Raw genomic sequence first — 63,224 nt, 5'->3', positions numbered from 1 at the left:
GCCCTGATATGTATATATTTTCATACAAGTAGGTTGTCCTTGCAGATATATTTAAACAAAAAGAAATTAGGTGCATTTATTCTTTTGTACTAAAATTCAGAAGAAAAAAAATATGCTTTTGAAAACCATTCTATATAAATACAATCAGCATCACATTGTTTTAGATGACAAAAACAGTTTAATTTTTATGGACTTCAGAGCTTGAATACTCTTCGTTACCTCCATATCTCGTATTTCATTAAGGGGGGACCTATGTCCGAAAAGTCTTTGTATGAAATTCTCAAAACTTTAACATTTCTTTCCTGACCTCTTGCTCTTAAATTTTAGGTATCAAAAATAATACCTTTATATGCTTATTTTTACACAGGAGCACGTGGAAAAACAGTGTGAAATGCTAAAAATAGATTATTTTTAGACATTATTGTTCTACTCCAAATATGAGCTAAAAAGAACCAAAAATGTCAAATCACATTCAAAATCAACAGGTATTAAATTTATATGACTTGTTTCTTTAAAATGAATGCAAATTCATTGTAATTCATCTCGCATGAAAAATTTGAAAGGAGCACAATGTAAGCACCACCCCGTTTTTCTTGCATTTTTTACAATTCCGACATGCATAACAGGTAATATCTTAAAAAGTCTTTGTGTGAAAATGTTGTAATTCATATTTTTTGAAAGAAATGATTCGTCTCTGTATTTTAAGAAAGAAAAAAGTATACCTTTATGATTAAATAAACGAGAAATATGACGTTTTCTTTCATTTTCGTACTAATGTGTCATAAATATTGACCTTTCTGCACTAAAAAAAGGTAAGTACGCACTGACAAACATGTGAATATAAAACTATTTTGCAAAAAAGGAGTATTTTGTTTTGATTAGAAACAATTTAAACAGATTAATCTGTTTCTCCCCCCTCCCCCCATTTCCCAGTCAACAACCAACACCTATTAATAGAACATAGGAATGACTTGATACAATTTAATCTAAATGTACTATAAATCAATTAGCAAATATAGATTTAAGTACATTTCTTAATTTTTTTCGTAGTTTTACGAAGAAAATACTGGTGCGAAAATACAATCAATGTTCACATAAAATTAAACATATTTTCATGATATAAGTCGCTTTCTTGGCTGAATTTTATCTTAAATCTTTTTGCACTTATATATCAGCATATCATCGAGGTATTTTTTCACAAATGAAATTGCCATGAATTATCAACCAAAGGAAGATAATTCTAAAATAAACAAACTCCATAAATTAAACAAAACTGTTATTAATGATGAATAAATTTTCTTTTTGTAAATTGTGTACCGGTACGTTATTGATCAATAACAACGTTATGCCTATATCACAGTTGCAAAAGTTAACAGGTAAAAACAAACGTCGCTATTGTGACGTCACATAACGCTGCTTTGACGTAGAACGACATAGGTCCCCCCCTTAAATAAGAATAAGAAAAAAAAACTACACATTGTGTAAGTAATAAATGTAATTCCATTGTGTTGTGCCATTTGACATTCACCTAACTTGTTGCATATAAAGATTTTATAGTTTAACTTATATTGTAGGAGGAAAAACTCTTGCAAACCTTAGATCTACATTAAAATATACAGATTATCTTGAAATCCTTAATATTTAAATTGACTGAATCGGGCTTTATCAGTCTTTTTTTTTTAAACTCTGAGGCAAGCTTTTTACAATGCTCTGAAGACATAAACCCAATGCCAAATGGACTTTTTGTTAATTTTAATACATGCAGTAAAATGTGATACCATAAAACATGGCAATGTCAGTTTCAGTATATAATATACATATATACATAAATACATATATATTTTAGAATTCACAGATTTCTATTACAATGTTATTTTATTAAATTCAAAAGAAAATGAATGCTAACGACCTGTTTGGATCCCTTATTTGATTTACAGAACAATTAGTCTGATAAACTTGTGATAGTCAGTAGTTAAGAAATTAAAATGATGCTTGTTTTCAAACCAGTGCTAATTTTGATTTAAAGCTTACATGGAGGTCAAAGATACTACATAAGTAGGATATTTTCCTTAACTTCCTTCATTCTGGTGGAAATTTGTCATATTCGAGATGCATTTCTCTTTAGAAACACAAAGCACGAGCTAGCTTCCCAACTGAGATTCTTACACATAAAATGCATTTGATGCTAGCGTATGAAATATATAAATTTGGCCATGGTAGATAGGCAAGCTTGTGCTCTACGTTTCCTGAAACAAAATGAACCAGCAAATCTATAAAAAAAATTGGCCTAAGAATGTGAAAATTCGCAAATTGATTTATTTTCTTACCTTTCTACGACCTCCCATAACTCAGAACCAACACTCTTTTCTAGCAGGGAGGACAACAGGTTTTTATTTATAAATTATTGCATCATTCCAAAGAGATTCAAAACAGGGGACCAAACGGAATCTTAGCCTATCTGATCCTTTGTTCGCTTATCAAGAAAGAAAATGTTCCAAATCTCATTTCAATGTTTACAATTTATATAATATTATAAATCAAATGTAAATATATCATTTATACCCTTACCTTTACTGATATCCTTAACTACAATTTCTCACGATATATTTTAAAATCTAAATTTTTTATCATGGACAATTGCTTTTTTCAATAAAAAACGCAAATCGGAATTTTTTTCACGTCATGCGGTTGGTCATCAACAGAATTACTTCGTTAAAACCACTCTAATTTTACAAATTTGGTCTCTGAAGTTGATATTTTATGGATGAGGTTTCTCATTGAAAACATTTATAAAGTCATTGAATTCCAAGACTGTTGGAATTCCGATAGGTAAAAGTGTTCTCATATATATATATATATATATATATATATATATATATATATATATATATATATATATATATATATATATATATATATATATATATATATATATATCAGCTGACCTGTGTGATATTCTAATGAAGCAGAAGTTACAAAAACATCTACTTGGGTAAAGAAAACACTTTCTATGGCCTTCAATTCGACATTCCGATATATTGTCGATTTATAATCAATTAAGTATAGTTACATATCATATGTCATATGTCGACTCGGTCAATTCCAGTGAACTGGAACCAAAATCTCTTGATGTTAGACTGACTCATAAAAGATTACTCATCAACTAACCTGCTTGACAAAGGAGATGACTTCAGCTTTTCCATTGTCAACAGTAGATAGTGGGTTATTACGCTAATGTCATCTCATTCGTCATATGATTTAGTTGTAAGTCGGCGGTAATCGTCTAAAGTCAGCCGCCAGATAAGTTTGATATATTACACTTTAACGCTAGTTATAAATTCACTGGCCATTATTGCAGAAACATGACTGACCAATTTTTTTTTCTGGTTATAGACAAGGGGGATCTGTACTAAATTTGTCTCACTAAGTCAAATATTTTAGCAAATATCCGCAGCATCTTCTTCACTTGTACACTGTGCTTCAGATATTTAACGACTTTAAAAATTTAAAAATCCCTCTTATTTACATGTTTGTCGAATGCAAGTGAATTAAAAGTGTTTTTTTAGAAAAAAATTCAATCTTTCCGCCAACACTTGAGTATTCCATAATAAGTAATCTTATTAAAGTAATTCATGAATAGTCTTCCTCTATTATTTTTCCTGGTAGAATGCAAATTTTCCCCCTTTTTCGATCTAAAAACTTTAGGAATAAATGACCACATAAACAGTCATAAAATGTATATAACAAAGGAATTTACTTACCTGTATTATGGATAGTGCACTTAACTTAATCCTTCTGATAGAGGTGCTATTTGTACTAAATCTAGGATTATCAACTAACCAAAAAGGAATCTGTTCGAAGACTGTTCTTGGGTGTGTTATTTATATATTTTTGAACATATATATTTCCATTTTAATAGTAGATTTGTTTGGAAAACATGGCAGTAGAAAATTACATGTAAGTGTTCCTTTTTTAAATTATGTTTTCAATTCATATTTATAATCACAGGGAACCAAAATGCTGTGCAAATTATCGAAAGGTTGGAATGAAATGTGAAGGTAAATATTATTAGTTTCTACTTCAACTTGGTATTGGTTAGCCTGAAAATTAAATAGAACACGTTTATGATAACCATATACATGTAAATTTACTATTCAAATATACTTTTTAACTTTAACCAGAACCTTTAAAATGAAATATATTGAAATAACGAACAGTTTATAGGCTCAAAAGCCCATAAAACAATACAAAATAGAAGTAAACAAAGACCTCAAAAACATCGGAGCAAACAAACCAAAACTTTAAGAGATTTCACTGAAAATAAAGTGCAGAGTAAGAGATCTTACAAAATCATCGACGGAAAATAGAGAAATAGCAGTTGGAATAAACTGTCATTTTCCTTCTTCAAATAATCAAATTAATACGTACTTGTTGTTCACACTGTTGTGAGATACATATGAGTTTCCACGATTAATAAATTTTATCAATATATAGATGAATATAGAAAATAAACATTTTAAAAACTATATATCTATTTCAAAGAAATTTACTATAAATCTCCCTCAGACATACATGAAGCCGTAGAACTAGATTTCAACGGCAATTTTAAAAAAATATATTTCATGAGCAGAATCGATCTTTCATATTTCAAGTCAACAAAGCTTTAACTATTCGTCTGAAGGAGACGAAGCGAGATTTAAAGTAAAGTTTACCAACTATACACGTATCCTTTTAGAAAACAACAAGATTTGTTATTAGTTACGGTAATTTCAGGAAGATGTAGATGATATGAGTTGCAGAAGGAGAGCAGATATCTAAATAACAAGAAGAAGATAATAAGTGTATCAAAAACTATATTTCATTCTTGAGTTAAACTTGCTTTGAAAAAAAAAACAAGCTTATGTTGCGATTTTGGAAAATGAACGTACATTTAAGTTGGATATCCCGTTCACATATCCTTATAATTATTAAATGCAGTCCGTAGCTTTAGAAGCCATAACATTTAGTGATTCTCTAATGAGAAACACAACTTTCGGTGGCATAAAAAGTCATTATCTCCTCATAAATTTTAATTGACGAGCTAAAGGACCGTTTCTGTCAAAATTCTTGCGTCGCAAGATTCGCTTATAATGTATACATTTCAATATCCCATGAATTGCCTATGAATTAAACCGTTCACTGATCATGACAAAGATACTTCTGGCTGTGCCCCACAAAGCTTTATTCGGGTGTTGCTAAAACGCGGAACGGAAAACGGAACGGAACGGAAAACGGAATATATTTTATTTAAAATACACAATTTTTATCATAAACGATATATTTTATTCATATTAAATCCCCTATTATTAAGAATAAGCTATCAAGTCATGTTCACTGTCTTGTTCACGAAAATCACTGAAAAAGCAATGAAGTTGAATCGAATTTGAAAGTGTGTATTGGGGTGGGAGATTAAACTTACTTGAAAAGAGTTTGAAAACCGAAAATTAAAAGAAAAAAGACAATTTTTTCGGGGGGGGGGGGGGTGGTATGTGCTAGGTCCAACATCTTTCAGTACTTTTTTTGACACAAACTTACTACTGTTTGGTTTTAATAAAAATTTTATTAGTAAAAAAAAGGTCTGAAGCTAATGTCAAAAGGGGAAGGGCGGACAATTTGCAACTTCTCAGACCTTTCCAAAGAGCGGAAAAATAAACTCCAATGTTTCACCATTCATATCCACCCCCCGCCCCCCTTACACACACTCACATGTACCACATGCAAACTATATAACTTCCTTTAATGTAAAGATGCTTCGATCACATGTATATAGGAAGCAATTCTATTTTGTATAAAATTCAAACAGCAAATGAACTTGACATGTTAGAGGTGTTTAGCCGAGCTTGTAGGAAAGGTCTGCTCTAATCGTAATCTTAGGAATGTTTTTTAATATTTTTGTGTTTTTTAACATTTTCGTTCTCTTTAAACATGACTTGTCTCTATATGAAATCCCCCTCCCCCTTATTCCAGACGTAACCTTTTTTCTATAGAAATGTTTATTGAAAATCTCCACATTTTGTTAATTAAAGTAGTAAGTAACTGTACAAAACGATTGAAAGACATCGGAGTAGGAACTGATTCCCCCTCCCGAATGATATATTAATGGTTTTTTTTTCGTTGGGCAAATTCTTTTCAGATATCAAGTTTACCCCCCCCCCCCCCCCCACACACACACACTCAACCATTCAAATTCAATTCCATGTCACTGCTTTGTGAGCAATTTTCGTGAATGAAAGATATGGAGATAACTAACAGTATTCAATATCAGAAGTCCATAAAAAAAATACAAAATAGGAGCAGAGCAAACATGGACCTTCAAAATATCAGAGGTGGGATCAGGTTCCATGGAGGAGTGAGCATCCCCTGCCGACCGGTTACACCCGCCGTGTGCTCCTTGTCATGATCGGGGAATAATAAAAAAAAAATCCGTCGTTAATTCAGGGTGTAAATAATGGACTTCCAATTAATATGAAAAACGTCAGTCAGCATTTGACTCAATGATAAATTGTATTTGCAGACAAGGTCATTGTATCGACCATAGAACTTACGAAATGATTCTAAGTGATTTAATCTAACATAATATATTCCGTTTTCCGTTCCGTTCCGCTTTCCATCCGTTTTCCGTTCAGCGTTTTAGCAACACCCTTATTCAGCTTGGCAGCTAATTCCATCTCTGATGTGTTTGTAGGTCTGTACTTGCTTTGATAAAAATGTGAACATTTCCAATGGACTTCTGAGCTTCATGTCTCTTCGCTTTCTTGATCTCTCATTTGTCTGCATATTCGATTTATAAACAAGATGAAAACAATGACTATTTTGTGCTTTATGTATCAATATAAAACGAAATTTTGTTCTGTCAGACATATTCTTTACCTGGTTTTCAAATAGTCCTACATTTGATCACTGTCATCTCTTTTTAAAAATACCACATATTATCGACCATAATATACAGATTCCATCATTATAGATAATAATGTAATATATTTTTTAAAGAATGTTGGCCTGGGACATACGGTGAAAATTGCCAACAAGACTGTCCTTATGGTCGCTATGGAAGGTTTTGCATTATGATTTGTCAGTGTGAAGCATGCAACAAAGTAACAGGATGCGCCAAAAATACATGTAAAAAAGAGCTGATATCATAGCGCTTTAATAAAATTTGAAATTTATTAAATAAGTGTACTATTTTTTTAGTTGCATATTTCATATAAACATTGCATTTTAATTATTTAAATAAAACCATTTATGTTTAGCCAGTGATATTGAGGGCTTCCAAGTCTTCTCTACAAGAGATTTTAAAGATAATATGGGATCAGTGTCCGACCCTAGCTCGAAAATGAGTTCATTTCGGCTTACTGGTGTAAAAAAGTTGGAAAGTAATGAAGGCATATCTTCTACATATGTTCATAAGAAAAATATATCAGACGAACCTTTTTGGACAGTCACACGTAGAGGAAGTATAAAAGATCACAGTTATGATATAACTACACGTACTGTGTCAAATATAAAAGAAGATAATATCTCGGGTATGTCTAAGAGATGCTCTTCAAAGGTCTGTTAAGAAAATCTCTAAAACTAGTTAACTGCAGGAAAACCCTAAAATACATTTTACTTTATTAAATATGTAATACCAGTAATTTAGAAATAATGAAAATGATCAATTTTTGCCTGTTACAATACAAAAAGTGAAAATTAAAACAAATACTGATAATAAAAGTGATTCATCACTTCATTATTGTATTTATTTAACAACAATTTTCATTATTTCCTATGTATTTTTTTCTTTCCACCTTCAAGATATTAATTTTTGATACATTTGATAAACAAAATATATTTCACTTATTTCAGAAAACTTAAATAAAGGAAAGATTATAGGTGTACATGTTTTCTTTTTTTGAATTAATTTATTAAATGGCATTTTCACAATGATGATATTAAATTTATTATATCTTTGATAATTTTCCCCAGGTTTATGAGATATATAAAACGTCTCAAACAATCGATCACAATGTTCAAAGGCATATTTAAGCAATTAATTCTTCGTATGTTTTTTAGTCACAAATGCAAATCCGAAAACAGTAAAAGGAAATGGTTTAGAATGGTGGATAATTTTCGTAGCTTTTGGATTCATTTTGCTTGGAATAGCATTTGGATACATCTGCTCGAAGAAATGGTATGCTAACTATAATGTAACTACTTCGTTAAATATTGACATTATCTGTAAACTTTATCTTAACGAGGCCCGATCTAGTTGAAAGTTACGAAAACGGAATGATAAAATTTTTTAATTCTTGGAAATATACTTGTATGTTTTATGCTTAGAAAAATTAGGATGAAATTTTGTTACCTTGCCTTTATTGTAGTGAAATGGGGGCACTGTCAAGATATGGACCATTTTTCGCGTTTTTATACACAATTACATACTAAAACTCCTCAAAAAACAAAGAAATTTACAAATTAAAAAAAAAAACAAGATGAAATTCTTTGTTTTTTCACATATATCATGCAATTTTCATTCCTCTTATAAAAAATGAAAAGAAAATTGGCGGTAGCCTTTATTGCAATGAAAAGAGGGCATGTCAAAACACAAAATTTAGATTTATTCTATCCAATTACGTATTTGATAGGTCACAATGGGTTTACATAACACCAACAAACGATTGCAATACTGTATTAGTTTCTAAAAAATAAATAATTCTTAAATTATTTTCTCGCCATGCTTTATTTTTCTCTTAACACGCGACGTTGTTTTACGTGGAAAATAGGGATAGAAGGTGTGTGTGTGTGTGTGGAGGGGGGGGGGGGGGGGGTAAAGGCGGCAACATTGCGATGTTTACTAATATTATGTAATATATAGAAAAATTAAATATTTCGGGGGTTCAATTTAAATGATTTATAGACTTATTTTATTTTTTAAAACTGAAGATAATCCATGCATATTTAAGTCCGCAATAAAAAGAGTGTGTATTAACACTTAAACATGTTTAAAGAGAAAGACTAAAATCATTTACTTTTAGTTGCAGCGTTTGTTTTTTTAAACTCACAAATTGAAATAAAACAGGATAAAATTAATAAATCTGTACCAAAAAATTGATCCCTCAAAATTATTTAGGTCCCAAAGTTGTTAATTAATCTAAATATTTAAAAAAAAAAATAGAAATGCCAGCTTTCACTGCATATTCTATAGAGCTGCCAGGTAAGAAAGATCAGCGAAACAGTTTAGCGCAATTTGACGTCATTTTAATTGCGACGTTATTATGTTCAAATGTGACGGCAGTCAAGGGTATTGTGAAGTGCCTGAGTCGACGCTGCGTTAAAACGTATGCGCAGATCAAGTAGAGCTGGCCTCGTTAATACATATATTTTTCCAGCAAATTGTATTTCTTATCCATTTATTTAGTTGTAAAATAATCGTAGATTCTTTACGAAATGTCTATATATTTTTTTTTATTCTAAAAATAATTAATAAAAAAATGACTGAGATGTATAGATATGATATTAGTTACATCATGTAGGTTCCTTAGTTTGTCTAACATTGCCAAGGAGACTGAGCTAGCTCGTCTTTTGCACAGGGCAGGCAACATAAAGTCGATAAAATTCAAATCATAAAAGAATGAATACTATAAATGACGAAAACATATTTGCAAAACAGGGGTCATTCAAAAACTTGTAACTATAGTAAAAAACTTTTGTGCATTGTTTTTATTTACAGTACTAAAGTACACCAGCCAGCTGTATACTTTCATTCTGAGATCTCTAATGACAGAAATAATTTGGAACAAGAGGCGTATAGTGTTTTGAGGAAAGATAGAAAGAGAGAGCAGTCTATTAACGAACAAAAATCTAGTACCAGTAGCACACTACAAGATTACTTTGAAATTGATGATTTCATAGAAGAATTTTCGCCCTCCATCGACAGTCACTGAGGATTCCATTTTTCCTTTTCTCTGCAGCTATTTCAGAAGTCAACTTACCGATTTACAATTATAGACCTTCTCTAAAGTACTTTTTATTGTACGAGGGTGATCAAAAATTTCGCGAACTATCTCTATATTTAAAGAGCATGTCACGTGACCGCCTATATCACGTGATCCGCGCATGGGCAGAATGGTTGCAGATGCGCATTAAAATTGGAGAGGACTATTTTGAACTTTTTTTAACACTGAAACCATATATCATTTTTTATTGGAAGTTATTTAATTAGTTCGCGAACTTTTTGATCAACCTTTGTATTTTTCTGAAGTCTAGAAGAAGAAAAAAGATTTTACAAATCATTTGTAATCCGATTTCTGCGTGTGTTTTTATTTAATTCAATGTCACAACTTTAATAAAGACTTGAACTTGACTTACAGTGAAAATTAAATCTTATCATATATGCAACACAAGTACTGGTATTTGAATACAGAACTATGTCACCATACTCTTGATAAAGGTGGTAATATTTCTCTGTATATGCCGAATTTCAATTCTAAAAGAGTAGAAACTATGAAATTAATTGCCTTCTTTGTATTGATGCCAGGTTTGGTACGAAACAGCTCTCTGAGATACATGAAAAAAGGAACCAATTTTGGAAACTGTTTCAGGTGAAAAATAACGTACTAGGTTTCTTTAAAAGTCTTCAATTTATTGCCTCGACTCAGAAAAAAAAATCAATCAGTTACATTTTTAAATAAAGTATCGAGACCAGGTGAGGTCACCGTATACTGTTTTCTATAGGTAATATACTGATAATAACTTTATTTACTTAAACATTTCATTGATTTTTTTTCTGTTAAATTCTAGGCTAAGATAACAACCAGTAATTGATATCGAAAAATCCAAAACAAAAAAAATATCTCAAGAGGTCATAAAACAACTATACCTGAAAATTCCAGTAATGGGATCAGGTGCCTTTGAGGATTAAGCATTTCCTGTTGACCGGTCACACCCGCCATTAACCCTTTGAATTGATGTGGTATTTATTTTATATTGTGTATAACGCGGAAAATCTTATCTTTTCCAAGGACTTCCTGAACAATATATAACAGAAAAATAAACTAAAATACCCTTCTTGCGGTAAACATCTTCATATCATACATGAAGATACATGCGGGTTGGAATATAAAAAATCAAAACACAAAATGTATTCCGGATTACAGTTAATATGTGTGCTGTACATTCTGATTAAATCATCGAACACCCAACTTTTGAATTACACTGGAGTGTGTAACTTGTAAGTAAATCACTTCATTAATATTAGTGATGCGCATTGGGAGTATGATGTGAAAACAACAAGATTTTCTTTTTGTTCTTTATGTATACTAGAGAACCATTAACATGCTGCAGTAATTTCAGGAGGAAGGGACAAGAGTGTGAAGGTAAAGGGCGTTTGAAATCATAATGAAATTTTGAAGATTTAAAGCAAAACAAGTTTTCATACTTTCTGTTTTTGACAGAAACTATTACAAGTAAGTTATCAGTCTAGATTTACTTCACATTTTGACTTTATTATTTGGAAGACTGAATTCTCATTTACTTATTATAATTTTGACATTTCCATTTATATTCGCATGGAAGTATGTTTCTTTGGAACGTTTGGTAAAAACTGTGAAAACACATGTCCTGATGGGTTTTATGGAAGACTTTGCCTCGAAAAGTGCAAGTGCTTATCATGCGATAAAGTCACAGGAGCTTGCCAGACAACTTACTCAGGTAAATTAGTCAAAGGGAGCACAGTAACCTGTGCAACGAGATCTCGAAGACAAACGTTTATAAACTTAATATTCAAATTCAATAAAAAACTTTTGTGTGTACACTTATTTTGATGAGATTCCCTGGAGCTGAGCATGTGGGCAAGGAATTCACTTGCTTTACAATGTCATGAACAGCAGCTTTCAATGCGTATAATATTGCAAATAGGTTTATACATTGGGAGAGATCGTCGCTTGATTGTTCCAGCATATTTTGCTTTTTGGAGTTTACTATCTTCAATACATGGTCAACCTCATTTTTTGACATGATTGATTTTTTTTTTACACCTTCCCTACAAATGGACATTAGCTGTGCATTACTTGTCTTTCTGAACCTATTTTGGTATTAAGAACAAGTTCTTTGGATACAAATTATTTATCCGTAGCCAGTTTAAACATTTCCTAGGTGTATACAAGTTTTTCTATGGGCACAACTTTATAGAATATTGGAAAAGGAAACCCCTCCCCCTATTTGACATCATTTTAAGGTCTTATTTAATTAATTTAATCAATATTTTATCATGTTAAATATATAATTGGATTGGACATCAGGCATGCCCTATATAGGTCCGCTCCAAGTTCCTTAATAAGGCCTTATTTATTTGGATACTCCATGAAAATTTACGATAAAAAGTCATAGAACTTCCAGAATGAGGTAAATTTTTTCATATTTTATGGAATAATAGTGTCCCAACACATACATGAATGTACCTGAATTACCAGAATTTTTGAATGTTAAATGTTCATATCAAAATAGTTTTTCTCAGTTACGCTCAGATCGAAAAAAAAAGTCGTGTACGAGGTTGCATCGCCTTGACATACCACTGCTTACAAAACATTACCAATATATTAGAAAATAAAAATAATTGATTTGTGGTTTATTCTATAGAATTCTACAGATGGAAATTTGGTGCTAACTAGATATTTTGAAATTCATTGATGTACCTTAAGCGATTTTTATTTTATGGCGCTAGTCCACGAACTCTTTGATACCCCATCGCAGTTTCCGAGATATGCCCTCCAGTTTTTAGGCCTATATAATACTATATGAATAATCATCAGGTTCGGAGACATCAAAGACCCCTACTCCGGGGTCTTCGGTTTGAGGGCATGGTACTAGTGGTGAATAACCACTTTTATATATAAAAAATATGATGATGGCACCAACTTTTGTTTCTGCGATATAGCTCTCCAGTTAATAGGCGTATTATATAATACTATATGAATAGACATCGGGCTTAGGGACATCGAAGTCAACATCCGCGTGCTCTGTAATTTTAAGGGTATGTATTGGGTCTAGTTATCTCTTTTATGAAAAAGGGGATGGTACCATCTTAGTTTTCGAGATATAGCCCTCCAGTTTTAGATCTTCTTTATAATACTATATAAATAAACATCGGGCTTTGGGATTTTAAAGTCCCCTAACCCAGGGTCTGAAATTTTTAGGGTATGGTACTTGTGGTAAGTTACAACTTTTATGAAAATGTGGTGATGTTACCATCTCTAGTTCCGTGATATCACATAATTCGAATAAATAAATAATTTTTGATATCACCATTTTGAATTAAATACGTGATATCCCCTATTCGATTAAGTAATATCACTTTTTCAAAAAAAAGTGTTGATATCACCTTTTTAAATACTTAATATCACCTATTCTAATTCATGATATCACCAATTAAAATCAAGTAGGTGATATCACCGATTCGAATACCTACTTGATTTGAATGGATGATATCACCAAAGGTTATTTAAAAGTTATGCAAATTGAACTTGCTACATTAGTTTTGCAATATTTATTGATACTTTCTAAATTCTCTTACAGGGTTCTCCATCGTTTAAAATTTTACTGTGTTGCAGTGTTTACGCAAAGCACTAAAATTTTGCGGTATTTTCGCGATCAAAATCTCAACTGAATCACTATTCATTATAATTACAAAAGAATACATGCACACACTTTATAAAAAAAATCGCTAATTCGCTACACAAATGGTGTGGTCGTACATATTGATAAAAATAAAAACGCGTGTTCTGAAAAAGCAGAGAAAATTTTGGTCGATATAGTCGAACTACTTACATTTTTGACGTGATTATTTGTCAGTTTTCTTGATGGAATTACCGAATTACAAAAAAGAAGAAACTAAATTCAGAATAGTAAAATACTTTTAAGAGTTCCTTGAACATGTTGAAAATTTTAAGCAATTAATTCACATCAATTAAATGACTTAGGTACGATGTTATGTTTGACTTACAGTGCTAACATAATTCTAGAGCCGCGGCTCTATAGGAAAGACATATGTAAATATATTTTTCTAAAAAAAATAATATAGTCTATTTTTATGCAACACCAATCAACCGTTACATGGAAGTGTGAAAACAAATTATTTATCTTTGTTTTCTTCATGCATAAAGTCCGGCGAGGGTCTAGGAGATAATCGATTATGCAAGGTGAAGTCCTGGGGGTCGTAACATAAAAACTACTTAAGTCTAAGACCATACTTAAGTAAGACATAAATACATTATTTGTCTTAAGTCCGTATCATAAACAATGCTAAGAAATACAAATCTTAGCAAAACTTAGGCGATCAACATAGGTGACTTAAGTGCGTGTTATACAGAATCTGAACACATTCTACGTAAAACTGCTAAAATTTAACGATGAATAGTGTTAGTATTTCATTTGTTATTAATTGACAAGATACTTTAATACCTCTTCAAGTCAATAATTAGCAATTATGTCTTGTGTACATGTATAGAGCAATTTAAACATGTATATTAAACAAAATAATACTATAGGATATACATATGTGTACATTAATTATGATTGAAAATTAATGACAGCTTAACTCGGCCGGTAATCACAGAGAAACTGAGAGTGGTATTCAGAGGTCTATGAATAAAGACACAATTAAACACTATTCACAATAGATATTAGAAGTTAAGTTCGAATTATTACAGGAATGGCATCGGCATATATATATTTCTACAAAGTGGGAGGAAAAAAAAGAACTTTTAAGACAAGAGAAAATCTACATGATTATGACGATCAATATTTGATAGAGTGGTATCGTTTAAACAGAAATCTAATTTAAACTGTGTGTGAATTGGTAAAAGGTGATTTGGAAAGACCAACAAAGAGAAATGAAGCGATAAGTGTTTCACCACAAGTATTAGACATTTCCAGAGTTCGCGGTCTCGAGCTCGTACTCGTACACGGATAAAGGTATCCTTACGGGGTGCGTGTCAAAAGACAATTTTCATGTTGAATAGATAATCTCATTAACGGTCATAAGTAAGCATATACTACCCCTCTCTAATTTAAGGAGGGTAAGAAATTTAAAAATGTTTAGAATATTTCCACTATAAACTACAATTTGACAAACGATACGTCTCAGACTTTTCAACCTTTCATACGACCCCTCTTTGTTATAAGCAGGCAAAGTCCGAGTCCGAGTTCGAACACGCTATACTGGAAATGTCTATTAACTGCCTTGAGATTTTATGCTACAGGTAGTTTTTTCAGCTTTTTGGGAGATTCCCAGGGGATGTCAAGAATGATCGTTTCTCGTATAGTTGATGATGTGTCTTGTAGCATAAGTAAATATGCTAGTGATTTTTTTTATCAAGTTTCCTTCCGATAATACAGAGAAAATCCATGTCATGCAAAAATACTTAATTCAAATGTCTAAATTTCCCAATGTTCTGGGTTGCATTAATGGTACACATGTTGCTATAAGATCACCTAGTATATTAAACGAAGAATTAAGAATTTCTTTATGATTCTGAAACTTTTCTATCAAAGTTTCGATTTCCAAACTGGAAAAATTTGGTTTTCGAGCCATTACCTTCCGTGAACGAGAAGCAAATCCCAGTGAATAAGAACGTGACGGAATTTTTAAAGACTAAAAGTCCCTTAGGACAATTGTGACAATAGATAGACGTGATTAAAGAATTGAAGAATATTCAGTTTGTAAGTAAATATCACACTTACATGTAATAGCCAACGCTACATTATGAACTTTCACACTGTGTAATATTTTAATTCAGTATAAGTATGACTTAGCTAAGATCTTGCTTAGTTCGCTTTATGTTACGGTATAAGATATACTTAAGTACTACTGATGTAGGTCCTAAAAATGTGCTTAACGCGCACTTAAGACCGTACTTAAGTCAAAAACTTAGCATGCTTTATGTTACGACCCCCTGGAGAGAGAGAGAGAGAGAGAGGGGAGTTGTTGATAAATGAAAAAAAAGATCTCCTGAAAGAATTTCAACTCTTGATGAAATTGTAAATAATTATAACTTCTGCAGTGTTTGCTTGCTGACATGGACTGAGACATCGAGGAGGGGGGATTCAAAATGTTATTTTTTAAAGTTTTAATTTCAAGTAGACAGACGTTCGGTTACCTTGTCATGTCTACGAGAATAACAAAGTAAGTGAACATTTGTCAGAACAAAAGAACAATAAACGGTAACTGAAAACATCGCAGCTTCGGGGGATAAACAATAGTCATACATTTACAATGAACCACAAATCACCATCCACTTTGTGACCGCTCAGTATTTTTTCTTAATCAAATATGCAGTGTATTTTATAACAAAATTATATCTTTAATACAAAATCTAATCTTACATAACTAAAACGATAGGTAAGGACGTTAACTTTTATACATATTTAATTAACCGAATCATTTTGTAGCAATATATCTGAATAAAATGAAAAAAATATAGGGTAATTCATAAGAAATATTTTGGACATAAGTTTGACTTAGCTAAGACCTTCCTAAGTTCGCTTTATGTTACGGTTTAAGACATACTTAAGTAGTACTTAGACTGGTCCTAAGATTGTGCCTAAAACGTACTTATGACCCTACTTAAGTCAAAAACTTAGCAAGCTTTATGTTACGAGCCCCTGCTCTTAGTTATTCATATTTATAGAGAATAAACTGACAAAATTATGTCATCTGATGCACGAGATATTTCAATATGATGAACAGATTATAAGACGATATTGAAAGTAAGCGAGACTTTCTCTCTAGCCTTAGGGGCAGTTGTTATTTCATAAATAATTTGAATGAGTGATATCGCTTATTCGAATTAGTGATATCACCTATTTAAAATAGTTCATGATATCATCTTTTTAGTTGAATGAGTGATATCACCCATTCGATTGAGTGTTATCACCTATTTTGAAAAAAAATTGATATCACCTATTTAAAGAATAGTTCATATCACCTATTAAAAAAAAAGTTGATATCACCTATTTAAAAAATAGCTGATTGCACTTACTTAAAAAAATTGATATCGTCTAATCGAATTTACGTGTTATCACCTATGCAAATTAAATAGGTAATTTCACCTATTTGAATAGCTTATATCACTTATTCGAAATGCTGATATTTCCAATTTAAAGGGTGATATCACTTATTCGAATCGGCCTAATGCCTTTAATTAATTCCAACTTTCATTTACATCGACCCATAAAAATAAGATAATTTCAAGGGCTACTGTCTTGAGGAGGAAGTAAAGACATTCCAAAACAACCCAATTGATCACATACTATACAATATATACATGTATATATTGAATATGAAGGCTTAGAATAAAACTTTGAGAGGAGTTGGAAAGGAATTTATAACAAGGCAGTATGCATTTTTTTTTATTGTTATACTGAAATGAAAATATTCAGAAGATATTCAAATTTATTTTCCATTTTTTAAAAGTATAATATTCAGGATTTTTAAGGGAATAAAATTTATCTATATATCACCCCTCCCTTCAATAAACACCCATGTAGAAAGATCAACAATTATTTTGTTCAGATATATCTGGAAAAAAATCAACATTCCCATTGATCATATAATTTTATACAATGTAAATGTAAATATAAAAGCCAAAAACATGTCATTTCGGTTAAATGACCAAAATGACCCGTGCTTCTTATAAACATGAATATCTTTATTTCTAAAAAAAAAATCACAACCATCGCTTGTCTCTGTACTGCATGTTATATTTTCAGTATTCTGCACCGTTAAAGCCTACTGAAAATGACGTTTTCCTATTATGCTTTTTAATTTTTTCTAAATTTTTTTTCTTTTAGCTAAAAACATACATTCCTTTACTAGAGAACAAACAATAAAAACTATAAAACCTTGGTGGCTAATTCTGGTAGCGGTCGGACTGATTGTTGTCGGAATGTCTCTTGGAGCCTTCATCTTGAAGAAATGGTAAATCTTATATGAAATTAAGTTAATCAATAAAGAAGATGCATATGTTTGTTCTATTGGTGTTTTAAACTTTAAGAATTTTCAAAGCATTAACATATGTATAAATTTATGCTTATTTCATTCAAAAATATTGTTGAACATTATTTCAAATTATTCAGATAAATTTGCTTATTTTTGGGGCTATTTTATTTTTTGTACTGACATTTTGAAATCGAGTGGAAAATGTATTCTTATAAAAGAATCAAATAAATATTAATATATAGATTTAAATTCTTCCTTCAATTTTTTTCCCAAGTATTTACAATTTCATCCATTTCCGAAACAATCGAATTAAAAGAAGGACACGTTAAAAAAATCAGAAAAATTAAAAAGTACTTTCCCTATTTTGTATGAGTTTCCGTTTTATATGACACCTGTTGTGCCTGGTTCTAATGAAATTGCAATTGACAATAATGGTGGTGCAATATGGCAAAAATGTTTATTTTATGTTGACATTAATTTTTCTGCGTTTGACGACTTTTAAAAAAATCCAGTCATTCTAAAATGCACCATTTACAATGTTTTAGTCTTTATATAGAATTGTTTATAAATCGCTTGTTGTTAAAAAATATTTAATTTACATCCTTAAATTAGTTTATGTAAAACATCTGACACGGCAGATCCATGCTAGTAATTAAGTTTCTAAATCCCAAAATTTCTATCCGTGAAATTAAATAGTTTAAAATTATAAAAAATAATTATATTCAGAGTAGAAATGTTAGAAAGCAAAATCCCTTCACAAGTATCGTCATTCCGCGCTAATTGTTGTGTACAGACTTTAGCAAATGGATCACATCCGTGAAACTTAGTACACATATTCTGTAAATAGGGCACTAGCTGACAATAAACTGTGTGTCTGTTTTGCTATCGAACATTTCTACTCTGAATTTTCTGGATGATAGTTTTAATATTTTTCATTTATACACAAGATTGCCACTTTCCCTAAGTATTAAGAATAAAAGTAAAATTTGTGATAGTGTAAGGATGTGTCAATCAAACCCATCCAAAATTTTTTTTTAAAAGTTTTAAAAAATTTAAGATGAAATAAGATTTAAATAAATTTTAGTCTGAAATGCTATTAAAATGTATGTTATATTATACAGAAAAACAAATTAACTTCAAATCTGTGTTATTGCACCTTTTAAAAAGACAAACCAGGGATGTTTTATGAAGCAGCCAATGTTAATTTAAAGTCACAATTTTATTTTCAATCGTAGCATCATATGAACAAAAGATGAAATCATCGATATCTTTTAGACGACAGCGATCTTAAATCTGTTGTTTGAAAAAAGAATGAAATAATAAGAATCTCTGTTTCAATAAATAAACACCATTAAGAAAACATGTTTTGAGGAGCATCAGGATCGATCCATAAGTCTAATGTTCCCGACACAGGCATCACCCCATTAAGAAGTGTGACTTTTTTCATTTTTCTCTCCAGCAGCCCTAATTTTCTTTCTCTGCAACCTATTGGAGTCATTTAGATGATGCCTATAGGTTGTGTACCTCCCTGAACCTGCCGACATTTGAAGGGTTTTGAAATCCAGAAAAACAAACTGCTATTTGCGAATTTGATGATCTAATGATTGATTGATTGTATGTTGTTTTATGAATATTTCATGAATATTTCACTCATATAGGGACTTGACCATGTGATGGTAAAGAGCGTCAAATTCTGACCTTAACTCACCACTTAAGGCTGTTGAGAAGTGAGGGATCTTAATTGTGCTAATGTCTACCGTAACATGGGGCCCCGGTTTTTAAGGTCTCATCCTAAGGATCATCAACTTTCATTTCAAGGTGCCGAGCGCATGCCGAAGGAACAGTTGATACCCATTTTTATCGACTTAGGTCAGTCGCTGCAGAGATTCGAACTTCTGACCTTCCCAACAGGATCTATAATAAAACAAGAGGCCCACGGGCCTTATAGGTCACCCAAGTATCATGTAACAACTTTCGAACAATTGAATTTGGTTCTGCATCGCAGCCCAAAGAAATCACTGACCCTGGGGTCACTTAATTCAAAATTTAGAAAATTTTATCATAAGTTTTATTTCATCAGAAATCGTTGATTAAAACCAAAGAGCAGATTGGAAAGCATTAATTTATTTTCATACTATGTAACCCCCCTCCCTCCGATACCCCTGACCCAGGGGGCATGAAATTAACCATTTTGCTAGTTGCACCTTTCTTCATCATAAATATATATACTTAGATCATTGGCATAATACTCTGGAGCAAAGGAAAAGATTTTCAAGGAATCTAATGTAATTTTACTATAAAGATGTAATCAAAAGAGCCCCCTCCCCTACACCAAATGGCAAACACCCTGACACAGGGGTCATGAAATTCACAAATTTGGTTGAGTGCCCATGGTTGCTCATTATAACTATATACTAAGTTAGTTTATTTAATACCCAGGAGCAGAGAAGAAGATTTTCAAAGAATTGATGCATTTTCACAATATATTCAATAGAGCCCTGCCCTAAAACCAGAACCCCTTACCCTGGAGCCATAAATTTCACAGTTTTAAATGAGGCACTCTTGCTCCTCATAACTATGTACTTAGCTAGTTTATTTAATACCCAGAAGCAGAGAAGAAGATTTTCGAAGAATATTAATGTATTTTCACTATATAATTAATAGAACCCCGCCCTAACACCAGAACCCCTAAACCTGGGGCCATAAAATTCACAATTTTGAAAGAAGTACTCTTGCTCATCATAACTATGTACTTTGTTAGTTTATTTGATACCCAGGAACAGAGAAGAAGAATTTCAAATAATTAAAGTTATTTTCACTATGTAATCAATAGAACCCCGCCCTAACACCAGAACCCCTCACTATGGGGCCATAAAATTCACAAATTTGGAAGAAGCACTCTTGCCCATCATAACTATGTACTTAATTAGTTTATTTAATATCAAGAAGCAAAGAAGATTTTCAAAGAAATAATGCATTTTCTACGATGGCCGATATGAGCCGTCAAATTACATATTATGTACGCAGAATTATTTGACTTTAGTAGTATTACCTGTATCATTTTGTACATGTACACTTTGTCAATGGCAAAACGCATGTAGTTGTAATAGTAATTTGTACATGTACAAATCTTGAGACAACATACACTTTAGACTACTTAACATTCCTTAGATTTATTGGCAAGATTATCTGAAAACTTAGAAGGGACAAAATCAAAACCATGTGTTATCTGATTTTTCTTCTATTTTCTCCTGTTCCTCGCATTTTTGATTGTTAATGTGGCGGATTAAAGGGGGGCGCACCCGGCGTGCCCCCCCCCCCCTCCCCTAAAATTATCAAAGCGTAAATCACAGTTTTGTCTAGAAAATGTAAATATGTCTACTTGGTAGACCTCTTTTTTACCCTACAAAATCTCTAGAATCCAGGAGCTTCAGGGGGCTTCGCCCCCTGGGCCCCCAACAAGGCTTTGCCCTTGACTCACTGGGGGCCTCAAGCCGGCCCACAGACCCCCTCCTATTTTTGGTGCCCCCTCTAACTTCAATTCCTGGATCCGCGCCTAATTAATATTGTTTACCTTATATCAATTGATCACAAAATGCAACAATTTTTTTTTTGGTCTCTGATCTCAAAACTTAAATTTTTTCATCATACAATATTTTGTCAGTGTCTTTTAGTTTCCTCTTGGTTTTGTAAATTCTAACTTTCACAACATAAAAACCTTCATTTGTAGGCCCCCAAAAAACTGGTTAAAGATTCCAGAAACAATGGAGCTGCATCTTTATTGTTTCTTTACCCGCCTGATGAAAATCTGTCGCTTGATCATCTGCGTAAAAAATGTGTTTATTTTTCATTCTATGTTTTGCCCTGTTTCCATATTACTTTTTTCTTCATTATATTTTTTTCATTGGAACGAGTAAAAAAAAGAATTAGGAAATACATAACGTTTTACATAAAGATGCAGCTGATTTACGATGGAAACTGAAAAAAAAAGACTCTCACAAAATATGCCTTCAATGATGGAAAACCCCGACAGATAAGATCACTGACAATGTTTGTAAAATTAAAATTAATCCTGCTGTCTTAGATATAAATAAAAGAATTGGAATACAGCATTAACATGTATTTACCCACCCTCATTCGTAAAAAACCCAGAAACAAAAACACACGTGTTTTTGTTTAGTCTCCGTCCCAACTTACAGAAATCTACGGAATGTTTCCTCGATAGTTCGATCAAGCGACAGATTTTCATCTGGCTGGAAAAATAATAAAGATGCAGCTCCATTGTTTCTGGAATCTCTAACCAGTATTTTGGGACTACGAAGGAGGTTAAGATTTTGTTATCATAAGAGTTAAATAATAAAAAAAACCCCAGAGGAATCTATATAGAAGCAAAATATTCTATGATAAAAAAAATTAAATTTTGAGATCAATGACAAAAAAAAACCCAATATTGCTGCATTTTTTGATCAATTGAAGTAAGGTACGCAGCATCTATTAAACAACTAAGATGTGGGAAATTAACAGGAGGAAATAGAAGAAAAATCAGTTAACACATGGTTTTGATTTTGTCCCTTCTAACTTTACAGATAATCTTGACAATAAATCTAAGGAATGTTAAGTAGTCTAAAGTGTATTTTGTCTCAAGATTTGTACATGTACAAATTACTATTACAACTACATTGCCATTGACAAATTTTACATGTACAAAATGATACAGGTAATACTACTTAAGTCAAATAATTCTGCGTACATAATAGAACTACTCTTACTTGTAATTTGACGGCTCATATCTGCCATCGTACATTTTCACTATGTAATCTATATAGCCCAGCCCAAGCACTAGAACCCCTGACCCTAGGTCCATGAATTTCACAATTTTGGTAGAGGACTTAATGTTTATTACATTCATACCAACAGTTTGAGTGCTTGATGTCCAGGAGTAAAGAAGAAGATTTTTAAAGATTGCAATAATTTTAGTGATTTTGGCCCCACCCATCAAGCCCCCGGGGGGGGGGGCATAAAATTCACAATTTATGTTTCCCTTTATCCATAGATGCTATATACCAAATTTGGTTGAAATTGGTTCAGTGGTTCTAGAGAAGAAGCTAAAAATGTTCAAAAGTTTACGACCGACGTACGACGAACGACGGACAATTACGGACAAAAAGGGATAGCAATAGGTTACCTGAGTTCACCTGATTTTACTCAGGTGACTTTACATAATTTAAGAAATTATGGAATTCTTTCCTGCAGCTTGGGCCTAGTGCTTCTTTTATCCTTGAAATGTCCCTACATTTATAATGGACTGTATTTTCCTCAAATAAATAATGACGTAACTAAAGTCTTTACTACTTCTTTTTTAATGATGAAATTAAAAAACGTATTGTTTGTAAAATACATTTAAACAAAATTAATAAAATACGATTACTGCTCTTGAAGTAACTGCTTCGAAATGAGGAAGAAACTAAATTAATGCATTTGTATATTTCTTTTTCTGTAGTTCTAGAGTGAACCATCCATCTATGTATTTCCACACTTTAAACATTCAAGGACGAAATGCTCTTGAACAGAATACATACGATGTTCTGCAGACAACAACACAAAAGGAGCAGGATCACAACAAAGACCTTCCAAATGTTTGATTCGGCTCAAGATTATTCATCCCTTTGTCAAGAAATTGGTATTGTAACAGAATTACCTTCTCTGAGAACTAATGAACGTGTATCAATGGACAAAAATAAAACACTTTATGTATTCATGTATCTAGAAGTTGCAGCAGTAAAACGTTTTCTTGAGAAATTGTTGAATTGCACTTGAAATCTTTAAAGTGTTTGTTATCTTTAATGACGTTGCTTTCACGAAGGCTCGTTGTTTCTTTCATGACGATTAGTTACATCTTTTCTCTCCAGTATTAACCTGCTTTTAATTGAAATATAACAACTTGATTATTCAAAGATTTAGAAATGCATAGTCCCGTTCAAGTAGGAATCTTTTTCCCTTCATTTACGCGTCCAATTTAGGGCCGGTACACATAGTAAGGCTTGCCTTATAGGTCCGAAACCTTGTAAACGTTTTGCACGAAGGAAAGGCTCTCCTGTCCACACGCAAGACTTACAAGATTTTAAACGCAATTTAGATAAATTCCATTTTTTTTAGCCATAAGCATTGCACATTATTGAACAGAATAATAGATTACCAGCTATAGGACTTTGAAATAATTTTACCGATCATTGCATTCACATTTCTTAATAAAGAAGAAGAGGTTCACAGAAGCATTTGCGGATATTTTCATTATCTTATTCGAATATACTTTGTGTTCCTTTCAATATACCAAGGTGTATGGTTTTATAAAAATAGATTGAACTTTGGGTGAATGGTTTTCATTGGTTAAGAAATAAAATTAATGTCAGCTAAGTCTTTTATTAAGAAAGAGAGCAGTGTTCTATTCCTAAGTAAGACTTCTAAGGCTCGAAAAAACGTGCATTAAGGGTGAACACACGGTAAGGCTACAACGTAAGTTCCATGACTTATAAGGTAAGCTTTACCATGTGTACCGGCCCTTAGAGTTAATTTCCAGTCCTTTATTCTTATTTTTGGTAAACTGATTAGGTTTGGCGTAGTAGACTTTTCTTGCTGTGGTGGGTCATTTCTCTTCGGACTTAGCATAGTGTAGGACGGGTTCTGGATCTGTTAGGTAGGCACCATTTTCTTTTATTGAGGCTCATTACAGAAGAACTCGGTTATAACAAAATCACTGGGACCTGTGAAATTACTTCCCTATATCCGTAATTCCTTTAACCGTATAATGATTTCGTACGTAAAATTTATATAGTAAGGGGTCCAAGAAAAATTCGCTATCTCCGTAAATTCGCAAAATCCGTTTTCGAACTAAACGAGTTTGACTGTAGTAGAGTAGGTCATTAGTACAGGTTTATAGATTAATAAGAACTTCACAAGATGAAACACACCCTTTAAGTCCGGTTTAATGGTGGCTTATAGGTCCTTAATGGTGGTTTAATGGTTGTCTTTAAGTCACCATTAAGTCACCATTAAGCACCTTTAAGTAACATTTACACCACCATTAAGTTACCATTAACCCAACTCAAAGTCCTTAATGGGTGCTTAAATGTAGCTTAATGGTAGCTTAATGGTGGCTTACAGGTCCTTAATGGTAACTTTTAGACCACCGTTAAGTCACCATTAAGCTACCATTAAGCTAGACTTACAGGTGCTTAATGTCCAAACTCCATTAAGCTACCATTAAGCCACCATTAAGTCACATTACGCAGTCGATAATATTGTTTATATGGGTGAAAAATTATTTTTATAGTGATTTGTTATCAAAATTATAAATATCGAGTTCACACATATCTTGATTTGGTAAAAATAATGAAAAAGAACTAAATTCAAAAATTCAAAAAAAAACGCCACAGTCGGGGCGCGATCCCATGACCTAAGGGTTGCAAGGCGAACGCCTTTTTTTTTCTTCTTTTTTTTTCTTTTCTTTTTTTTTCTTTTTTTTTTTTTAAGGCGAACGCCTTAACCATTAGGCTATCGCCGCTCTTGACAATATAAGGAAAATATTAAATATTTAACCTTTATTTTTTTTTCAAAATTTGTTTGGACTTGTAAAGGTATTTACTAGTATTTTGTTGAACATTTCCAAAAGTCTTGAATTGATTTATTAATCAAAATATAAACAATTTTATTTGTGGATCTTTTTGAAAGGCTTATAACACATTAATATTTCTACACTGAGTTCGGCTTTTAGATTGATGTAATGTGATTGAGTTCTTCGCTCTGTTATTCGAAAAATTTTCGAAATGTAAGCATTAAATCATGATTGAAAATAAATTAATTATAGATAGAACACAAAAAACTATCATCAAAGAAAGAGGAAAAAACAGATTCTACTATTATTTTTAATATACTGCGGAATTAACGGTTTCTGTGTCAACAATTTAGTGACAATCCTCGCGTAAGAGTTACCTGGTTAATTACGTTTACAAAAACTTTTTTTTAGAATATCATCTTCAGTTTCAATTCTTTTTGTATCATAATGGGTATCAAAATAATTGACTTTTTACGATGAATAATTTTTAATTTATTATATATATGTTTGCGTTAAATTTAAATTTTGTGAAAATAATTGATCATTAAAATCTGTCAGTGTACGTTGTGTATGTATAGTTTCCTGTTAGTTAACCGGGGACGGGGGGGGACACCTAATTAAGGTCTATTGTCTGACCAGTCGGTTTACTGTACACTGATCATCTGTTAATCTTACCCCGTTTCTCAATGTGTATACATCTGGTCGGATGTCATGTTAAGTCTGATCGGCCGTTCCTCTGAAAATCGATTTTGAAATAACAATCATTGAAGACCGACTAGTTTTGACAGATACTTACCACTGCATTATTAAAAAAAAATAACGAATTAATTAGAATTATTCATGATGTAAAAGACATTAAAAAGTTTTTCATGGTAAAAGTCAATATTTGAAAACTAAACATTTGTATAACAGTAGCCCCCCCCCCCCCAAAAAAAAAGGACAGAGATTTTTTTTCATGAGATTATATAGTTATATTCCTGTGAATTCTGTAGCGGAATGTTTCTTTTAACACATGAAATGAAAATACCATTTTGTTTCTAAAAAGTAATATATATTTTGTGTTCATGAATATAGATAATTTTAAGAACAAATTGATTTTTGGTATTGTAAATTTAAGATACTTCACAAGGACTTGCTCACGGTGTGTAATGATTATTTATTTCTAAAAATCATAATACACTAAAAATAAAAACAACGCATGTAATAATGATTTATTTAAAAAAAATAATATACGGTTCTGATACAGGATGTCTTGTTTTATTATCACTGTAAATGATTTAAAAAAAAATTAGACACCTCGAGCAAGCCCCTGTGGCTATTAGCTAACTTTGTTCCCAGTGATCAAGTTTATGCATGTTGACAAAAAACTCGTAGACAAAAAACTCGTAGAAATTATGATCGAGACAAAATTATGAGTTGGAATAGATTTTGCGTACATGATATTAAAATAACTAAAAGTTAGTTCAAAGATTTTATATAAGATGCGTAAAAGTTTAATGAGGGTTGACCATTAAGTCACCATTAAGCTCAGCTTAATGGTGGCTTAATGGTAGCTTAATGAAGTTTGGACATTAAGCACCTGTAAGTTGCAGCTTAATGGTGGCTTAAAGGAATTAACTTCTTTAAGCCACCATTAAGTCACCATTAAGCTACCATTAAGCGATTGTTTAAAGGTGGTCTTTCGTCTTGTGCTTGCTATAAAATGCAAAGTACTCTTATTGATAAAGAAAGTGTTTGTCATTTAAGGAGTTAATTTGAGAATGAAAGAGATATTTTTCATACCATCATTTTCGTTACACTGGTGTCGTGTAATTTTTTCTAATTGCATTGGTACTGTGTAACGAAATCCGATTACATTGGCGCCGTGAGTGGTACCTAAGTTTGAGGGTAAAACAAATTCCTGTCACATAAAGAAATAACGGGCGTATCAAATAAATCTAAAAAATGATAAAGAAACTTATTACTTAAAAGCAAAAGTAATAGGATGTACAGGAATCACAAAAATAAGATTTTCAATGAAGTTTTACGTTTATAATTTATACATCCATTTAGTTGCTTTTACTCCCTCTGTTTGTCACTTTCATTAAAAGCATTATTATTGAGATCTGTTAGAAACCCACCTCTTGCTTTCACAAACTGACCTCTTTTGATCGAATAATTTTATTCACAAATATAACTTAAAGGTAATTTTGTCAATTATTTACAACTATATCTGATCATTCAGAACTCGAAAACCCTTCTTATTTATGCATTTGAAAATATGTATTATTCTCTTTTTTCAAATTAATTTACGATTACATTGTTTTCAATGATAATTTGTCATAGATCAATAGCAAAAGAAAAATAATTTTTCTCAGCTTAAGGCCACAATTTAAAATATGCCTATAGCCTGCCTAGCACAATAACAGATAATGAAAAGGTGAAATATGGCAAAAATATCCTTGTTTATTTTATCTGCGTATATGTTGGCCTCCTAGATGCCAGAGGCCGAGATGTCGAAGAATGCATTTTCAGTATTGATTCTAAACATCCCCAACCTAACGGCAAGGGACTTATAAATTCAAGATTTTTTGAAAGGTATATACTTGCTCATTTTAACTAGTATATACTTAGTCTAACTTTGTTTACATAGCATGCATGTTCATGCACTTGATATAATATGGAAAGATGTCTTTTGAAAAACTAATGCAATTTCTTTAGATAATAAACAGAACCCTAATCTTTAAACCGAAACTCTTGAACTAAGAGACATGAAATTCAGGATTTAAGAAGAAGCACCCTTTCACACCGTTACTTAACTTGTTTAATACTTAAAGTTCAATGAAGGAAATATCAATGAAATTATCCATTTTTACTATATATTTGATAGAGTCCCAGCCTGACACCAAAACTAGCTTAAATGAAGTCAGATGAGAAACAGCGGAGAAGATACAATTAAATGTATATTCGTCTACAAAATTCCATTGTTATTTTTACTTTGATTTGGTGTTTATGTTGAATCAACAGTAAATTAATTTGGAGTGGGCCCTAAATTTCTAAGCGTATATTTAATTTTGTTGTTTGAAGAAGCATATTCAGCTAAATACCATAGGCGAATCTGGCTAATGAAGGACTTGCTTATCAGGTTACGTTACATTGAACTTGTTTGATTAACATACAGGTGCAGAGGTGAAATAATTATTTCAATAGTGATCGTTATTTCAATAGTGGTTTCAACACTGCATTTTCATTACATAATCAATAGAGTCCTTTATCGCTAGTTACCTGATCCTTGGAGCAAATATTATACAATTATTGCTGTGTTTTGAGGTCAATACAATGATTTAGCCATCTGGCTAATATTACACATATTTCACCGAGCCCGGAGGGCGAGGTGAATATTGTACTTCGAAGATGACTAAATCATTGTATTGACCGAAAAAAAACAGCAATAATTATTTTATTATATGATTCACTAATAGAATGATAAAACCCATTACTTGTTTGCATTTAGTTAAGTCATATTCAAATACAATTAAGAGAGAAGCAGAGTTAAAATGTTAATCAACCTTACAGATCATTTTTATTTTCTTTTTTTTTTTTTTTGGTCAATTTTAGTTGCCATGAAAAAAAAATTATGTTAGTCTTTTTTCTAGGATAGATTTTTAAAGGAAGGAGCATTATCAGGGAAAACTGACTGCCATAAAGTAAAAAATTGTTGTTCAGTAAAAGTGTTGGAGGAGTGTCCCTGCATCCCCTCTTACCACCCTTCTCATCAAATGAAAAAAAAAAGTTATAGTTGTTTGAATAGCTTTCCAAATCAATTTGTATCAATTTGGAATATATCGATCTATTTTTAGATCAACGTAAAGGAAATAAATCCTTGTATTGACCTGGAACGTCACGTGCAGGTCAATACAACGTAGTATTTTTCTAACATAGTTGGATCTCAGCCAGTCAGAGAGATGGGAATTATTCAATCATATAATAATTCACATTTTTTGTCGAGATATCATTATTCAAGGGGGGAAGGCTAGAAGGTGATATTTAGATAATTTACTATATACCGATTGGAGCCCTATCCTAGGACTGAAATTTCTAACAATCTGCCAACATTTGAACTTTTTAATCCAGGAGTAAAATAATCAAAGAAAATACTGAATGTGATTGTTTTAGCTCCTTTATTCATGTAAGCAATAAAATAGGAGCTACTTTATGCAAAAAACAAAAGTTTTTGGGGTCATCTTTTGCTAGAGATTTTTTTTCTACACCTGTAAGTTTGATTTTTTAAATGCTTAATAGATTGGTACCGTTAATATAATATAAAAATAAAAAAAGAGCGATGCAGATACATGTAGATACATAGTTAGGAAAAAAAACAATATGAGCAATGTAGCATTTAATGAAATAATTTACTACAATTGAAATGTGCATAAATAATTTACAGCGAGTTGAATGTATCACAGGAAATGTAGAAGAAGAATTCCGGGATGAAAAAGAAGGTATTGTTTTAGCTTTATTGTGCCCTATAAATTTAATGTTTTCAAAAAGTTCTGAAACTGGCTTAAATATTAGTTGGGTTTAGGACTGCGAAAGTTCAGGAAAGAATATGACATGAAGAAGTTCCACTCTGGGAATATGACGTCATTAATTTGATGCATTTATCTATTTCAAACAGAAAAAAAACTCAAAATGAACCATTCAAGGGAGAATTTTCTATTAGAAAATAGCGTGCACAGCCGTCGTCAACTTAAATAATTGGATATGTTGTGCAAAAAACAATGAAAAATCACATATCTCAAAACTTTTGTGAGCGATGCCTGTGGACAAAATTTTCTGAAACAAAATACCATTGAAAATAGGTGTCTTTTGCAACATTTTAAGGAAAAACGGGAAAATGCACATGTTTATGACGTCACAACTAGCATTTAGAAATGCATCTGAGAAAAATAATTTGAATAAATTTTATGCAGGTAATTTCAATGATTCAGAATGTTATGAGTTTTCATTTTTTTTTTACATTAGTTTCATTTTAGAAAATCACAGGGCAAGATTTGTAATGAAATTTTGAGATTTTAAACAATTTAAGGCAACTGTTTTTAACATTTTAAACTTTAATTTTTCACTCTACTATTTTCATTTGTTACGTTTGAGCGAGAATAAAGACGACAGTTTTGAATATATCACCACAAAGTAATTTATATAAGCATGAAGGCTATGGAGATAACAAACACTATTCAATATCAAAGCCCATAAAACAATACAAAATAGGAGCAGAGCAAACGCGGACCTCCAAAACATCAGCGGTGGGATCAGGTGCCCATATGAATACAAATATAGGTTGCTAATAACGGAGCTCAATTGGTAAACATGGGAATTCCAATAGATTGTGGAAGACCTGGACTCCAAAAAACACACAGATATTGTCAATAAGAAACTCAAGCATCTTTATTTATGTTAACTTCAGAGTCCTTGTGTGTGCAATCGGAATGTGTTTTAACAAAATAATTTTGCGAATGACCAACGACGAGGTAAGTAAACTGATGAGTTCCATTTTTATTCTTTTTTCACTTCTGGATTATTGAATACAGAAGGATAGATGGTTTTCATATTGCCCCAATCTTTAAATTCGCGATTTCAACATGGATCTGATACATTTTATCCATTCCGACAACGTGTCAACGTCTTCTTTTTCATATCTGACCCATCACCTGGTGTAATCTTCAACAGAATCCATAATATTTATGAAATTCCGACGCCAGATGAAAGACCGGGGTTCCCTATATTAAAAACCTTTTAAAACAACTGATCGAAGGTCCTCATTATTAACTATATTTACGTCACCTGTAATAACGTGTCCAGCAGGACTATACTTATAGAGCGAAGAAGAACATGAACATGATGGAGGATTATGTTTCAGATACTCGATATCCAGGTCACGTAAAGTTTTACTTTAATTGAAAAGTTTGGAAGCAACGGTCGATGTATATTTGTAGGAAATACAAGGTGTAGTCTTTAACTTGAAATATAGTCGAATACAAGACTGGACCCTTTTGAGATTAAGAATATTACTTATATTTACCGCGTCAATTTCTTTATTGGCAAATTGAAGTTTAAGGAAAAGACGGATTGTTTTTGCTGCATTTTCTTCAGTAAAACGTGAAGGTTCAAAAAGCCTATGATTTGCAATATCCATAATCACAGATCCGAGCCTATATTCTGGTGCCGAGGAATCAGAAATGGACTTTCCTTGGCCTTTTCAAAAAGACTACTGTATACAGGGTTATTTTCGCCCCATGTTATTTTCGCCCTTTTGCACTTGCGAACAATTTTACCCCGTTTTGTTTAAGAAATTATGCTGTGTAATTTGAATTCGCACCGTTTTAAATTCGCCCAGTCAGGAAGAGGGCGAAAGGGGTGAAAATAAAACGGGGGCTAAAATTTCCCTGTATACAGTATGTAAAGGTTTCAGAGTAAAGTTTGGTGCGAATATGATGTAGACCTAACATCGTGTATAACAGGTTTATTGTAAGACCGATGCCCGTGACTATAACTACGCTTACGTCTCTGTGTATTGTTAAAAAGTCCCATCACATTTACATTGTTATATTGTGGACTGGAAAGATTTCCAATACTATCGACATTGTCATTACATCCATAGGGAAAGGCTGTCCCTAGTTTTCCAATCCATAATTCTTCTAGTTGTCTACGGAAAGGTGTACTCAAATGACGAACTGTTTGTGTGGTAATAAATCTTTTCGAGAATTCTAACTTTCAGTGACAAAATAGAACCTGACGCCAGACCAAGTACAAATACACCAGAGCATTTAGAAATGCATCTGATAAAAATGATTTGTACAATTTTTATGCATGGAATTTCAATGATTCAGAATACATAAGATTTCATTGTTTACATCAGTTTTATTTTTAAGAAAATCACAGGGCAAACATTTTAATTGAAACTATACCTTCTTCTTTATTGTTTAGTTTTACTTGGCTTTTTCTATTGCTTATCATAACCTTCCCTAGGATTGATTTGAATATCATAATACTTTTAAAAAAAATTAATGATTATGATACTTTTACATTACAAGAGTAAAGTATTGAGAATTTTTATAATGGTAAAATATGAAGATAACAAACAGCATTCAAGCAAAAACATGAAAGGTATTCATTTCAAATTCTCCTGAACATCAATGTCTTTCTCTTGTAAAAGATACAAACATCGAGCATGAAAGCTATGACTCAGACTATGTACTGTCTTTTAATTGCATGGAGTTCAAAGAAATATACATCGAATAAATTCCAATGAAAATGAATATATACATGTCAATTTAATATTAAACGTCTTTTAATACTTGAATTGGAAGCTATCGCTTCTCTACGAGACCCGGTAGCTTAGGTGCCAGGTAGAAAAATATTTTATCTGTCGGCCGCGTAAAGTATAAGTCACATTATCCAACGATGGGGTATACGATGAGAAACCGATGCGTTTTTGATGAAAATGGCGTGGTTGCCGGCCGGGCACCACTAATGATCGGACGGTGTCTGAGGCAATTTTGCGAATCGTTGGGGTCATCGGTAGGAAATAATTCGTAGTTAAAATTCAGCGATGTCTCCAACGATGCCTCACATCGCTCCTCATCGGCAACCCATCATTAACACATCTTTCAAGGATCGGCCGGTGTATGGCCGAGCATCGTCCAATATCCGTTGAATCTGAGGTCATCGGGGGGTTGAGTGGTGTTCAATAATAACGACCGATCATCGGTCGAAAATGTTACTGAACATTGGCCCGTTTAGTCGACCGATGTACGAACGATGTTCACCAATGTATGAGTGATGTAATATAAATCGGCCGATTATCCTGGAACATTTTTATGATTAGCAATGCATCGCTATACCTTTGTAAAATCCGGCCAGCAACCACGCCACTTTTCTTTTAAAACGCATTGGTTACCCATCGTATGCACATCGCTGGGTAATGTGACTGATACTTTTAGGACTAATAGACCGATGTGGACCTATGTTGGGGCATCGTTCACACCACGGATTACTACCGATTACCACCTGTCTACGGCTACCGGCCGGGAAATGTGACCTAGGCATTAGAATCTAAACAGTCTGCTTTTACCAGGTCATATAGTTGAATTTTTCAATTAAATTTCTAGCTAGTTTAACCACTAAATATAACAGGTAGTTTAATTATTCAATTTTCAGAATTAGATACATTGCTAATTTGGTTTTAAAATAGTTTAATTATTTTCACAATTGTTATATTTTTAACAGTCTAGTAATTAAGTTTCAAAAGTGTCAATAAATAATCAATTTATATTTTTGGCATAAAACATTATATTGATGACTATTTCCTTGTATAGTCTGCCTCTTTGTACCTCAGACCGTGTTTTATGAGCACGTAATCGATACAAAGTAATGACCAATATGACGCAATCCTCACTGGACAATTTGAACCTATCATAAAGCTTTAAGGTATGTCACTCGTGAAATTTTTTAAATCAAGGTTTTATTGTGAAGTATATTTTGGATAAGTACTCATATAGATTGACTCATAATCGCAGAGAAAATAGATGGTCAGTGTTCATCTTACTGATCTACGGTACAATGAAGTTGACCTTTTTGCACTTAAAATCTAACTCTTTGGTTAGTTACTTAAACCTTAATTATATTTTATCAGATGTAACCATGGCAAAAAATAATATCTTATTTTACGTAAAATATCTAAAATAATATTCATCATTGAAAAAATCTTGCAAATTATTGCGCGTATATTACTGTGTGACCTTTTTGCACTAAAAAGTAACCTATTTTGGGGTATTAAAAATCTAATAGGCAATAAAACATTTTCGTAAATCAAGCTTTTTACGACTTAGGTGCTGATCAGTCACAAGAATCGAGTACTTTAAAATAATGAAAGAAAAAGTTCGGGTCAGGCCGGAATTAAAAATATCTTTGTTTCCCCTAACCCGACCCTGAATTCTCAAGGTGGGTCTGTAGGTAGGTAAACAATTGCATTTTAAGACAGCAGCTTTGATTCTATACATTTTAAACTTTAATAGAAAAAAACTTTATAAGTAAGTAAAGTACAAAAGAAAGCGATTCGTGGACAAAATACTAGGTAACAAACATATGATGTTTAAAGGAAAATTCATGATTAATTAATTTACAACTGTTATTTAGTTGAACTTGTGAAATATCTCACGCAAGAGTACATTTATATAGATCGAATAGATAAAGACAAGATTCTCAAATACGCAAAGACCGGACATCCGAGTATATTTTTTCAAACCTTCCATCAGCTCCCAGTGCTTATAGACAAACAATGTACTTTTTGAAGGCCATGAGATTTGCAGTGTTTCTAGAGCATTTTGCTTTAGAGTTAAGAAGTAAGTGTCTAATTTTAAGTCGCAGGTCCAAATACTAATAAGGAACGTTTAAAACAGTCTTTCAAAAGGGACCATAAAAAACTATGTCCAGTCTCGCAAAAGATGCTGGCTCAAAAAAGATACCTTACTGCTTAATGGCAAAAAAGTGCTGCGTCTAAATTTGGAGCAATGGGGAAATGTTCAAATGTCGTCCAAACAAATCTCGAAGGGATTAAAAGCAAAGAAACAACCAATCTTCGAGGGCCTAATTAAAGAAAAATACACTGGGCATATCAGGAAGCTGAATCATGATTTCAAAACTATTTGGAAAGAGTTTTTAAACAATATTTAATTTAACCAAACCGAATCTATAAATGATAAAAATGCTACATGTATATACAATGTCATGGTCACGAAGTTTAACCCATAAATAAAGGCATTAAAGAAAGAAAATCTGAATTATATTTATCAGGATGAATATGTAGACATATTTACAACAACTCCTGTGGTTCCGTAATGGCATATAGTAAACATAAGAACATAGATGAACTGGTTATTAGATCAAAACTCAAATTAAATAAAATGCATTGAAATTGAATGATGGTGGGTGGGCCCCTCATCTGCTCATTAGACGGGCCTTACATGTACCATGTATTACGTACCTTAAATTCAACAGACAGGTTTGTTTGTTGTACGTTTCCGTCCCTTTCGAAAATTTTATTCACTCACATGGAGACACCAAGACACCTCCGAAACACTCTTAATTAGTCGTGGTAAATTTTATTATCAAATTGTTTCAAGAGTGAAGAATTCTAGTTAGCTAAAGGCATAAGATTGAGACGTCGCCGTTGTTTTATTAAGAACTTTTTCTCAGTAATCACATCTTGGCGCCATTTTCTTCAACAAATCACAGTAGAACAATGTCGGCCGTCTGCTAAAAACTGATTCTGATGAAATTGTATTTTATTAAACTTAGTTAACAATAAAAAAAAATTATTGAATCTCCTTATTTAAAAAATCTTTTCAGTCGGTGCGATTTAATTGGGTCGGTCGCGTTAGGGGAAACAAAGGTATTTTTTATTTTGGCCTCAGTGATGTTAATTTTGAAATATTGGTCAAAATATTTGATTTTCAGGCAAAAAATGGCGTAAATTTTATATTGACTTATTTTAAATATCTTCATTTTTAGCAAAGTTTGTTTAAGGAAGGTGTAAAACTTTTTCTAAAAATATAAATTAAGACCTATATTAAATATTCCTAGCAATATCATAATGGAAAACATTCTACGAGTAAAAGTATGTGAGGCTAAAGTTCCAAGATATTAAATTTAATAAATGTGCAGATTTGCAGAATTATCTGCTAAATATCCTTCCACCACAAAAAATAGTCCCTCACAAATCTTGCTTCTTTGTATCTTTTTGAGCAGTGTTTTCGTTGAATGTTAAAACATTAACATTTTTGAAATTGAATATGTTATAAAAATTGAATATTGATAAATGGTTTTGAAGTAAGAGGTTCTGCGTGAAATTTTCCAAAAAGCTGAGGAGTGACCTACCTTAAATCAGTATTTAAGAATGAGTATTTGTTCCGTCAAAACACATTTTATTTCAGAATTTATAATGATTTTTAAGACTCCCTCTAAAGTGCATCCTCATTCAAGTTTTAGGGAATTTTTGTTTTGTTGGAACGATCCATGAAATAGACTAAATTTTACTCTGTACAGTATGGCGTAATTTAAAATGAATAAAATCATTTTTTTAAAATCATTATTATAGAACAAGATAGAGTGGTTGAAATCTTAACTTGCAGTCTGTATTTCTCCATATGTGTAATTACAGGCAAAATATTTTTTTTGTAACTTCATTGTTTTTGGACATTTTTCCTGGATAAAAATGGCATACTTCCTTTATAGAAAATGAATTGTTCAACCTTCCTATATTCCTTTTTGTTTATGGGAGTGTACCTTTATTATCCAAAGACAATAAAGTAATTCTAAACTAAGCATCCAAGAGTGATTATGTAACTTTTACCAGAGACAGTTTCGGTGCAAATTTATAATAAGTTTAAAGGGTCCAAAGTTCTAAAATAATGTGAAAATTTAATTAAAAATATTACTTTTAAATACAAGTCCATAACTATATCACAAGGGGCAGCTCTCTCTCATAATATGTACCTAAATCATTTAGCATGAAATTAGAATTTATGCAAACTTCGTAGTCAGTATTATTTGCCTGTCAAGCTTTTTTGTTCTCTATTAAGTTTTGTTTTGAGCTCATCTGCTTACACATCTTGGATTTGTGTCCATATCCCCTCACCCCCTCCTTTACATTTATTTACAATAACTATAATATAATTAATTTCATACATGAATTTAAGAAAAGACGCACCATCATACATATAGCACATCACTAAGTACACCTTTCTATAGACAAAAAGAATACTTAATTGGGAGAAAAGACACTTTTCTACATGTTTGCAATGGTTTTGTCATCAGTAATGCCTCTTCCATTGTTATATTTTATATATTCTATTTGAGAAGATCAAGGGAAATCCATGTCTGGATACCAGAATACAGACTGAAAACTTTGGCATTGAATATTGATTTTCATGGACTTTTTAAACGTGCATGTTTTCGCGTTTCATTATACTTAGATTTGCCAGAAAAGGTATTGACGCAGAATTTTTTCCATCGTTTTTATAATAACAAAATAGCTTTTTTCGCCCAAGTATCAAATATCTGCAACATTATCCTTCTACGTGTTTGTATTCTCTTTCGAATATAGTTCTGATGGACTCATCATTACTGATCACGGTATTTCAGTGGAAAAAATGGCATTTTCTTTGTATTTCGATTTTGGGCCCAGTAATTCTTAAGAAGAAGATTTATTTTTGTTAACCTATACATCTGAATGTAAAACCATCCAGTCCTCATATAAAGTCAAGAGATCAAAACATGTTGTTTGACTCGTGCCAATGAATATACCTGGTAAATGATAAAAAGACATTTGGTTGAGGTATTGAGCTTAGAGGAAGTACAACAACTTTTTAAAATTTCGTTGGAACTTCAATATCATTGTAAAATAAGTCCTCATAATTTTTATTGTGTATAATGCAGAAGTTCTTGATCATACCCAAGGACTTCCTGCATCATATTTAACACGACAATTAACAACTAAAACTTATTCTTATTTTCTCTCCTATTTGCAGTTGATGCAACATATTATTCTTGGAGATACAAGTGGGTTGCATTTTAATGATGTTTTCAGGATTACAGATAATATTTGTGCTGTTCATTCTTTTCCAATCATCAAACACCCAAATTACAAATGAGATAGGAGTTTGTAAAGTGTAAGTAAATTGTTTCATCAATTAGTGATTAACCAATGTTAATTGTATCATTTGATTAAAAATAATGAGAGCATAGTATTTAAACAATATGCAGTATTTTTTTTTGTAAATAAATTCTAGAGAACTATTCACGTGCTGTACTGGCTACAGAAGAAAGGAAGATGGATGTGAAGGTACATGTAATAAAGTAGTGTTTTTCTTAGAAATTTGACATCTCAAGTGAAATATTTTTTTTTAAATTATTTTATCCGTTTTTACTGCCGTGAAATCTCATCTTCTGACTAAATTATTTCACAATGTCAAGTTAGCAGCAAATTTTACATTCAATTTTATATCTGCATGCAAGTATGTTTCCTTGGAACGTTTGGTAAAAACTGTGGGTTTTATGAAATACATTGCAAGAAGAAGTGCAAGTGTCCATCATGCGATAAAATTTCCGGAGCTTGCCAGACAAGTTTCTCGGGTAAGTCTTATTTGTAGATCATGAACGTTGCAGAAGTGTTAATTTTGAAAAATAATGTGCATGATTTTTGGGTAATGTGAAAGATCAAGCATAAAGAGGCTACGTTTAATTACATGCGTGATCGTGCAGCAAGAACTGTATTCATTTTTTGTTGTGAGTTTCAAAATTTTAAAACAATTTTTTGCTTGTTATTTTGCTTTTTTCATAAAATGAAAACATGAAAAATTATTTTATGGATTATAGTTTTTCGGTCTAATGTTTATAGGTTAGTCATGTAGTATAGAAGAAAATAGTTTCTTTATTTATGTTGAATTAATATACATGTATTTATTGTTTAAGCATTATTCAGCTTTTTATATATTGCGACCTTTCTCGTGCTAGTTAATCACATATATCAGACACCCCTATCCTAAAATCATTTCATTACTTAATATTAATGTCCCATGTCCACATTGTTTGCTATCTTCTCATTGCCATTTCAAAATTATCACTTACAAGAAGGATATGGAGATAACGAACAGTATTCAATCTCCAATTCCATAAAAAAACACAAAATAGGAGCAGAGCAAACACGGACCTTTGAAACATCAGAGGTGGGATCAGGTGCCATGAAGGAGTGATGCTTTCTTTATCTCTGCTTTTTTGTCAATTGTTTACGCGGTTATATTGAATGTAAGCTTTGCTAAGCTTTAGTGTTGCAATGATATATAGACCCTAATAGGTCATCTCTATTGTTTTCAGTTTTATATATTCATATGAATTCAACCATCTATTAAAAAAACGAAATGATAAAAATGAGTGGTGTATGGTGAACTTACCGAATCTTTGATAGAATGTAAGTATGCGAAGAAAAATCAATTTATATTTTTTATTCTCAAATATCTTAAATCCAAATCAACAACAAAAGATGCTGTAGATAAAACTAAAGAAGAAAATGTTGATGATTGGATGGATGTTATTGTCTATTCCTTCTGAATGACTGGGATATGCTTCTCCATCGGGGTTATAACCTTTCATCAAATGAGGTAAAACATACAACTCCCTGAATTTACTAGAAATGTCTAATCAGTCCATGCTACATGTAATCACATATTCAGAAAATATATAATATTATACATGTATATTTATATAGGATTTCAAAAATCCACCCTCTTCAAATGTGGCACTCAAAATTTAATAGAGTAATGTTATCAAAATATTCTTTATGAATTATCATATATTAGATTAGCTTAAAACGAATTGTCTTATTATAATAGTGCATATTATTTTCAAACCTTTTCCATTTAAAGGAGATCGAGATGTTTTAGGCAATCGAACGCCTGGGTAAAAAGAAATAGTAAATACTTCTTTCCTCAAGATAGAATTTCAAAATTCAAGAGTTTTATTTGTTTCGTTTTACTTGTTTTGTCCTCAATTTCAGGCAAATTCAACAATATAAAAAAACACCAGGAATATCTTATTTTCGTTTCTGATATTTTTTTAGAAACGCAATCAGAAGTCCAAGAATCAAATGAAACATCAGTTCGAAGGTCAAATTTGGCCTCTTGGAGTAATCTTAGAGATACAAAAATATTCCAGTAGCTACAATCATATTACTTTTCAAAATGTCATGAAAGAGTTGAATCATCCTCTTCTAAGATGTTATGTTTAACAATATGCTTCTTATGTTTAAGTGGTGAAAAACTAGCATCAAACGCATGCATTGTTGACCAAGAAACTGATAACCTATCAAGCACTTCGGAAAACGTATACAGCCATCTTATGCCTAGGTCACATTTCCCGGCCGGTAGCCGTAGACCGGTGGTAATCGGTAGTAATCCGTGGTGTGAACGATGCCCTAACATCGGTCCACATCGGCCTACTAGTCCTTAAAGTATCAGTCACATTATCCAGCGATGTGCATACGATGGACAACCAATGCGTTTTATGTGAAAAATGGCGTGGTTGCCGGCCGGACTTACAAAGGTCAAGCGATGCATCGCTAATCATAAAACGATGTTCAGGGAGAATCGGCCGATGCATATTACATCGCTCATACATTGGTGAACATCGTTCGTACATCGGTCGACTACAGGCCAATGTTTGGTCGAACATCGACCGATGATCGGTCGTTATCTGTTGAACACAACTAAACTCCCCGATGACAACAGATTCAACGGATATTGGATGAAGCTCGGCCATACATCGGCCGATCCTTGAAAGATGTGTTAATGATGGGTTGCAGATGAGGAGCTATGTGAGGCATCGTTGGAGACATCGCTGAATTTTAACTACCAATTATTTCCTACCGATGACCCCACCGATTCGCAAAAAAGGACTCAGTCACCGTCCGATCACTAGTGGTGCCCGGCCGGCAACCACGCCATTTTCATCAAAAAACGCATCGGTTTCTCATCGTATACCCCATCGTTGGATAATGTGACTTATACTTTAATATGGATGATTTGCCTAATAATACATTGAATCTTAAACCAAATCAGATAGCGAGCTTGATGAAGAAATTCACACTTTGCATATGCCTCCGTAGTAACTGACATCAACTTATGACATAAATTTCAATGAAATAGCAACTTACACAACGTGTAAAATATTCTTTCCTCTGAAAATTCATTATATGCTGGAAAAAGCTCATAGAACGATGAATTTCAAAAGTGAATGACTTCTCAGATTTAGAAAACCTTTATGAATCTGAAAAATAAGCATTCATAAATGAAAAGACTTTTCTGACTCTTTAACAAGAAAATTGTCAAAGGCATTCAAAAGAGAAACATATGAAGGAAATATCCAAAATGTTTGAAAAATTGAAATACAAAATAACAAAGTTGAAATATGCTATTCAAAGGCATTTTTTTTATCGTCAAAGATCTTCGAAAAAGACAAAAAAGGAGAAACTGTTGAGGTTTAGTTTCGCTCCTTCTACGAAAATCATAAGATTAATTGGAAAAGTAATTTTAAGTACCTTGTAAAATATAATCTGAATAAGAAGCTACGATGTACAGTGTTCAACAAATGTAAATCCATTACCGTGCAATAAAAATGACATCTATGTTTAAAAATAAAAAAAATGATGTTTCAATTTAACAACAATATGACTGTTTAAAATATAAGATGTTACTTGCATTAGTTTATTAATTGTATATACACTGTAAAGGTACAGGCCCTTGCATTATCTTGCAGATGCTGTATTGATGACTCTAGTTGAATTATGGAGAGAAAAAAAAAAAACAAACCAAAATGGATATATCATAAGAAATTTAAAAAAAAAAATATGGGTAATATGAAATATGTAGTAAGAAGCGGCATCAGGTGGAGATTAATTTACTTTTTTAATCAATAATCGTTTTATTGCAGAAATGTTTATTTTTTGATAAAACTGTTCTTTTCAGTACATCATAACTCTTCTTGTGTTTTTCCTGTGACTTAATATTACTTCTACATCAAATACATGTACAACGAATCAATTTTATTATTTCTGTTTTTGTAAACGATACAAGTAGTTATAAAATAAATTGTCTCGAATATTAATCTTCATGTATCTAATTTACGTATACCTCTACTTTGATGTTGCACCTGTTTTGATTAAGATTATAAGTAAACATTTTTAAATCCAGCATCATCCGAGAGAAAACACGGTCGAATTTATCTTATGTCCTGTTTCTATATAATATACCTCTTTCATGTTTTTAAATGAATTTCATCAGATGCACCTTCTCAGAATCAAATCAAAATCAAAAAATAGCCACGTTTTTACTTTGTCAGAGTTGCGCTGACAGCTTTTTTGTAAGATTCTTTTAGCTAAATGTTAGTTACAGAGGTATTTTTCTAACATTCATTTGCATTACTTAAAAATGAGGATGATAATATATATATGGGTGTCAATTTTAAACTTTATTATATAGCAAATAAATAGTATCTAAGAAAATACTACCAAAAATCTAGAGAATTTTAGCGTTCAATATCTTGATGTTTTATTGAACGCTGAGTTTGTATTACGCGTACAAGTGTGCATGCCCGAAACATGCCGAATACGAGCGTTCAATATCGAACGCCCCGTTGTTAACAAAAGAGTCGTGTGGTCCAATTCTCAGAGCTAAATTAACGAAATGAAGTGGCATCATGGAAAGATGTGTTTATTTTTCACACAAAACGAAATTATTTATTTAAGATTTAGTACGTATAAGACTCATTAAATAAACAAATCATATCGCTCGGTAGGATCATCAGAATGATGTGATATTGAACGCTTACAGGACAGACGTTAATTTGAATACCGATACTAAAAAATCATTTAATGGACATTTTTTAGTTGGAATAATTATTATAAATTATGTGGAAATGTTTTATCTATATAATGAAGGAGTTATTGAACTTATATTGGTGAATATTGGCACTCGTTGGCTGCTCAAATGCACTCACAAGCGCCTGCATTTGAATAGCAAACGTGTACCAATATTCACCAATATTAATTCAAAAACCCTTTATTATTACATGAAATTAAAAATATATTAATAATATAAGCGTTTTTTTCTAGGACAACCCTTGAATTTCCTGCAGTATACATAAAAAGAACATACAACAGGAAGGTTGATCCTTGTATTTCTGTTCAGTGCCTTCGTATTTTTAATACATAAAAATTATGAGTTAATGCTAATCGATCATAAAGTATATAAAATGTATACTGTACCTAAGTTTTTATTATTGCTGCAGTACATTTTAATCAAATCATCAAACACTGAAGTTACATATGTTGCAGGAGTTTGTAATATGTAAGTATAACTATTCTATTCATGTTTCTTTTATACAATTATTTACTTTGTGTAATGTCATTCAATTAGAATACCACAAATTGTCAGTAAGATCTATAGCAACTATATGAACTTAAAATAATTATTTTACATTAGTCAGCCTTTTACATGCTGCGCTAACTACAAGAGAAATGGGAGTCAATGTGAAGGTAAGAAAGAAGTATATAAATACATGTAGTTACAATGTCTACATTTAGGGTTCAATAAGCATTTTCATATCATTAATAGTTGTATAACGAAAAACAAAAGTTTCGTTAATTATTTTTTATTCACAGTTTTATTACGGTTTCTTTTTTCACATATTTTATTGATTTAGTTTAGTATATCTATAGACTAAAACGATTCGAATGTTTTTCTTTTGATGATTTACGTTCATGATAGAATGTTCGCCTGGGACCTTTGGTATAAACTGTAAGATTTCCTGTCCTGATGGTTTTTATGGAAGATATTGCAAAGAGAGGTGCAATTGTTCATTATGCAACAAGATTTCCGGATACTGTCAGAATTCGAGTACTTGGGGTATATTTTTTTTAAGATTATGTTTATCAAATATAAAGTAAGTATAAAATATTGACTTAATATACATATATATATCTACAGTTGTATAAACCATAACAAACCTAAGACGTTTAACATAGATTGTGACTTTTCCTTCGTTAAGCGCTCGGCACTAGAGGTGAAAGTCACAGGTCTTTCGGATACAACCTTAAAATCGTAGGTTCCGTGTCACGGTAGGGGCTGGCACGATAAAGAAGCCTCACTGCTTATATTTCTAAAGTTGAAGCCCTTCACCGGCAATTAAACGGTAACGTATCCATATGAGTGAAAAATTCTCGACTGTGACGTTTAACAATATACAATCAATCAATCATTCTTAATAATACTTTTGAGAATTTCTAACAAATTCATAAACGTCACGAAGGTGGTAACACACGACAAACTGTTTTACAGACTTTTTACTCAATTATATATATTTTATTTCTTATTATGAAATAGATGTATGGTAACTGATATTTACTTCAGTGAGGAAAATATAACAAATCATGCGAAGTTTCATTTAGCACCTGAGAAATTAGTTGGAGAACTATATTTTTGCAAAATTTTCCCAAACATATTTATGTCAATTCAACTACCGTATAGCGAGTTTTCTTGGCGGGTGTAAAATTTGGCGTTTTGCCTACTCAAAGGTATGCCAATAATTTTGGCGTAATTTATTTTAGCGGACGCAGAGTTTCAACTCTTTGCAAATGGACTTAAAGAATAGTACTGACTATTTTAGCGATTAAAATTTTAGGGACTATGATCAAAACGCCAAAATAAGCCAAAATTAGCACCCTGCTAAAATAAACCGATATACAGTATTACGCAGGTTTTTTGTTTGTTTGTTTTGTTTTGTTTTGTTTGTTTGTTTGTTTGTTTGTTTGTTTGTTTGTTTGTTTGTTTTTGTTTTTTTTTTTTTGTAATTTTGTTTTTTTCGTTGATGTTGTTTTGCTGTACGTGTGGCGAGCTAACTACATCAATATAATCATTTTTCATGCTAAAATTTATTTTTAATTCAGTATTTTGTTAGTCGATACATGTACATGAATAATGTTTTGCATTAAAATCAGAATTGTGTGAAAATACCCATAAACAATAGAAAATATAAGTGGAAATAAGCATTCTGAACATATTATATGTTGATAAGTGAATAAACAGTTAAACAATTTACAAAAAAAATATAACACAAGAGTAGAGACCTTACACTTCCTTATTCTAGCTCTAGTTTTAAAACAGCTTTACGACACCCTTCAAGAATCAAATTAAAAAATGAAGAAAGTAAAACAAGGTCGTAAAATGACTTTTTATGTCGTTAATACGACATTCATAACTGTGTATTTTCACTATAATAAAAAATTTAAAATATAGATGATTGAATGATATGTATCGTAAAATTGATAGAGAACCCTCGTAGACCTCATAAACATGTATAATTTATTAAACACTATCTAGTAAATATGCACTATCCTTAATCAACAAAAAATATTTAAAAAGATTTAATCATTTTCACCCTTTTCTTTTAATTAATATTTTGAAGATGTAAGCAATCCTATGACAGTGAACAAGAAGGGTATAATTTGGTGGATCATAATGGTAGCTGCTTCACTAGTTGTCGGCATTCCTTTTGGAACTATCATTTGCAAGAAATGGTATTTTTTATGTAATCCGTCTTTATATATCGGGGCATTTTAATGGCACCCGACTTAGAGTAGTACAGTTAAGCTTACAATAAAATATATGTCATTTTATCGTGTGTAGAGTTTTTTTTTTTCATTTTTATTCATTTGAAATGCAAGAATTATTTTCAGATCCAGGCATGGTGTACGTTATGCATAATAAAGTAAACATTATACAATTTTTATCATGAATATTTCATCTACAAAAACAAAATATATGCTGTAACAGCTTTTATTTCTTTATGAAAATTATCTTTCGATAGTTCTGTTTATTCAATCAAGACAAAGGTTTCAGTCAATTTGACCAATCAACTCAACTGTACCTAGCCACAGCTTCTTGTGTACAGGAACCTCCCCCTTCCCCCCGATATTCAACCCCGGGGCTTATTGGAATTTTTCAAAATTCTGAAAAAAATGTCCATTTAGCCCCGGGTTTGAAAATCGGGGGGGGGGGGGGGATGGGGGCGGGGGTTCCTGTCCACAAGTAGCTGTGTACTTAGCCTCTGAATGATGTTTTTACCGACCAGTTTGTTCTGTTTTCTATTTATAATCTTTAATTGGGCAATGTGTTTATGTATAATTCGTTATACCTACATTTTATTACACAAAATGTAAGACGTGCTCTGGTATTTTCATCTATTTTTAAAATATGAAATATCTCTTCTTTACAAATGAAAATAAATATTTACTCTTTTGAAAAATCCTAAATGTTGGATTATGTAAATTATGACAATGACCAGAGAAATCGCGAACCTTTAAATGTCATTGAGATTTATTTATACACTGAACCAATTTTCGAAGTGTTCACCTAACATTTTTTTAAGTTTGAAAGAAAAAATGCATATAATAAATAATTTCTTTAATTCATGGTTTATGATGCATATTTCAGTTCGATGTTGCGTAAATTTCATGTTAGTATCTCGTCAGAATTTTAAGCAAAGTGTCAAAGAAAGAGTGTACCCTCAAAATAAAAATTCACACAAAATAATCTCTATGGAGTAAGACCACCACTCACTCTTATTATTGCAAGATATCCTTTACTGTTGGATACCATGTACCCCTGAATAGGAGATTGACCCATCTGCTGTCACACCTACTGCATAGATCTTCCAAAACCAATGAAATTGTGTAGAAGGGGGCTTTGAGATTCCTTATAAAAATCCCAAATATGTTCAATGGGAATCGAATCCGGGGATTTGACAGTGCATCATCACACAGATGCCTTTTGGTCAATATCTTTGGGCGTTTAGAACGCAAGTCCACCGCTTTAAGTATAATTCAGACTGCTTGCGGTGATATTAGACTGCTATAAGCACCGATTTCTTATTATTTTCATACGATTGAAAGTGTTTGTTTTCATGTTTCTAAGATTGTTTCAGTACAATTTAATCTGGCATGACGCTAACCCTTGGCCTCAGACGAAGATATAGGTCACTTCCGGTTTGGTTAAACTTTGTCCAAAGCTTTCAAATTGTGATAAATTGGCGATGAAAAATGACGCACAGCCCATAGAAAATTATGTTTAAATGAGATATGATACTGGTTGACATTTTTTAAAAGTAATATCAAGGACAATTAAAAATTAAAATAAAAGTGTGTAAAACGTACTGCAAGTATGATCCGGATATCAATATTCCAACTGCTCTCCCTTCTTTTTCAAAGGTCATATTGCCAATTTTATGTTTTATTTCTGAAACCAGTTTTCAAAATTTGATAATGATCACAAGAAGATGCTAATCACAGAAAAAAACATGCCGCAAAGTACGGATTTATTGTTTTTATGCCTCGTCACGGAACATTGATTTTCATTAGTGATCATTGATTTTCTTTCAACAATTGTTGCAGTGTTGGGAAGACTCATTTGTTGTAATAATTTGAAATTATAACTCCGTTCTATAAAGTTGCTTTTGAATGAATACAATTATTAGAGTGAACACTTAAAAGTTTTGTTCAGTGTATTTTTTGCGATCGCCACAAAATTAACGTCAACTTTAATTATTAAAACATTTGACTTCACGCATTTGCGAGGAAAGTTATCATTTAACTTAACTCTGCGAGATAATTCGTAACACGAGTATCATAATATACTCTGTAAGAATTACATTACAAAAAGCCTTGTGCTAGTTCCATCGATCATAAGAATGACCTTTAAAATTTATAGATCCTCGCTGAATTAATACCAAAAGTATTTAAAGAAAAATGTTCATCTTTTTTCTATAGCTCTAGAGAGAATCAACCAACTGTTTATTTCTATTCCACAAACACTCATAATCGAAATGCCTCGGCGCAAATGACTACGACGCATTGCAGAAATACTAAAAAGGAAACAAAATGGCTCTGAAAAACAACGATTTTAGAACGCTTATCTTAAAATTGTGATTCCACTCGTCCTATTACAACCAGATTAGATCAAACTTTTTTTTATATCTGACAAAGTGAAGTGAATTCACATGTTGAAGGACAAACAAATAATAAACAATTTATGCAATGAATTTTATAGGTGCATGTTTCATTAGAACATTATTGGTTATTATCCTCTAATAAATTTAATTTCCAAATAACTGTATCTCACTTCTTATTTCAATGACCGTGTGGTGGACTTTTGCCAGTAGCACTGACTATTACAGATGGCGGTTTACTTGGATATTTAAACCTGTATCATGTACTGAAGTACAGAGTTGATAATACATGTAGATAAATAAAAGGAAAACCTTTCTAGTGGTCATACATGTATGTGCTTCTTATATTGATATTTCTTCACTTAGGACAATTATGCCAGATTAAGAGTTGTTGTAAAATGTGCTTCATAAATAAACAGAAATTTCATTATTACATGTATTGGTTATTTTCCTCTAAAAAAACAAATGTCAAAATAACTGTATCTCACTTCTATTCTTAATTGCCGTTTGTGTAGTGCAACGCCGCGAAAATACAATCTGCACCAATACCAAGTTTATTGACTTGCCTAGATAGCTGAGTGGTTTAATTAAGCGCGCTGATCCTTTACTGCTAGCTATACAGAGACATTTCCGTAGGTTGAGAGTTCAATCCCGGGCTAGGGCGGAAGTGGGTATCCATATAAAAGTGCCTTTTTCTGTGGTAGGTAGAATATATAGGTAGATACTGGTCAATGACCGTAAGTGCCAAATAAAGGTCAAAATCTGAAGCCCTTCACCTGTATATGGTGACGTCTTTATCTGAGTGAAATATTCTGGAATGGGACTTAGTTGTAATACGACATACAATCAAGCAATCGTTCTGAACGTTTTACCAAAAAATAAATCGGGGAGGTTGATATATTGTATAGTTGTTGTTAAATTAAGTGGAAAAGGGTATCATATACAAATAGTGATATTTTATCCCCTGTATTCGAAAAAAATAGTCTTTGCCTAATATCCGTTGGTCTGTCTGCCTAGCTGTATGTGTGATTGTTTACATGTTTGTCCGCAAAAACTTTAACATTTCCCATAATCTTTGAATCGGAAGGGTTTTGCTTTTATGTTTTCAAGGTGTATTTCTTGTGACAAAACCTTTCTTCGCGTACCACTAAATTTGTCCTCTAGACATTGACCGTGGGTGACTCACTTTTACAAAATATATTAAAATTTTTCCTTGACCATAACTTTTAAACAGTTGGTGCTAGGAATATAATATTTCGCATGCATGGGTACATGTATTCATTGTGACAAGACTTTTCAATGGCTGTTCATATTTTTGACCTTTTGACTTTGACCTTAGAGTGTGACAAGGTTTTTAAAAACTTTAACCGTGGCCATAATTTTCAAACAGGTGGTATAAGGTCTTTCATAATTCACAGTTGTATTAATTTTGAATAGACCTTTCTCTGGATACCAACAATTTTGACGTTTTGGACTTGGTCTTCGATTGATCTTGGATTTTGATTTGTATTTGACAAACTTCAATCTTTGCCGTTAGCTGTCATACGAGGGCATCAGTGTTTCAAATAGACATCTTGTTTTCATATTCAAAGTACTTTGACGGAAAACTTAAACTGTACTTTGCTTTTTATCTTCCTTGATATTATAGTTTCTTCGATGCTGACATGATGTAATGTAAAACAATGTATTTCAGAATTCATATTAAAACCCATTCTTTCTGTTTTTACATATTTTTTAAAGAAATGATTAAATTGTTTTAATGTTTGACTTTATTTTAAACTTAAAACAACTTACTACCTTGTCCGGTTCAGATGCTTTACTACAAGATGATTGACAACAAATATTTAATGTTCATGTATTATAAATCATACTTACACAAATGCGGAAGTGAATTGTTTCTGCATAATATTAATACACAATAATAACCTACAAAAGCTTCACTTAAACTTTTCATATTTCTATTGGTGCATATCATTTATATTTCACAAATATACGAGTGGACTGAGTTTGGTGATCATAAAACAAAATGTATACTGTATTTAAGTTTGTGGTACTTATTTATATTCAGATTAAATTATCAAATACTCAAAACATCAATGGATCTGGAGTTTGTGGCGTGTAAGTTAGATATTTAGTCATTTTATAAATACCAGTTGTATTAATTGCTAAAAAACTAATAGGTTGTTAAATTGATTTAAAATCTGTAGACAAGATTTTGTCTTCTGTATACTAGGAAACCATTGAAATGTTGTGCAGGCTACAGGAGGAAAGGAGAAGAATGTGAAGGTAAACTTTCTTGTGTTTTCAATCATGCTGAAAAGTAAAGATTTCCAAAAAGTCCAAAAAATATTCATAATGTTTTGCTCAACATTATGAGATTTTATTTAATAATAGCTAAAATTATTTTGACCTTCATTTAAGTTTGATTTACTGACTTTTTTGCATTCCATTTTATATTCTTGTGCAAGATTGCTTCCCTGGAACTTTTGATACAAATTGTAAAAGTACTTGTCCCAGTGGATTTTATGGAATTCGTTGCAGCGAGAAGTGCAAGTGCTCATCATGTGACAAAATTACTGGAACTTGTCAGACAAATTACACAGGTACATTTTTTTTATGATTAATCAGATGTTAGAAAATCCAGACCAAATGTCAAACTCAAGACTATTTAGTTTTAAAAACCACATGTGGGTTTAAAACATTACAACCAAATATAATACTTTAAGGCCGATTTTATAATTAAGATCACAAATTCAATTTGTGCTTTGATACAAAAGGGTACAATTAAAGATATTCGTAATACTAGGGTTGTTTGAAAAGTTCGTGCATGATGTCAATCTTTTTTATATTACTCACTCTAAATTTTAAATAAGCAAAATATAATATGTAATTTTATATCGTTTTGTTGATGTGAAAAGTTTCAATCCATTCGATTTAACAAAAATCAATTTACAATTTTAAAATCAACATGTTTTCCCTGACAAATGAATTTATACTTCTCTATAGTTTACTATAGTGAACACTTTGACGCTGAAAATTTTGATTTACTGTAGTGAACAATTTGACCCTTTGTTTACTATCATGAACACTGATTTAATAAAGTGATAGCTTGGACACTTTGATTTACCATAGTGATAACTATGAAAACTAATCACTAAGGAAACTGATTAACAATGGAGAACTTTGATTTACTTGAGTAAAGATAAAGTCATCACGTTTTCAGAGGGTACTTAAAGTGTAGAAAAAAAAATAAAATGTCCAAGTGAGACATACGCTTTCGTAGTTTACATCATTATTCTTTTTTTATATGAACAAGTTAATTCAACCATTTACTAAACCAAATATATGGAATATAGAAACAATGTGTAAAGAAAATTTCACTGCATCTTTTAATGAACAAATACAAAGAAAATTACAGCAATTAATTGATTAACTTCTGTCATAATTCTAAAATCTCTTTTATCCAAACCAACAACAAAATATATTGAAGACGAAGATGATGATTGGACAAACGTCATTTTACTTTCTTGTGGAACAACTGGGGTCTGCTTTGCAGTCGGCGTTTTAATCTACTATCATATGAGGTAACATATCCCTAAACTCTTAAATACGTAATGAGGAAAACAAAGTTCGTGTTAATCCTATAATTTCTAAAAGGTCTTATGAAATTACAATTACTCTTCAGCGTTTTAGACAGAAAGCAGCTTAAATTCAATTCATGGTTTGATACAAAGAGAGTACAATTATTGATCACTAATATGTAGAATATTTGTCTAATGCAATATAATATCAGGACAATTAATTCTATTTGAATAAATTTTACTTGGAATTTTATTCAAAAAACCGTTTTTTTTTCTTGAGTAAAATTTTGTTCAGATCATTATTGATATTTTGTTATCTAAGGAGATCCAGACCTATTAAAGAATCAGACTGTTTTGGAGAAAAAGGTAACAGCATCTTTCCTCAAAATGAGGCATTAAAAACGAAGAGAATTTGTATTTTGTCAATTGTTGCTAGGTCATTGATACCCCCTTAAAAGAAAAATCAAACAATGATGCGTGCTACCCAAAGTGCGGAATGATTATATGTTCCACTTCTGGGACAGTGGGGTTCGGGGTAACTGTTAATTATCAGTGACTTTTACCTCTTTCTGAAACACGCAATGACAATCAAAGATAACAAAAACTTCATTTTTATTTATTTACAACTAATAAATTTATACAATTGGCACATCCAACTAAGCAAAGTATCAATGAAAAAAATATGAGATTGACAATTTGCTTAATGTGCTTTAAGCAAATATGCTTAAAAACATGAGCCTGGTAAATTATGAGCCTTAAAATAAAGAAAATATCTAAATAATTTAATTATAATAGATGGCTAATTTGATGTAGAAATAAATAGATAAATAAAAATTGGGTTTAAATGCAAAAAAATATAGAAGAACACTATGATTAGCTGCTTTCCGTCTTTAATATTTTTAGAAACACAATCAGAAGTACGAGGATCGAATGAAACATCGGTTCAACATTCGTTTTCGGCATGTGAAAGCAATCATATAGACGCAAAAAAGTCCAAGAACTCAAAACTGAATTATCTTTCAGAATGCCATGAGAGTGATGAATCATCATCTTCATCTGTAAAAGAGGTACAATTGTCCTTTGAATCATTCATTGTAAAACAAGGAGCGGATAATATATCAATAAATTCGGTATACAATCATCTTAATACTAGAGATACTTTGCCCTATAATGAATATTAATAATATAAACATGAAATAGTAATTCGAAATCAGATATCGAGCTTAATGAAGAAATTCATACAGAGGCTCTGAAGATTTAACAACCACTGATGACAATATTTACAATATTGAGTATCTATACACTGATTATGTGTAACTTCAAAGAAGTTTTTTTAAAAACCGACCTGTTCCCTAAAGCTTGAAAAAAAACCCCAAAATATTAGAGTCTGGAAACGATCAATTCGTAGCAGTTATACAGCATTGAAAATCGATTTACCAACTCGTGACAATGAATCAAATCTGTCGGATACATTTGACAATTTTTTCGGAACGAAAATGCAAGGAATTTGAACGACACTAAAACAACAAGACATAGAACATAACGTGAATTTGGATGTGTTATGGGCAGACAGATTCTCTAAGCAAACGCTCTATGAAAGAATGAATCGTTCATGGAAATTGATAAAGGAGAAAAATGTCATGTTTTAAAGCCAGAGGCAATGAAAGAAAGAAGCATGACAAACTAATACGTTTATAAATTTTAAATGAAGTTTTGGTCAATTGATTTCCAGTCATGAATCACATTTTCTAATTTGTTATTTTTCTACTTTGGAACGATTTCAAATATATATAGTTAATGGAAATGAATATTTAGATTGTTGAAACGTCGTCAATGCTTCTAAGTGTGGCATTGAAAGCTAAAAGACGTCTTTCCATGCAGATGTTTATCAATAAATTCTGCATCGTATGAACCATGGCACCTGATTCCACCTCTAATGTTTTGGAGGTCTGTGTTTGCTCTGCTCCTGTTTTGTATTGTTTTATTGACTGTTGATCTTGAATACTGTTTGTTATCTCCATATGTTTCATCCTTACAGGCTTGAAAATAACATGTTACCAAAAAATATGAATTTTCCTCATTATTTTCCATGTTCAATACTCTCGCCACTTATAGTTTAATCATTTAAATAATTATAACAGTTTTGTACTTAAATTTCAAGAATTGCAATTAATAATCAATTTATATTTTTTAATTTGAAACATTAAATTTATTCCATATTTCCTAGTAAAGACTGTTTCAATGTACTTAAGATCGTTTTTTTTACGAGCATGTAGTCATCTAAAAGTATTGACAATGTGACACATTCCTCATTAGGAAATATTTAGCCTCTCGTAATTTAAGGGCACTTTTGTGTAGTTAGACTTACATGTGCCCAGTATTTTACATAAAAAGGAAAAAAATAGAATTCTGAACAGTTTGACATACACATGTAATTTAAAGATATATCCAAATAATCTAAACATTTACAAGTATATATAGACTAAGATTAATTAATCGAAAACTGTTTTGGATGTACAATGTATTTCTCCATTCCCGAAATCAAAATGATTTTCTCTTTTATCATTACTTAATTCTCTTTAAGCAGATTTATCCTGGAACTGCTATCTATTATAATTATGAAAAATGCAGTTGTTATTTTTCAAATATCCTCCTTTACGTGATATAATTTTCTTGAAGCCCTCATAACATGTCTCAACATTGTAAAGCATGTGCATTTGTATTGCCATATTATATATATATATATATATATATATATATATATATATATATATATATATATATATATATATATATATATATATATATATATATATATATATGGGTATTAAATAACCTGTATAGAGATATGTTGACATCTGTGTAAACGTTCGTCCGTCCGTTCACCTCGCTTTATTTTCTAAGAATTAAAAGAGGTATGGATTTGATATCTTGCAAGTTCTTTTAGCTTGGTACTATGGCTTTTGTTAAACACTATAGCAACCTTTGAGCCAGACTTTTCACTGAATTTTCAAACGATTAAGACCTTTAATGTTATACTCTGTGACTAGATAAAAAGTCTTCAAAAAGAAAAAGGCAAGAAAAGAATGTCGCATGTGGAAAAAAATGCCAAGAAAGTAGAACAAATTTAAAAGAAGAAAAATGAAGATGAAGCAATAATTCAATTTAAAGTAGAACAAATGTTATCGAGAACGGTTTCAAAAAAGTAGAAAAATAAATTGCTGTGGTACAGTTTCTCTCGAGCTCCCTCTAGAGAAAGTATTTTGATAAAAGTTTATCTATATTAAGAACATTTGTATAAAAAATTTAAACCTATTAACAAGGAATTAATACACTTCTGGTTTTTCAACATTTGTCAATATCTAGATCTACTTTAATTTGTTGTTCGTAGTGACTTTGTTTTACCTTTAAACAATCCATGATACTATTTGATATGTTTTTATAAGTAGTACAATATGTAAAGATGACATTCAAGTATTTATTTTTCTATACATTTATTATGCTTGTGTACGTAATCAAAACTTTTTTTTGAAAAAAACAATTATAAAATGGAAATGAAAACAATGGGGACATCTTAATTCTGCTTCATACGAATATAAAAATAGGTCTGCTAATAACGGAGCGCAATCGGTACCCATGGGAATTCCAATAGATTGTTGGAATACCTGGTCTCCAATTTCTCTATTGTCAATCAGAAACTCAAGCATCTCTTTGATGTCAACTTCAGAGTACTTGTGTGTGCAATCATAATTATGTGTTTTAACAAAATAAATTTGCAAATGACCAATGACCAGGTAAGTAAATCTACGAGTTCCATTTCTATTGAAAAAGCAGCTATTAATGATATAAAAAAGCCTGAACTTTAATTTATCGTGATAAATGGTTGTTTATAAAATCGAAAAGTCCTTAGTTTTTAAGCTGTTGATTTTGTTAAAATCTTGTGATTCAAAATTGTTCAAAAGTTCTTTGGAATTTTTTAATATCCACATCTGATTCACACTTCTTGAATATATTGTTGAACAGTAATCTTGAAGTTTTTCCTTCCCTACTGTCAATATTTGAGGAGTAACGAAAAAGGCTTAGTTGAGCATTTGCTGGAACCCCAATGTATCTTTACTTGTAAGGAATTTTATGAAGTTTCTGATTCAAATATATATAGGGTAGTTCAAATTCATTTTGGCTCTGTGGAATATTAAAAATATTTAAAACTCACATATGATTTTAAAGAATTTCTTCCTTAGAAATGAAAGTATGAGTATAAGCAGGATTTCCACTTGTAGAATTAAATCAAAGTTCTTCTAAAATACAATTTATACATGTATAAGGAGCCTTACAAACGAAGACAATGTTGTCACCTGCTTTATCGGCAGGGACCAGTACGTATTGATCATATGATCTATCTAATGTCCAATACATAATTATTGTGATTAAAAAAACTCTGATACAGCTCAAAAGTTCATTTCAACAAAACAAATTGAGAGAAGAACAAACACAGAGCTCGAAAAATATGAGGCAATACAACGTGCAATGGAGGATTGAGTATCCCCTGTCGACCGGTTACACCCGGCGAGTGCCTTTGTGCCACAGGTGGATTGACAGGGTGGGAAGTTCTCATGAATACTGAAGTATTTCCTGCATTCCTTTTAAAAACAAGGAAGATATTTGATTGTATTTTCAATTGTTTATTGTACATTATCATTTATTTTATTCAATCTGATAATTCAATAAATATTTAAAAATACATAATGTATTTTGGATTAACAAAGTATATTTTACTGCTCTATATTCTTTTTTTTAAAAATCATCAAATACTCAACGTACAAATCTCGAACATGTAGGAGTTTGTAAACAGTAAGTTTTTTTAGCATTATTTTCTAAACACTCTTTATTACCGTTTGAGTCATTGGCTTCAAGTATTATTTTAAAAAAGAATAACGAAAATTTCTTCTACATTCTAGAAACCCATTGACGTATTGCACGAACTACAGGAGATATGGAAATCATTGTGAAGGTAAAAATAACATTGTTTTCAAACATTAATAGACTTGACGTTTAAGTTTTTAAATACTTGTTGATAAAGTCGTTTTCATAAGATAAATATAACTATTTTATTGAAGACAGAGATATTTGATTTGATTTTAAATCATTAAAATGAAAGATTTGGGTAGTTTACTTGAAAAAGACGTTATGGGTGATCTAACAAGCAAGCTCTATGATAAACGTGTTGACTCTCTAAATCTTATGCGTCAAAAAAAAAAAAAAAAAAAAAAAAAGAAGACACTTGCTGTGGCCTTCAACTCAACATTTACATATATCGACGACGTATTGTCAATGAACAATGGTAATTCCCATTCCCATGTCGATACGATGTATCCTGTTGAGCTTGAGATAAAAAGATACCACAGAGTCTGACACATCTGTTTCATACTTGGATATTTTTCTTTATCTTCATCAACTGCATATGGAGTTTGAATATCTCAGTTGATTCGATACGCATGCTCTACGTATGAACAATTTCTTAAACGAGGTAAATTTTTGACAAACAAGTTGATGAAACAAGAATATCAGCAGTCTCGTTTAAAGTCATCATTTCATAAGTTCTATGGTCGATACAATGACCTTGTCAGCTAATACAATTTATTATTGAGTCAAATGCTGACTAACGTTTTTCATACTACATATGTAATTGTCAGTCCATTGTTTATACACTGAATTGACGAAGGATTTTTTATGTTATTTTCCGATCATGACAAAAGGCACACGACGGGGGTGCTCACTTCTCCATGGCACTTGATCCCATCTCTGATGTTTCAGAGGTCCGTGTTTGCTCTGCTCCTATTTTGAATTGTTTTATTAACTTTTGATCTTAAACACTGTTTGTTATCTCCATATGTTTCATGTAATAATAACAATGTATTATTCGTATTAGAATGCTTTCATGGAACTTTTGGAGTAAACTGTAATGTCATTTGTCCCGATGGATTTTATGGAAGATTCTGCCTCAAGAAATGCAAATGCTCGTCTTGCAATAGAATTTCCTGTTCCTGCCTGAAAACAGGTTTTTGAGATAAATTTTGATTATATATTATGTACTATAAAATTCGGATCAGATCTTACGTCATAAACTCAATTTCTTTAGAAGCTTTATAACAATACCTGCGTTTGAATATGTAACAATAATCTTTAAACACGGCAGATTCAAATTTAAATAGTTAAATGGGAAAGGTCTATCTAAGTTTTTGGAACTTGTGTCCAATCCCTTTGATATATTGTCAATAAAATATGTTCAAAACAACAAATAGCTGACCGTATTCAAAATAAAGTCGTGCATCATATTTGTATTAACATCTTTATTGAAATAAAATTTATTTAAAGTTTTCAATATCCAAAAGAATATGACTTAATACAAACATACTTAAAGTATTAAAATCACTGTATGTTAAAAAGACCAGACACTAATTTCGTACAAATGTATTTTCCAGAGAACCTTTTATGCAAATAGTTAACATCTTTTCCTTTCAATTCTTATTTCATAAGAGGAACATACTGTAAGCACAACTTCTTTCATTGCAAGAACGGATAAAAATGTCATGCTTTGGTGGATTATTCCGGTAGCTGTCGGACTGGTTGTTGTAGGATTAGTTTTTGGATGCATCATCCAGAAAAAATGGTACATTAACTTAATACGCAGGAAAAATTTCTTTATTTTACTTTTAAATCAATTTGATTTTTACGATTCCTTTCTTCTTCTTTTTTATTCTAATTGCAATAATAATATTATATTTTGGGACATTTTATGAAAATAATAAAATTAATTCATCCAGGAACAAGAAGGTTTGCTAAGACCCCTTTTTGTCTCTAAATATGTGGTAGATTTAAAATGAAACAAACGGTTATCAATAAAACCTAATGTTTACCCTGACAAAATGAAAATATATGGTTCTAAGTTATGGGATACACGGAGGTCACAGGAAGGTCAGAAGACAGGACAATTTCATAATTTTCTAATTTGTATGGAAATTTCATCGATTTTCCGGGATACTTTGGTTCAAAAATCACTGAGCGCATTGTTGCTAATCCATTGATTTTTTTATATTTCATGCACTAGCATTAAATGCATCTTGTGTATTTAAATCCCAGGTAAGCAAATTTGAGGAAATTAGGGAAAATGTGTTTCCCATACAACCTCTTGTGCCCTCCGTGTAAATTTTAAATTAGAATTAGTGTTCTTTTGAAACAAGAATTATTTTTAGTTCTTATTTTACAAACATTCACATATTTAATTGGTTGTGATTTTAAAATCAAAATTCTTGGCCATATTTTGCCGCTTCATGTTCTATACATTGTCCTTTATGAATATCAATTAATACTTTATACTACAAAAATTCAAATTAAGATATATTCTGGGAAAGTCGCACGTTTATTATGAAGTCATATTTTAAAAGCAAATTTATTTTAAATGAAAAACTATTTCATTGACTTCATGAAGCACCACTTGTGCTTTCATATTTTAATACAGAATAAGAACTTGGTACTTCAAAAAGTATTCATAATACAAAACGTATTCATAATACAAAAGTCAAAAAATCAAATTTTTATATACTCTGAGGCAAGTTATGATTTAAATATAACATAATACATATAATCATTTAATAAGCAATGATAATTAAATTTACTAAAGCAATACCTAAGTAAAAATTGAACTGAATTGTTTTTCTGCATTTATGTGGCGTACTGGTATATATGACATCTGTGCTGTTTAATTTTATTGAAAATATTTTCCACATGATCCTTTTTATAATGATTCTTTTTTATTTCGAAAAGGTTATAGGGGTAGACCCTATTTTCCATTCAATTTTACAAAAATATGTCCCAAAAAAAATTCAAATCAAAGTCTCACTGAATCTATGATAAAACTTAAATATTGCGCCAAAAAATTATTCCGATAATATAAAGGAATCAATTTACTAAAGCAATCTATATCAAACTATGATAATTATGTTGATGCGAAAGAAAGGAGTAAACGATGCCTTTTTAAATATTTCACAATGAATTTTGCTTTGCTTTTAATATAAATCAATCTTGCAATAAATATCTTGAAAAACTCAAAAATCAGCAATGATTAACACTTAATTCTCTTACCTATTTTGTGATTAGATGATGTTCAGAAATTGCTTCTGTAGTAAGAGAATGACCTATTCAACATATTTGATTTAAAAAAGTTTTAGTTACATGAACATGTATTTTTTTCATAAAGTTATTGAAACACTAAAACTATATCTAATAAACCCAGTAATGTAAATATATTTTAATTTCAGCTCTAAAGGGAGCAATCCAAATATTTATTTCCACTCTGCAAACATTCAAGAACGACATACTTTTGAACGAGATACGTATGATGCTTTGCAGAAAACTTCAGAGAAGAATCAGACTGATTGTAAGCAAGACAGCTGTAGAAATATTCGGAATGTCTAGAACTGTCTTCATAGTTTGGTTGTATCACTCAGTGATTAATCTTAAAATTATTTACATTTAGTGACACTAACTAGATATTAAATGTCCATCTTTTTCGAAGTGAAATATTGCTTGACTAAAAGATATAATCAAATTGAGGTAATTGATCTTTGCAAAATTTTGATTTTCTTGAGATTCTTTCTCAAATTATAAAACAAACACTACCCCTTATGAAAATTAAATATAAAAGAAGTATCTTATCAATATTGAGAACACCACTACCATGCATAAATGTTGCGAAAACTGTTTCCTTTGTAAAGGTTTTCACTTTTTTTAATTCTTTGAAAGTATTAATTTGCAGCTAATATTGAATGCCTGCACTTTCCGCTGCTTATTTCTGTAATATAGACTTTAGTGCACTTAGTACCGTATCCTGCTCTAATGTTGAATATGTACAAATCGTTTTTTCAATATAGTTTGAAGTTAACGATACATCTCCTTGGTATATTTGCTTATATTTTATTTTAAATCTAAATGTGTTATTTATGTATGTAGCTAGTTATGCTTGTTTGTTGTTTTAATGTCACTCTTTAGAATTTTTTTCATGCATATGGAGAAGCCACATCTTGACGATGGATAGCTGCAGATCTGTAAATTATGGTTTTATATATTTGTCTTTGACCATAACAGGCAAATATATAAAACCAAAACGCTACAGATCTTCAGCTAGACGATGGAAGGCTACATATTTAGACCTATAATCTGCACTCAGGGCCAAAAAGCTTTGAGATATTTAATCTTGCCAACACCAACTGCAATACGGGTACAAAGGCCTATTTTTCAGGTCCTGCACTGGAATTCGAACTCCCGACTTAAGGATAAAGTCTTTACATAGAGACTCAAAGGCTCTTATCACTGCTCTAAGCAAGCTACATTTATTTACCTGTGCCATAGTTTTATTTTTCTTAGAAAGTATTCAGATATAACATTTTCACAAAAAAATATTAAACAAGCATTATTAAAGTATTTCTGCAGCAATGCATGTGTACGTCAACAACCGGCAAGTGTGGTTTGACTCCCATGAAAAATTGAAAATCATTGATTCTGTCAAAAAAATATTTTAGTGGAACATAATGCAAACTTGATCTATAACACTGCAAGATCAGCTCTCATACCAAAAATCAGCTCAGTATACCTCTGCAAGCATTTAGAAAAAGGTACAGAAATTTTTAACCCCTAAAAATTTAAAAAGGCCGAAAGTCCCTCAAAAAATCAACAAAGTGGGATGAAATCATAACATAATATGTATGTCATGAAGGTGCATGCACATCCAAAAACCTTCTCAACAATATCTGCAAACTTTCAGGAAATAATTAAAAACAAAAAAACAAAAAAGACCGAAGATACCTCAAATATATCATTGGAGCGGAAAAGTACGTATTTTATTATAATCTGTTACGCATCAAAATATACTGAAATACCAAGAATCAGCCCCACTTCGTTTAACGCACCTTTTTCTAAACGATTGCAGATATTGGACTGATTTTAAGTACGTGGGTGTATCTTGATGAGTTACAGACCAAACTTGCATTTTCTTACGCTTAAATTATTTATTTATAGAATTATGACATTTTCTTTTTTTAATAGAAACAAATTAAACTTGCCAACAGGGGACTAGTATTGTTAAGGCAATATTCACAGATTTTTTTTTTAAACATGAACTTGACGTTAAGGCCTTGACCGGATAAAGTTTCAATGATATACATGTGTAAATATGATTTTTGAATTGCTAAGCTAAGGACATGCTTTTCAAGGAATTAGATTTTCATTATTTCCTACATTATGCAGCCTTAGATATTTTGAGTTTCCTATGAAAGTCATTTCCATAATAGATTTTTTTCTACTTCTAAAATGATATTTTGTCATAAATTATTTCCATCATTGCAAAAGATTAATTTTTTTCTCTTTGGGAGAGTGCAAAAGCTTTTATCAAAAGTGAAATGTATAATACAAAATATCGGTCTGCTATCTATAAATGCGTGTGGTTAGTCAATTCGTATTTCTAAAAGAATGAACGATGTTTGTCCTTATTTGGTAATCGTCGATGCACTTTCAAATTAAGATTTGACGTATTGTACCATTCATGAAATATATAAATAAAGAACAGTAATCCAGTCATAAAGTATACTGGAACAGAGCAAATACATACCTAAAATACACCAGATATAAAATCAGGTGCCATGGAATATAAAGCACTCTCTGTCAATTGGATCTACATTCCGTTTGTTTTTAATCATGACTCGGCTAACGGACATATTCATAGAAAATACACTATGCATAGGAATTCATGAGGTATTATTTTTGCATACGAGCTACATGTGAATTCACATGAGAGGAAGCTCTAAAAAATGCTGAGATATTTCCTTGATAAAAAATACATATTAAACAGCAGGAAGATATGTGCTTATATTTTATTTTTTTGCATTTATTGTAAGCTATAGTTTTGAAATTCTATTGGATTGAAGATTATCGATTGATAAACATAATGTATTTTGGATTAAAGCGTGTTTTACTGGTGTATATTCTGATCAAATTATCAAACACTCAAACAACATATACTGCAGGAGTTTGTAAATTGTGAGTTTTATATCATAAGCATTATTTTGCAAACTATATTTTGTGTAATTGAATTTAAGTAACGTAAGCAATTAGTATTTGTTACAAAATAAATACGTGGTTTTCTTCTGCATACTAGGAATCCGTTGACGTGTTGTACGAATTACAGAAAAAATGGAAATCAATGTGAAGGTGGAAAAAAAAGTGTTGTCAGAAATGAAACACATTGAAGTTTGAATTTTTATATGAATAATGTCTGAAATAGGACGTTAACTGATCATGCATGTTCTTATGACAACTTTTTATATTATTTGTATTAGAATGCTTTCTTGGAACCTTTGGAGTAAACTGTAAT

The 63,224-nt window shown here is 31.5% G+C and overlaps 4 protein-coding genes and 2 long non-coding RNA genes across 6 annotated transcripts; all 6 read left to right on the top strand.

Annotated features, from left to right (window-relative positions):
- Positions 1-3,726: 3,726 nt before the first annotated feature.
- LOC134244228 (uncharacterized) lies at positions 3,727-10,087 on the top strand. The gene is made up of 6 exons (XM_062726489.1): positions 3,727-3,872; positions 4,009-4,058; positions 7,030-7,158; positions 7,290-7,562; positions 8,092-8,209; positions 9,749-10,087. Exons 1-6 carry the CDS (start codon positions 3,769-3,771, stop codon positions 9,960-9,962), a joined length of 888 nt encoding a protein of 295 aa, XP_062582473.1. The 5' UTR covers positions 3,727-3,768; the 3' UTR covers positions 9,963-10,087.
- A 1,209-nt stretch (positions 10,088-11,296) lies between these two features.
- Positions 11,297-24,916, top strand: LOC134244227 (N-acetylglucosamine-1-phosphodiester alpha-N-acetylglucosaminidase-like). The gene is made up of 4 exons (XM_062726488.1): positions 11,297-11,393; positions 11,593-11,727; positions 17,866-17,992; positions 23,514-24,916. Exons 1-4 carry the CDS (start codon positions 11,330-11,332, stop codon positions 23,653-23,655), a joined length of 468 nt encoding a protein of 155 aa, XP_062582472.1. The 5' UTR covers positions 11,297-11,329; the 3' UTR covers positions 23,656-24,916.
- Positions 24,917-37,624: 12,708 nt separating this feature from the next.
- Positions 37,625-38,508, top strand: LOC134244230 (uncharacterized). Its single transcript, XR_009987182.1, has 3 exons — positions 37,625-37,653; positions 38,195-38,335; positions 38,456-38,508. It is a non-coding gene; the product is annotated as an uncharacterized LOC134244230 (long non-coding RNA).
- Positions 38,509-41,789: 3,281 nt separating this feature from the next.
- LOC134244229 (uncharacterized) lies at positions 41,790-48,303 on the top strand. The gene is made up of 7 exons (XM_062726490.1): positions 41,790-41,809; positions 43,330-43,381; positions 43,506-43,564; positions 43,700-43,752; positions 43,985-44,122; positions 45,681-45,792; positions 48,040-48,303. Exons 1-7 carry the CDS (start codon positions 41,790-41,792, stop codon positions 48,158-48,160), a joined length of 555 nt encoding a protein of 184 aa, XP_062582474.1. The 3' UTR covers positions 48,161-48,303.
- Positions 48,304-50,217: 1,914 nt separating this feature from the next.
- Positions 50,218-53,055, top strand: LOC134244226 (uncharacterized). The gene is made up of 6 exons (XM_062726487.1): positions 50,218-50,336; positions 50,452-50,504; positions 50,687-50,821; positions 51,709-51,802; positions 52,122-52,165; positions 52,703-53,055. Exons 1-6 carry the CDS (start codon positions 50,245-50,247, stop codon positions 52,978-52,980), a joined length of 696 nt encoding a protein of 231 aa, XP_062582471.1. The 5' UTR covers positions 50,218-50,244; the 3' UTR covers positions 52,981-53,055.
- Positions 53,056-57,777: 4,722 nt separating this feature from the next.
- On the top strand, positions 57,778-60,265 carry LOC134244225 (uncharacterized). Its single transcript, XR_009987181.1, has 3 exons — positions 57,778-57,857; positions 58,337-58,469; positions 60,118-60,265. It is a non-coding gene; the product is annotated as an uncharacterized LOC134244225 (long non-coding RNA).
- The last annotated feature ends 2,959 nt before the right edge of the window (positions 60,266-63,224 follow it).

The sequence above is a fragment of the Saccostrea cucullata genome, unplaced genomic scaffold (genome assembly GCF_032062105.1).
Source record: "Saccostrea cucullata isolate Sc308-1 unplaced genomic scaffold, CSIRO_AGI_Scuc_v1 ctg2422, whole genome shotgun sequence".
Classification (NCBI taxonomy): domain Eukaryota; kingdom Metazoa; phylum Mollusca; class Bivalvia; order Ostreida; family Ostreidae; genus Saccostrea; species Saccostrea cuccullata.
The sequence above is the reverse complement of the archived record's forward strand: the minus strand, read 5'-3'. Positions and strand labels throughout refer to the sequence as shown.

Excerpts from the sequence above, each read along its gene's own strand:
- LOC134244228 (XM_062726489.1), top strand. The coding sequence starts at position 3,769 with ATGGATAGTGCACTTAACTTAATCCTTCTGATAGAGGTGCTATTTGTA. Across the intron at positions 4,059-7,029 it reads GGTTGGAATGAAATGTGAAG|AATGTTGGCCTGGGACATAC; the intron begins GTAAATATTATT and ends TATTTTTTAAAG. Across the intron at positions 7,563-8,091 it reads AAAAGAAGATAATATCTCGG|TCACAAATGCAAATCCGAAA; the intron begins GTATGTCTAAGA and ends TATGTTTTTTAG.
- LOC134244227 (XM_062726488.1), top strand. The coding sequence starts at position 11,330 with ATGTATACTAGAGAACCATTAACATGCTGCAGTAATTTCAGGAGGAAG. Across the intron at positions 11,394-11,592 it reads GAAGGGACAAGAGTGTGAAG|TATGTTTCTTTGGAACGTTT; the intron begins GTAAAGGGCGTT and ends TTCGCATGGAAG. Across the intron at positions 17,993-23,513 it reads GCCTTCATCTTGAAGAAATG|TTCTAGAGTGAACCATCCAT; the intron begins GTAAATCTTATA and ends CTTTTTCTGTAG.
- LOC134244229 (XM_062726490.1), top strand. The coding sequence starts at position 41,790 with ATGTACAGTGTTCAACAAAT. Across the intron at positions 43,565-43,699 it reads GTTGCAGGAGTTTGTAATAT|TCAGCCTTTTACATGCTGCG; the intron begins GTAAGTATAACT and ends ATTTTACATTAG. Across the intron at positions 44,123-45,680 it reads TCAGAATTCGAGTACTTGGG|ATGTAAGCAATCCTATGACA; the intron begins GTATATTTTTTT and ends AATATTTTGAAG.
- LOC134244226 (XM_062726487.1), top strand. The coding sequence starts at position 50,245 with ATGTATACTGTATTTAAGTTTGTGGTACTTATTTATATTCAGATTAAA. Across the intron at positions 50,337-50,451 it reads GGATCTGGAGTTTGTGGCGT|GAAACCATTGAAATGTTGTG; the intron begins GTAAGTTAGATA and ends TCTGTATACTAG. Across the intron at positions 52,166-52,702 it reads AGACTGTTTTGGAGAAAAAG|AAACACAATCAGAAGTACGA; the intron begins GTAACAGCATCT and ends TAATATTTTTAG.